Source organism: Azolla caroliniana, unplaced genomic scaffold (assembly GCF_043228905.1).
Source record: "Azolla caroliniana isolate FFs.n. ecotype wild unplaced genomic scaffold, voAzoCaro1.0.p SCAF_11, whole genome shotgun sequence".
NCBI classification, from domain to species: Eukaryota; Viridiplantae; Streptophyta; class Polypodiopsida; order Salviniales; family Salviniaceae; genus Azolla; species Azolla caroliniana.
The window spans coordinates 1,767,395-1,839,483 of NW_028230446.1; the positions used below are offsets into that span (position 1 = coordinate 1,767,395).

The following is a 72,089-nucleotide window of genomic DNA, read 5'->3' on the forward strand; positions in this document are numbered from 1 at the left end:
TATTGCCTTGTCCTTGCTTGTGGAGACTTTCACCTACATAAAATGAGCCTTTGGGTCTGTCCTCAGTATTTCTATCCTATTATGTAGCTCTCTTCGAAACAATATTGTGCATCGACGTGAGGTTGGTCTAAAAGCTGACTCCCAACGAAATCCTTCGACTTGTGGGAGTCCCCTATTTGGGCTTTAGTGTGTTTCTACTAAGAAAAGTATATCTGATACCTTTAATATCTCCTCTAGGCGGCCGGGGTGTGTCCAGAGTGCGTCGTTACAATTCCATAAGGTCATCCTAAGTGTATTTTCTGTCACATGGGCCACACGCCGTCAATTAGTAGTGCAATCATTTATGATCACTCACCCATCTCGATAAAAGGCATGATGCCCTTCTTTATGAGCTTGCATAACTCGTGGCATACAACTCTTGCGATGCTCAATTTGCATCTTAGTGAGGTCTTCATCGAGATAGTTAGGGTCCCCACCCAATCCTCGAAGAATTGGTCTCTTCTTAAAGAAAGTGATTCTAGAGTCTAAGTCTTTAAATTGAAGAACTAAGGCTCTCTTCCTAGTTGTGTCACGTCCGGCCCTCCAAGCTTTAGTGATAGGTAGGGCCGTTGTGTACCCTAACATTTTCCCAAGTGTTTGTGCATCCTCGTCTGGGGATGCACCTTCCTTGAGCCCAGTGACACACACATTTAGGCGTCGGGTGTGACACATTTTCTCCTCTTCAAGGGTGGTATTAACAATATTTTCATCTTTTATTTCTTTTTTAATGTTTCTTTTAACCACATCTACCCAACCCATTTTTGCTAACTCTATGTTATTTTTAACTTCCTCTTTAACTTTTTTAATCTCGTCTTTTATATCCTTTATGGAGGATATTTCACCGTCCTCTCAAGATACCTCGATGTCATTAAGTTGTTTTTTGAGGTTGGTGTTTCCCTCTTTAAGTTTTTCTATTTCGGCCTTGAGGGCGTCTTTTTCCTCTCTTGTGGGTTTCGGCGTCTTTCACCCATTTTTTCATATCCATCTCTATTTTTGTTAAACGATTAAACATATCTAAAAAGTCCTCCTTACTTATAGCATCGTCTTGTATATCCTTATGTTCCTTAGTTTGTTTAGACGTCATTGTGGTGTCAATAAGAAAAAAAAAGATAAAATAAATGAGTTTGAGACTTAGCCGAGTTTGTGTGTATGTCGCAGTCACATCAGCATTTTGTAGCACGCGACGAGCACGCAAGAACCCACCAATGGAGGAAGGATGCACCGCCAAGATAAGAAACACGGCACTCGGCAATGCCAAGAAAAGGAAAGAGAAGAACACGACAACACGACAGTATGGCCGATGACGGCGACGACGACGAACGGTGACGGACGGCCAGAGGTGACAGCATGGCAGCAGATCGTACAACACGCAGATGGCAGCAGACGGCAAGGCAGCACGCGGCAACAGTAGACATCGCAGATGGCAGCGCGGCAATAGCAGACGACAGCACGATCGTTGCAAGAGAGAGAGAGAGAGACATAAACATGAATTCCCCCACAATTTGTGAGGAATTCATGTTTATGTCCATCATTATATCGATCCAAAAAAGAGTAATGTGATGGTTGAATGTAATCGTGAAAGGGAAGACATTGGAAGCTCTAAGAGGTTTAAGGGAATTGAAGAAATTAATGAGAAAAAATTAACATGTGCCGAAATAATACATGTAGATGAAGTTGACAAGGATCATTGTAATTGGGATAATTTATGGGGAATTGCCAATACCTTATTGTCGGATATTGTGGAAGAAAATAAAAATGCAGCGAAAGAATGCATTGAAGAGGATGTGCATGATGTGGAAGTTGATGCTAAGGCAGTTTTGCAATCATTTGATGCATTCTATGATCGTGTTGTTATATTATTTTTTACCGGAAAACTCCCATATTTAATTACATTAAACAATGGTTGAACACAATCGTGTCACCAAATTGTGTTGAAAATATATATGCAGGACCACGAGGGTTTTATGATGTGGTATTTCGTTCACTGGAGCATCGAAGTGCATTGTTGGGTAAAGTTCCTGTGTTTTTTGATAAACGATTGGTGCATGTTATGCAATGGTCCCCCGTAGTGGACTATCATGCTTTGTTAAAATAAGAATGTCCTGTTTGGGTTACAATGGATTGTAAGCATGCTTTTTTATGGCCACTTTTACCAGAGTTGATGAGTCAAATGGGTAAAGTGTTGGTATCTCCACATGCAAATGCTACAAATAAGTGCAGATTTTGTGTGTTATGGGATACAAGTCACAAGAGGCCAGGATGGGTGCGTATGAATGCTCCTAGTATGAGAAGTCTTTGTTTTAAACTGAAGTGGGAGACATTTGCAGGTCATTGTTTTGGATGTGGTGAATGGGGTCACTTTATGGCGGAATGCCACGGTCATTGTCCTTCAACTACAGAGGTTCCTATTGAAGGGAACGATAAGGAAGGAGTTGGGAGAGATGTTGGTGTGTCTGATTTTGTGGATGAAGGAACATCACCTAGAGCAGGTTATAAAGAGGTCTCACTTCAAGGTTTGGGCCCTAAGAATAAGGGAATTGAATCTATGGATATGGAAAAACAAAGTTTAATGGTTAAAGATAAGGGGGAAAAACCGTTGGATAGAGATAGTAGTGATGTTGTTGACAAAGATTGGCATGAGGTTAAGGGCAAGTCGAAAGGGAAATCAATGAATATGCAGCGTAGTAGCTTGCCCACTACTCGTGTGACTACTTGGCAAGGTAATTCAGGAACTAGGGAGGGCCCTCGAAAAGTTCCTTGGCAACGACAATCTAGGGATAAGGGATTACCCCTTAACCTTCAATTTGATTCATTGGGACGAGTTGTAAATTCATCGAATTCTCGAGGTTTTCGTCAAGCGGGAGGACCTAAAAAAAAGATTTCGATAGACAACCCTAAGGATGTGGTGCATGAAAATCCATATGCAGCATTGGAGCATGCTTTGACTAGTTTCATGACATTGGTTGCTCTAAAGGAGCAAATGCTCCCATAACATTGTTGATTGAATGAAAGTGGTAACATGGAATGTGAGAGGGGCATGTTCTCCTCATAAGAAGTATATACTATGGGAAACTTTGTTAAGTAGAGAATGGGATGTAGTATGTGCAGTTGAGCATAAGTGTCATGAGTTAGCAGGATCCACAGTGCATTTGCGTGGATATTCATCATTTTATGCAAGACATCTTAATAATCATTATTCAAGTGTGGTATTAATTGTGAGGGATAAGTATTATCCTCAAGTGGTGCATAATGATCCTTATGGTCAGTTTTTGGTTCTAGAAATCACTTTTTTTGGCGAGGTTGTGTGGGTGGTTGGGATTTATGCCCCTAACCAAGCCACTCAACATATTGCATTATGGGGTTCACTCCTTCAAACCCTATCTATTGGACGTCCAGGATTACTTATGGGCGATTTTAACATGTGTGTTGATGCATTTCAATTCACGTCTGAACATTCAATCATGGATGATCCTGAGCAACTTGCTTGGGACTCCTTGGTTGTGGAGGTTCTGAAGTTGGATGTTTCCAATATGCTCAACATAGACAAACATGAAGTCGGTTAGATAGAATGTATTTGATGCATGATGATTCTTTTTTACCGACATCACTTCGTATGAACATTCTACAAGATGTTGGAACTTCAGATCACTTTCCTATTTGCTTGGAGGTGTGTAATCATGCAATTGACATGTATAAATCTTTACTTGGAAAGCCTCCACTACGCTTTAACTCTTCTCTTTTGCTTCAACCTCACTTTGATTCTCTCATGGAGCAAATTTTGGTAAATTTTTCTCAACAAGTGAATCTTAAAGGAGTTAAAGCATGGGATATCACATTACGAAACATTAACATCATTCATCGTATGTATGGAGTAACCAATGCTCAACGAAGAAGAGGTCTTATTCGACAATTCTCACAAGTTCTCTCTAGGTGTAATGCATTATTGATACATACACCATTAGATGAGGATCTTTTGGATATTCAGAGTCAATTGCATGTTATTATTTCTCAGTTGCAATGCCAAAGTTATCGTTATGCTAAGATGCGACAACTCAGGGAAGGACTCGTTGATAATCAATGTCAATCTCATTTGTTTTTCCAAGCATTACATCCTACTTATGCTCGATCTAATGTGGTGCATGTGAAGCAAGGGGATGAATTGATAGTGGATCCTACAACAATAATTGACATATGTCTTCATTACTTTAAGGAGTTGATTGGTCCACAATTGTTAATGACAGATGAGGTGAGTAGAGCACGTCATGAGTTTTATGATGTGGTTGGATCTATTGTGCATGATCTCATTAGTCATGAATTGGATGCGGATTTCACTGAGGATGAGGTGGATGTAGTTTTAAGGCATCTTCCTAGTGGTAAGAGCCCTGGTTGGGATGGCTTGACAAATGAAGTTTTTAAGAGATATTCCAACATTTTAAAGGGGCCCTTGACTTTGATGTTTCAACAGTCTTGGGATTCTGGTTGTATGCCTCAAGCTAGGAAGATTGGTCTAATTAAACTAGTTCCAAAGGTGGCATCTCCTGAGTCATTTCATCAATGGAGACCTATTTCTTTGATGGGGGGGTTGTACAAGATATTTACGAAGGTCTTGGCAAATAGATTACAAAAGTATTTGCCAAAGCTGATACACCCCGCCCAATATGGTTTTATTGCAGGTAGAAATATATTGCATAATGTGTTGAATGTTCAAATGGCCATGGATTATGCTCAGAACACTCATCAAGAATTGATTATGGTGCAATTAGATTTGGAGAAAGCTTATGATCATGTTAATTGGTCTTTTGTTTCTGGGTTAATTCATACAATGGGCTTTGGACCTCGTATGTCTCGCCTCATATTTTTATTAGGACAAGATGCAGTGTCTCGAGTAATGCTTAATGGGGAAGTTACATCAGATATTGCCCTCACAAGATCCGTTCGTCAAGGATGCCCTCTTAGCCCATTGTTGTTTGCTATTGTTACTCATCCTTTGTTAGTGATGCTATCAAGGCTTGCAATAAATGGTGACATTGTGGGTTTACACCTTCCGTCCGGAGGGCAAATAGTAGCACAAGCTTTGGCGGATGATTCTTTCATGTTTTTACAAGCCTCACGGGAGAATCTTGAGAAGGGGATGCTTGTATGGAATCATTTTGCATTCGCTTCCAGATTACATATTAATTGGAGGAAGTCTAGTCTCATATCATGCACTTAAAGGGATTTGGAATGTTTAGGATGGCAAGGATCCGTGGTGAAGAAAGGCTCTATTTTTCGATACTTGGGCTATCCATTAGGAATGAATGTTACAAATGGTCAATTGATTGAATGGATGTCTAGTAAGTTGAGGGATAAGTTCATGTATTGGAAGTCACAATCTTGGCCATTTCATGTTCGCTTGAAGGTTGTATGGAACCCATGATATTATATTACTTGCCATTATTGCCATGGACAAAGAAGGCGTTGAAATTCTGTTTTGCAACCTCTTCAATATTTGTTGTGGAAGAAGAGGGATAAGATGGGAATCACATGGATTGCTTGGAATCATCTAGCAACCCCTAAGCGATTGGGGGGGGTTGGAATATTGAACTTATCTATGCATATGATGGCTCGTAGATTTTCATTATTACAAGACATGTGTTCAAACTCACAACCATGGATATCTATTGTTCGATATTTCGTTGAGAACAAGGGGTTTAACACATGGGAGGACAACGATTAAGGCTTCATGGTGGCAATTACTGAATATGTATTTCACTTAGGATTCCGGGTTCTTCATGTGTTCAACACTTAGTCACCTCATGGCAAGAAGAACTCTTGTTATGTGTATGGAAACCATCATCTAGTAGAGAGCATTGTAACTCTTTGCAAAAAGAGTTACTTGTGTCTTCTCGGTTATTATGTTGGCCAAGAAAGGAGAGATTGCGTTCTCAATTTAATCGTTTGTTTCGTTTGGGGGTCAAAGAGGTGGGAGATATAGTTGAGGTTCCATCTCAAAGAATTTTGGAGTTTACTGAAGCACGACAATTATTATGCATCCCACCTAATTATGGGTTTATTTGGCAACAACTACAAAATATTGCATTGATGCAATGTCCCTTACCTCTACAAACAAGAGAACAATCATGGATTGATTGGAGTTTAAGGGGTCAAACACCATTGTTACAAGTGACTACTAATCTTTTGTATCGTTGTTCTGTTGAGTCTCTTGGATGGTTATCATCTAAGGCTGAAGAAGAATGGAAAATACACAAATCTGATCATGAGTGGTGGCAGATCTTACAACGTAGTTGGCATTCTAAATTGCCACTTGTTGCAAAGGTATTCATTTGGAGAGTTTTGATCGGAGGATTGCCTTTGGGATTAGCTTTAAAGCATCGTGGACTAGCAACAGGTACCTGCTTCTTTTGCACAGTTCAGATAGAAGATAGTACTCATCGATTTATACAATGTCCAATTGCTTGTCAAATTTGGAGTTACATTTCTCAAATTTGGCAAGTTTTATCACGGAGTTATTTGACACCTAGACAATGGGTGTTTGCACAATTTACACAAGCTGACCCAAAATCAGAGATGGAGATTGTTTTCCTATTTCTGAGATATTGGGGATTGCGTCATAATTGGAACATGTGCAATGCTTTTGTATTCGATGGTAGACATGGAGTGAAAGCATATCTACGAAAGTTGAAGGGAGTACTAATGTGGCAATTTTCTTTATTGGAACAAGTGGAAATTCTTTCCTCGGTAGAGTGTTCGTCTTGCCAATTGGCAATTCAACATGTTCCACTACCCATGTAGTGTAGTGTGGTTAGTGTGTGACCATACTCCATTGTCACACGTATTGTAAGTAGTGTTTTTCACACACATTTATTAATATAATTGTGTGTTTTCACCAAAGAGAGAGAGAGAGAGAGAGAAGCAAGGTAGAATATTCGATTATGTAACTGGCATTGTATACCTTGACTAGGGTCAAGGTGAACCCTTGTATTTATACATGTTTGTGGGCTCTAAATGTAGTTCCATGTAGAGACCCATTTTCATGCACAAGCTTCTGGAATGTTCCAGCTTCTAAAAACTCCTAGCACGTGAATAGATAATCTATTAATAACATGACCATGTATTGGATGTGTTGGTTAAAACATAACAATTGATTATAATACAAGAGTTCAAGGGTTTGAATCTTGACATGACTATTGTCATGTCCATGACATCTATCAAAGTTTATTAGTGAAGCTTATACCCTGAAGCTAGAAGTACATCATTTGAATGAAGTATATGATTTTAAAGGCTTCTGCATGGATGGTGATGGGGCTCAATGTAGGGTTCTTACACCTCTTAATAATATAAGTGTTAACCACGTCTTCCTCATAAAACGAAGTTCTGTGAGCCACAACATGATGATGTTGTATGCAAAACAATACTCATCTAGTTCATAATGGGAGCCACAAGAGGGTTATAGGCTATTACTTCATTTTCCAAATGTTGAAATCCACGGTGCAGAACAAATGTCATATGATGACCATAAAAAATTGGCTCCCAACGGCTCAATTGATGAGCAAAAGATATATTGGATGTGATGCCTTGAAGAGAAACAGAAAAACATTGAGCACACCAAGAAGTATGCGGGTGATCATGATGTTGAATGGTGGAGTACTTTCTTTAACCACCAGCATAAGGTTTTAAATATTAACTACATTGCCGAAGACTGGCCACTCCAAAATGTATTCACATGGAATATTGGTGTATCGTCAATGGTGTCAACTATGCACCATAAATCAATAGATAATATTGAACTCAATAATCTAGTTTGCCCACGATAGAGAAATATTTAGGTGGGACCAATAATATCGTGTACGGTAGAGGCAAGATGACAAGGCAATTTGCATGAGCTACAAGTTGGGATGTTGGTTGCAACATTAGCTGGGGATGATGAGTTGGGCCATCCCTTTTGGATTGTTAAAATTCTAGAAATAATGAAGGATAAACAAGGCAATCAAGTTAGGTTTGGTGTGATTCATTGGTATCACACCTCTTCCCCTGATGCATTTACTAGAAAGTACTCTTTAGAGATGGTTAAGGACATCAAAGTCACAAGCAGAAAGAGAAGGAAGAATCTACTGAGCATGTATAGTTCCCAAAATGCGACATATTACTTGTTTCAAATGTCTCGGTGTTACAGGGTCACATTGTAAACGTCGTCAGATAATGTGTGTAATGAGACTAGCTAGGCCTCATATTTATAGCCATACCTAAGGCCCCATGCAAGGTCACACATGGCCCTTATGGGTTGTCTCAATCCCTAGGATTAAAGTAATCATCCCTTCTTTACACTCTCGATTAACCCCCACGCTTTTATCCTTGTGTGCAACATACAACAGTACCACATCATAAATTCTTGTCATGACCGTAACAACATTTCAAGTCTCAAATGAGCCAGAAAAGACAACTCTTGATAACCATGGTGGCTAGGTTTTGCTTAAATACATCAAATGGGCGCTTACACATGATTAGAAAAGCAAATTCTAAGTGTAGCAAAAGGAGAAAGTGTCCAAGCTACTATAAGAGGGTGCCCAAAACTATAGATGTAATAGGTCTACACATAATAGATTTTCCAACTTAAAATTCTAAGACTTAGATACATCTTTGTGCTACATTGGTTGACATTTATAGTGGTTTAGTGGGTCACCGTCTTGTCATTTGGCTTTAAACTTAGATACATTGGTCAACTAATCAATTATTGCTTGTAGCTTTAAAACGGTACCCTTCCTATTCTAGGGACCTTTATTTCCTATTTTGTATTATCTAATTCTATTTGGTATATACAATATGGTATTTTGTCCATGTTCAAAGCACTAGATGGCCAATAACATGTCGATGGCAAGTTGTCACAACTTATTAGAGCAATGGCTCGTTCATGAGTCATCCCCTATATTGTAGGCCAGGTAAATAATAACTAATGCATATTGACTCCCAAGTATGGTAGGCCTTGGCCTGACTCCTTGAATTGGTGCTGCACGAGTGGAGTCCCACCCAAGCTGGCTTGCCATCCAGAGGACAAGGTCGTGAACTCCATCTTGCGGGCACGGTGCCATCTACGACAGCATTTGGTCAAGCACACCCCGGAGACATTGACCGAATGGACTAGACAGCCACTATTCTGGAATCCTCACGTGCGAACAAGTGACGACACGATGCTAGGGCAACTTAAGGGCCTAGCATGGGGAAAGTTGGCACAAACAAGCCTCTTATCTATAGATGATTGGAGACGCATGGCTATTTCAGGAAGAGCCCAAGAGGACCTTTTCCCTCCCCTCAAGGGAGCTACGAAAATGCAGAGACTAATAGTTGAGGCAGTTGATAGGGTTCCGATGGGGGAGGCAAGAGAACATGCATGGTTCAGTCTCTTTGATGAGGTTGGAATGGTCAAGTCGCTAAAGGGTGTGAGCGGATCGGGGAGAGATACAGTTTTTGGGGACAGTCAGAGCAGGGGCTCTTGGCACCCAATCCGAGTGGTGGCACAGGTTGATAACATCTGGAAGACAGACCCGGATGTTGCTAAGGTGGAACCCCATTGGAGGTTAAGGGTATACGGTTGTCGCGCCCTTGTCGATCTGGATTGGGACCCAGGGGATTTCAAATGGAAACATGACGATAGACTCCATCACTTCTTCAGTTACACCACTAAATTGGTCGGACTTTGCAGTTGCAGCTAGGCGGCCCCCTTCGCAAGGGCTGGCGAACATTGGGCATCCCCGATGAGGCGCTCATTACCTTTTGGAAGGGTCTCTGGCGTCTCCACATGCCTGAAAAGATCAAGCTCTTTTGGTGGCAGATCGGTCATAATGTGGTGCCCGTTGGCAAATGGCTAGATAAACGTGGCGGCCCATTAGGCTGCCCACTATGCTCTCGACCTATTGAGACTCTGAGACATTGTCTGTGGGATTGCCCTCAAGCTCAAAAGGTCTGGGATAGAGTGACTCGCCTCCTTGCGGCATGTGAAGTTGAAGGAACAGCCTAGCAGAGCGTTGCGGCATGGATTGATCACTCGGTCGAAGGGTGGACGGACGTCGTCAATGCGGATAGTTGGTGCTATGTATGCACGAGAGGCAAAATCGTCAAGATCCGTTTTGAAAGAGGCTTGCAGCCCGCATCCCCTAGGTTTCCGAAAATCTGGATGTTGATCGCAGGTTTCACCTTGTGATATATATGGAAAGCGCGTTGCCTCAAGGTTTTCCAAGGTACAGTAAGGCCCCCAGAGGAAGTGATCATGGACATATGGTTCGCGCTTATCAGTTGCCTACGAGGGCAACTGGAAGAGGTTTGCAGCCACTCCAACGACGTGGTCACTGCCCGTTTGCGCTTTTGGCAGAAATGGTGGAACACACCTATGGTGATGCAAGGCGGGAGTGGCCCGAGGTGGAACTACCAGGCCCCACATTGGTTGTTTCCTACTCACCTGCCACCCTCTCTTCGTTGTAGGCCCCAAGAGCTGACTCGTACTAGGCAACATTGAGGCATCGCCTTGGATATAGGTAGCTTCTTACATTAAGTTAAGCCGCAAGGCATTGTAAGTAGGCTCGTCTTCTTTTACTTGATCGGAGGAAGACTCCCCGATGTGTGTATAAGTCTCCTTGTAGACTCTCTATGTAATAATCCTTCCTAACTAATGGGAAAGTAGCTTCATTTTGAAAAATAATAATAATAATAATAATGCATATTACCTACATAAATGATTGAATATGGTAATTCCTTTGGTTGAAATCCTACAATTCAACAAATCCTCGATAATGAGATATTGATTAAACAATTTTAAAAATTCAAACTTCAATCTTGATCCATACACTTATTGGAAATGGGTTTTGGAAAAAATGATGAATCAAAAGGTGTAATCGAATCATTCTTGACATGCAATAATTTACCATCCTACACTTTCTCTCAATAAAATTGTTAACACTTGTTCCATATTCCATACATCGTTTAGGATTCACCACTCTTTTTTCCCTTTGATCATTACTACCGTCCACACAATAACACTCCCTTGCACCACTAATACATCACAAATAGTCTCAAAGAATTGTTACATATCGATGAGAAAATACAACCGCAATCATGTTAGCATTATTTTTATTGTAATCCTTAGTGTGTTCGAAGGCATGAACAACACTAACGTAAATTCATGGACAAGATTTGCATGTAATTTACATATATTAGGAAGCACACAATCTTACCACTAAGGAAGGATATGTTACATGATATACTATTGAACAACCACATGTTAAGACTTATAGACTATAGATAGTTACTCACTAATGGAAACTAGATTGGGTTATCAACTACTCAATCTTCCTCATTTGTTAAGTGAAGGTCTAATGGTGTACCTTGTTGGAACGAAAGGCTTGTTTCCTTGGGTGGAAGTTATTGCACATTCTATAATTAGAAATAGACATGAGACGATATGCGACAAGGCGTCTATCACCACTCAAATGTGCACTCTCTTCCTTACTCTCTTAAATATCTTCATCGGGAGCTCCGTAGAAAGTGTGTGAAAGTTTAGAAGTGCTCAAAGAACCTTTCATCTCAATAATGCAAAAGCTAAATTCTTGACAAAATTAAAATGAAGATGCGTCCACAATGTGAGTTTGTTATCCAAATGAACGCTATTAAGTCTATGAAGAGTACTCACTATTGAGCCCATGATTTTATTTTTCTATTTTGGTTACTTTGTCAATGCTCCACGGTTATTTCCTTTCCCCATTTTCATCGTTCTTCCTTTTCGGTTTTTCTTTCTTCCTTACTTTACCCTTCAATGTATCATACTTTTATCTCTAAAACTTTATAGGGTTAGAATGTGTTGTTTTACTAAATTGTTAATCTCTTCCTCCTATATTTATGTATTTTGAGCCTCCTCATAAGCTTCTTCTTTGTTGCTCCTTTCGTACATGTCATTGTCGTTGTGAGTCCTTTTCCGTTTTATAGGGAAAGACTAATGTTTTCCATTTACTAGGTTGTAGAATCTGAATATTTAAACATGGTTTCTAGTGAAAAGTGAAATTTTCTCATGTAATGATCTTAATGTAAAAACACGAATGATTGTATAGACCCATTGCTTAGACTTGAACCCCCAATTTTAAAACAATAAAGCATACATGTTAAATTATAATTTAATGGATTTATACATATGAAGTTGTACATTAGCATATAATGTCTCATTTTTGTCGCTTAATTGCCTCCTACCAAGTTATTTGTTGAAATGAATGTATTTGCATACGGTCATCCTCAATAAGTTCACTCTTGCACAATTTGAATGCCACCAATGAATCACTCTTGCAATTGTAGTTCTTTTGTTTTTTTTTTCCAAAAATGTAGTTCTTTTGTTTATTCATGCCACTAGTGTCTCATCCACCTAATTTATTCCTTCTTTCCTCACTAGCAATGGTATGCAAGACTCAATTGCAACCCAACATCAACAAATATTGCACCATTGAAAGGAATAATCAAATGCATATACTTGCCAAACCAAAATGATTACAGTGCCTTTGGAAACCATAGAGATGGATCTATAGAAAGGGATTGTGATCAGCTAAATGTGGTGGAGGTGAATTGGTGGTGTTTGGGACTATAATGAATGCAACATTACAAGTAATAGTCAAAGTCATGTTCCTTTACTAATCAACCATGTTTGTGCTACTACTAGAGAGCATAGAGTCAAATCTTATAGAAAAGGAGCATGAGTGGTTAATCGTAGTGGAGGTGAATTTATGGCACTTCAAACAAAATTAACAAAGTTGTCATTTTAACATCGGCATCATTGACAACACAATGTAATGGTGGAAATTCATGTGATGTGTCACACCATGATAGGTCTTTTAACAATAACTAAAGTATTATTTGATGATTACCTTGAATGGTGCCTTCTTGTCATTGATGCTCTTCAATAGGTCTAGGATCCTCAATATCACTTCTTGGTGATCTTTTCATAACACAATATACTCAATGTCAACAAGCAACTTAGATGGCTTTGATGATTTCCTTCCTTGATACAATCTTCGTAACTTGTTTTTATTGCTTTATAAGTTTGGAATAATCAGTTACTCCTTTTAATAAATAGTGTGCATGCTCCAAGTTGATGATCACACTCCACTCATCTCCAAACTCAATTGTTGTGCTTAGCAAGGAAACAAGGCATCAATGAATACTACCATCTTCTTTGCTTTATAAATAACCCACTCTAGAACTTGGTTTGCACACTTTGCTACTATCCACAAAATGAAAGTACTTCCAAATATTAGGTTTATTATGTTGTCTCCTCTCCTTATTGATGGCCTTGATCACAATGACATTGAATGTAGTTTTGAGACTTGTACCTCAAATATCAATATCTAATAGAGTTATTCGTCAAGAATTTTCATGCTCCCTCTAACTTGTGCGCAAAACGTTGAGGTAGCAAGTTTGAGTGCTTATTAAATTTTTACCATTTCTAGTTGGGTCTAGTATTAATTTGGAACATTTGGAAAATCCTTTGACTTTGCAAACAATTCCAACCTTGCATATGTTCAAGAAGATTCCAACATCATCAACTCAAGTACAAATAGAAGTTTTAGGTTACAAAACTTGTATCTTACAAATGCCAATTGTCACACCTAGTTATGAATAGCCCTCAAGGTAAGGTTTCTCCAACGCTTATAGCATTAAGGTCATGCAAGTTATAATTATCGTGCCTATATGTCATCTTTTTCTCGAACCTACACATCGAACTAACATTGTCATTCATGTTAATGTATTCTAAGTATTGTGAGATCCACGATTATCTATAATCAAGCTCAATATCAAGTTATGTTCACATACATTACCATTTAATAAAAAAATGGTCTATCATGTTGTGAATGGAGAAACGTGCAAAAACAATAAGTATTATTACTATATGTCAAAAGTTTGGTGAAAGAGACCATCGGAAGAATCTTTGAACATTTTGTGGAACTCGACACCCATGCAAGGATGAAAAAACCATGATGCATGTCAAAAAGAGATAATACTATTTTCATCAGACAAGAGAGCTCTACAATACTATATAATGAGCAAGAGAGTACATTATCGAGTTTGCTTATTTTAGGAATCATGTGGTAGTGAAATGCAAAGGTGCATGGGAGGCCTATAACAACAAGGGGACATAGTCGTCAATCGTAGACTCACAAACCAAAACTTAACGATGTTCCCCCAAAACGCATTCTCATCCTTGTATCTTGTGGCCCTGTGTAAAAAGGTTGAAATTGTTGTAAAAACTTGTGTCATTTGGATTCTCTTCCCCCAAACTTAATCGAGCCTAGACTTCACACCCAATCTACCTCCTATTTCTACCTTTCACATACATCCCCACCCAAAAAGAGCTTTGCTCACGTATAGAAGCAAGGAATTTATCTTCCCACAATACCCTTGAGCTCCATGATTCCTAAACACACTTAGATATAAGCACATAAAAAAACCAACACTCTCTTTCTCTTAGCTACATCCATTTGGTCTCTCTCTCTCTCTCTCTCTCTCTCTCTCTCTCTCTCTCTCTCTCTCAAACCAACACTCTCTTTCTCTTAGCTACATCCATTCTCTCTCTCTCTCTCTCTCTCTCTCTCTCTCTCTCTCTCTCTCTCTTATTGTAATTGGCTTACCCTAGTGGTAAGTCGATAACACTACAAGCATTGTGTCTTGGGTTCGAAACCCAATTTCCTCACCTTTCTATTATATACTTCATATATATCTCTATTTCACACACACACATTTGGATTACTAAATACTCTTACATATGCATGCTTGCTCATGCCCAAAACCCTAATTGTTCCATTATACATTCACATGCACATGTGAATTACCATGACAATGGTCCAAATGACGTAGTATTGCATGATACTTTTGAGATCAAATAATCATGGTGAGGTTGAGTGTGGGAAATGTGCATTGTTCATTTTCCCCTCATGTAAACAACATCAAAGATGACACTTGTTTTAAAGAGCCAAGCTTGCATTTGAATTATTCAAATTCATGGATAACGCAAGCATTCATTGAAATACATATAACATTGGGCTCAATCTATATGTCATTATTATGGATCATTCTTAGTCATTCGCAACCTTCCCTTGAAGTTTTTTCCAAAAGTTAAACCTAAGGCCTTGTGCTTGAACCATATCATTGTATGTTTAGCCTATATTGATAGCCTCCTCCAAACTAGATGTTGGTTCCTTCGTGAAGATTTTATTGCAATAATTTACATTGATTAGCCACAAATACATGTGGAATTTGTTTGTATTTATCTTACTCTTTGAATCAGCATTATATGTAAAGGAGTGTCATTCCATGGAGCATGGCCCAAGTTAATATCCCAATATTGATGCCATTCAATTAAAGGAATAAATTCCTTTAAAAGGAAGATCATGAAATCAATTGGTGTAAGACTGCACCTCACAAAGACTCGTCCACCGTTTGTATGCATGGCATGTAGGAGATAAGCTAGTCTCGAGGAGTTGTCGCAATTCCCAAGTATTTAGAAGATGAACACTTAGACAAGAAGAAATTTCACAATATATTTGCCTATCTCCTTATAGCCGCCCCCAAAAAGTAAGGGTTTTCATATTCTCGAGAATACAATTATTTCCATGGTCGTCATGGTGGACTAGAATCTATAAATCGTAATTAATGCATTTGACTTTGTTTTCTAGTGAACCAACATATTTTCAATGTATGATTGTTACAAAATCTAAGTGTTCATAATCATCCACGTGGCACGAGCATGGGTAGGTTCTTACTAAACATGAGTTCCCATGAGATAGATTTATTTATGACATTGACATATTGGAATCATTGAGATGGAAACCAAAACATGTTTATTGTTGTATAATTGGCCATTTGATCAAACATCTTAAATCTCTTTGATTTTTTAAGAATTATCCTAACTAGCACCTATGCATAGATGATTTTAAATTGAGGAACATTGGGTGTATATTTGATGTGTTTACTTTAACGATGAGGTGCAAATTTGCATTTTTTAACCTTAATGCATTATTGGTACATTATTCAAATATCTATCTATTTACAAGTATTTCCATACATTTTTTCAAGGTTGTATTGTGATGGTTATTGTGGTAGCTAGTTTTTTATGGCTCTTCGCAAGATGCTTGTACATGGTTGTTATCTCCGAAGAAAGTCGAATTTTCACTTTCATTGCTCATTGTCGTCTAGGTATGTACACCAATCTCATTAAGAATGCCATATTGTATGGTGTACTACATTATCTCGTGACTTATGGATGTTGATTTCAACTTGTCGCAATTAACACTGAACCATAAAAACCCCAAATTATGGGAGTTTTTTCTTGATGAAAATTCTTGGACTTTATTATTGTTGATGGTATGCATATTTCCGTTGGGCACATCAATAGGTGGCAATGAATGCATATGTTCAAGCCTTTATCTTTAAGATTTTAATCTAAAATTGTTTACATCTATTAAGAAAAAGGTAATTGGTTTTTAATGCATAAAATACATGGTTGGCCTCGTTTTAGTTGTTGGGCTTCGTAGGTTATTCCATCATAATGTTGGATAGTTTTGTGTTTATTTGCTTGATATACTCCTCTTTGGAGAGTTGGTGACATTTGTTAGGTGGATGGTTCATCATTATTTTATTGAAACATATATATTTTTCTCTTCAACTCCCTAATTTCGAATAGCTTTGAAACTCATTCTTGATGGGTATCATGCTGCTATTGTGGCACTTGCATGTTGTTGGTATACTTCTTAGCTATTTCATGTTCATATATACCAACTAGTAAGCTTTCATATTGTGCCCACTCAATTGAAATGTTATTGAAAAGATGTCTGACACAATAACTTTTCATATAGGATATTTTTACAATCTATCCAATGTGAGATACGTTAAAATCCTATGGAACCTATGAGATGTAGCCTCTAAATTAAAGCCGCCATAAAAGTTCACACACACCCATGTTTTACCACAACAAATTTGGAGATGATTGTACATATAGTGTACAAATTGATATCTTCCCAACTTGGTGCTACAGTGAAAAACTTGAACCCACCCGATGGTGTTTGTGTAGTAGTGGATGCCCACTTAATGTAATATATACTCCCGATTGTTTCCTAGAATGGAAATGGAGGGCATTGGTAACCACAATAGATGATTACACCATGTGAATGTATAGAATTAATTGTTGGCCCATGATGCGAGAGTCATTATAACAAGGCCATGTTGTCCACCTTAAGCATTGAGAATCAAAATGTATGAAAATGTAATACATATCAACAAACCACAACACAATAATACAAACATATGTCCTATTAGGAGCCATGCATGGAACGAGAGGTGCAAAAGAGGTGTGCACATACCCTCACAACTGTAAATCTCCCTTGAAATAATATAGCATTTATCATCCTCTCCATCTCAAAACAAACCTCCCCTACCATAAGGAGCAACAAATACTGAAACACCCACTTATGAAAATGAAGTAAACGATTGTATGTGTGGGCCAAATAAGGTGGACCACGGTACCCTTTCGCTCAATAAGCGATTTAAATAAGTTAAAAAAGTCTGTGAAGTATAGTTAAAACTCTCAATGTCATTCTACATCTATTCCACCAATAGGATGGAGGTAGTTGCACTTGGTGTTAAGGTTCTCCTACACCTCTTCCCCCTCATCCTTGTTGTAAGAGATGGTCCATACATCGTTCTTTATCTTTTCATTGCTATTGTTTAGACTTGCCATTGATGGTTGCAATGATACCCATATGTTGTATTCCATAGTATTATTAGATTTAGCCCACATGAAGCAAAAACTTAGACCATTTGAGAGATTGCATTTATTTTGTCAAAAGAGTAGAGAGAGTTATTCGATATTGCTTTTTTTTTTGTATGAGGAACTAAGTTTCACCATTCATGAGCTCGATGATGTTGCAATACTTTCATTGTTAGAGTCGAATACTTAACCAACCTATTGCATGAATGACTATTGTAAATTTTTATATTATTTCCCATAAAAACCTTGAATAAGCTTATTAAATTGATTCATTCAAGCATTTATTGCAAACATTGTGGATATAGTGTATGCTCTTCCGGTCACAATATCAATAAGTTTACTGCATGTTTTTTTCCACCAAATGCACTAAGCAACAAAGCCATCAAAAGTTCTAGACTTCGCCATAACCCTTTTCTTGTCCCACAACACCTAGGCACCATCACCAATAGATAAGTGGCTGCAACCAAGACTTTATACCCCACATCATGCTACCATAAAGTAGAGAAAGTCCTTGAGAGTCTTCGCATCTCTTTCCCCATCATAAGGATTTATCTTTTTAGGTTTGATTATAACCTCAGAAAGTAGTGCCTAATGTACCCCATCTATTCTACCTAGTCATTTTACTCCTCAATTCGTGAAGCATTCAATTCAATAACACCAACCAATCCCAAAAAACATATACTTATGAGCATTGTGTTTTAAAGAGGAATGCTAATGCTGTAAAGCTCATTTTTAGGAGTGAATGTGTTAACGTGAGATACAAGTATGAAAGAGTTTTTATAATGAGTATAACATCGAACCAATGGAGTTGTTGTAATGAATACAACATCAAACCAATTGCTCGAGACTTAAACCCAATCTATTTGGATTTTACAATGCAAGTAGTGTTGCCTCATCAAAATTTATGAGGTCTGAAGTACCTTCTCTGGTGCATAAAGTCTAAATGCTTTCACATTGTGATTTAGCATAGGTGTCTTGCTTTTACATGTTTTGCTCCTCCAACTATACATTTGAAAGTAAAACATGCACTTGTTTAACACCATCCTTTTCTCATGAGACCTTGTCAACTATCCATGAGTCTATTCGGCATTTTATCCTAGAATTATTAATGTTCAATGTTTCGATCTCCATGGGTCACTCGATCTATTCTATTTATATTTGCACATAATGTCGAGTTATGAGACAATAAGCTCTTGATATTATATTGACTTTGACACTACTCTTTTTTTTCTTTTTTCCAAAAAAAACACCACTTCGCATTAGTTAGCAAACAAAGTACATCAAAGACCAACGAATTTCAGCAAAACTCACTCTGATCTTCTCACCAAAGTGATCATAGTCCCCACCCCCTCATTTACAACAAAAGTATCCATCAACTCTTTTAACATGGTAACTACCTTGTAACACAACTATACATATTTACAGCTCCTGGTCATTAATGGACGCCATTGGCGGAAACAACCATTTGGGTGCTTGGTAGTTCTATTTAGGCCCTAATGATGATCTCACCACCATACGAGAACTGCCCCATTTCAGTAGAAACTTTGACCGACCTCTTTTTGCTTCATCTGATTCCCCCGCAACCAAGATACCAGCTCAAACCAAATGTTTAACAACACCTCACCGCTTGAGAGCTTTTGTTGTTGAAAAACAAACTTACAACGCCTAGTCCAAATGTGCTAGACCGTTAAGCAAGCCACCATCATCCATATCTCCTCAAAAAATTCAAAGTTTGTGCCAAGTCGAACTCCAGCATATTGAAACACATTGCCACCTTGCACTATAAATCCATGATCATGGGGGTTTAACTTTTCCACCCAGCCTTCCCCTATTAACTTCAGCCTCTGGAAGGACACCCATACTACTTTCCCATTCACACTGCATGCTGCCACGATCCTGAGCCTTCTACCCCAAATGCTAATTGCCTCTACGCAATTCCAAAAACATTGCGGAATCGATTCCAATGAGTGTCCACATATCTTGCAACAAGGCTCCCCACCACGACACCTCAGCCACTCCCCCACAGGTACCACCTTCTGGCTAAGAAGCCACAACCAAAGCTTTATTTTTTCTGGCATATTGAACGCTCATAGTCTCCGCCAAAACGACTTCAACAAGTCATCAGATATGCCTTTATCCCTCCAGCTATTGCGAGTTTGAGCAACGCCCATTGATTTGGAGCCAATGATTTGCCTTCCTAGCTCAGTATTATACTCAAAAAACCTTTCCAGTTTGTTCGTTCCAGGTTTCTACCACCATACCTCTAGTGGATCTCGCTCCAAATCACATAAGTTCTTGTTGTCAAATATCTAGAGTTTGCAATCAATTTCGAGCTTCTCGGGGTCCGAGTTTACTTGCCACTTCTTACCTTCCAGCATTGCCAACCATTGGCCATTGTCTTTCAAAGCACTTAGGTTGCCCCACAAACTATACTCATTAGATGGGCACCTGCCACGAATAATTTGTGCATCACCCTCACCTACAAACCACCCAAACCAGACTAGACCCCCTCTTCGTCATTCAACCTAGCTAGACCATCAACAACCGTATCTATCAACTGAGTCATCTTTTCCAGCCTGCTAGTAAACAAAGTACTACCAGCATGACCCTCCCTCCTCTTCATTTTGAAAACCTCCCAATCTCTTAGTGAACTAACATTGTACCCTAACATTTGCCCCCATGGCAAATATTTTTTCTGGCCAAGCATCATACCACCTTCGCTTCTAATCTCAAGGTTCCAAAACAACGGTTGTCAGAGTTGTTCCTCCATCATTTTTTGTCGCGTTGAGACCAACCCTTCTCTTAAACTTGACCAGGCCCTCATGATGGTGCAGGCCACCCTGTCCTCCATGCTAGTCGGTTCTTTTAACTTTGGGCCTGGACTGAACAACCACCACTTATTTGCCTTCTAAGGGTCTTCATTCCTTGAGCACCAGAGTTCAGCTTTTTCTCTAAGAAGCAACTTCCACAACTTTAGTCTGAGTTGTAGACTTCGCACCAAGAGCTTACCAAGTAAAGCCTTACTTTGGTGAATTGGATCCACCAACCCAAGTCCACCTTGATTTTTCTCCTTGATCAAACAACTCCACACCACTTTAGCTGACATTGTCTCATGGTCTCTACCCAACCAAAGGAACCCTCTCACCATTGCCTTAATGTTTTTGATGCAAGCTTTGTCTAATATCCAACATGCCAACGAGTGCCACATGGTGGCCAACAAAATGCGGTTTACCAAAACCACTTTACCTGCAAGGGAAAGCTTTGCCAATGGCCATAACCAAAGCTTTTTTCTGATTTTGTCTTTCACTTGCTCAAGTTGCTGATTTTTTTGAATCTCAACTCCCACCAAAAAGTTCAAATATTTAACAACCATTCCATTGGGGGCCCATTGAAATTCAGCATTAGGGCACCAAAGCGGCCATGGGTTTGGACTAACCCAGAGCCCTCTGCTTTTGTTCCAATTAATTTTCCCTCCTGATGCTTTACAAAACAACTCAATCCATCTTTCGGCCTACTGTAAATTAACGTCATTGCCTTGCAGATAGAGCATAGTGTCATCTGCATACGTTGAGTCCAACAAATCCTTGCACACATGTGGGACAACTAATCCCCTTATTCTTGCATCCGGTCTATTTAAAAACAAAGAGAATGCCTCTAAAATAAATAAATAAAGGTAGGGGGCCAACGGGCACCCCTGCCTAACAGACCTGCATAATGGAATTGGTGGGCCCTAACACCAACACCGTACTCAAGCCTCCTTTGTAAAGGGCCAACGCATCTGATCTCCATTTTGAGGGTAGTCCCAACCTCTCCATGCCTTTGTCTAAAAATGGCCACTATACTCTGTCATATGCCTTCCTGAAGTCAAGCATGAGACATGCAATATGTTGATTGGTTTTCTTTGCTAAGGCAATCGCCTCCCAAAAGATGTATAATTGATAATGTGTTGACCTCTAACACTACAATTCTTGTGCAATCAATTTGTTTATTCACTACTCCCTGAAAGTGTAATGAATATTGAGTGGTCATTAGGAGATGGTCTACTCTTGTATATACATATTGACAAATGACTCTCAATGCCATCATGCATAGTTCATATTCCTTTTTAAGATATCATCCACGGTATTAAAATACAATGCTCAACTCTACACACCTTATCAATAAATCTTATTCGATGAAGTATATCTTTGGTGTGAGTCTCGTGCCTTTGTCCTTGTGAAGGACACATGAGGTCATTGGTCTTGATTCACAATACACCATATCGTCACTTCCTCAAGAAGGCTTTAACGACAACCTTTCAAGTAAGAAGCGTGACATTGTAAAGCCACTATCTTCGGGAGAAATCGATCGGTGCACATGATTGTTCATAAAAACATTGTGTGTGTCTGTGTGCGTGCATGGGGAACGATAATACTTATATCATGAACTTAATGCGATATCAACCCCGTGGACTGAGACTTGAACCCATAATCTTAGATAATGCTTGTCTATTTAGATCTAGATAGTTTATTGAAGCTCTCAAATCCACAATAAATGTCTGAGATAAAATCAAATTGATGGCCAACATATGGGAGAAGATTCATGATACTATTGACTATTCATAATTACTTGTATTAAATATATTATTGACTACATTCGAATCCAATAGAATTTTGATCTATTCTTTGTGAATAGTGCGTATGTGCATGACGCGTATAAAAAATTATATCTTTGTCATCCCAACCCAGTAGGCATATTGCAATGATGTGTGTACAAAGTGTTGAATGACACCTACAAGGTTGTAGCTAATCCCTGTATTGCAACTTCTTATGCGAAGAATTACACGCAATGCTTTCATATCATGTTTATTACACATCTTTGAGTTGTTATTGAAATGGTATGTTTACAATGTTTAAGGTGTTAATGACGTAATGACGATGGCCTCTATACAAGGTTTGATGATTTTGAGAAATTATATCACCATGTCTACGCACTATAGAATGCAATGCCATCAAAATATTGGATAGGAGAAGAACCATTCCCATGGGGAGGCATTCCTTGAACTAAGCCATCACAACCTTCTCGTACAAGCTCCGTTACAATCACAACCCTTCCATTTCAAGAGTGGCATTACAATTCCTAGATATGTAAGAAAATATATTCAAGTGGAAGCAATGTCATTTGCGCATGCATGCACAAAGTGATGTTGTGCTCCTAGTTAGCTAACCCTCAACAATATTAAAGAGTCACACATGCTTCGTGTGTTTTCTTAGCTTCTATGCTTGAATAGATAGCACACACATGTGCTTGGGGGCGCAAACTTGGAGAAAGCTGTGTGCATGTGGTCATTGATGGTGGGAAACATTGTTGGATGGTCATGAATGCTTCACTTCACATTGTATTGCGAGGTGCTCCTCATTCTCAATCTTATGGTTAGGGCAGACTGTGCTTTGCCCTAGTAAGTCTTCTCCAACATCGATTCTAGCTTTGAAGATGATGATTACGTTGTAGAGGAGGATGATTGCTCTTCTCGCATTAAATGTTTTGGGGGTGAGAAGATGTGGTGGCCCATCTTGTCATTTTCTTGTAGGTGTCCCAATATGTGGGTTCATGTGAGTGTAGTAGTATTGCAAATTGCTCGTCTTGACATCCTTGTTATATTTGATTATGATTGCATCAAAAACCATAACTCGATATGCATCCCGAGTATATCATTGATGTGTAGCTGAAGTAATGCTTTCACATTGCATCTCTTAAACCTAACCATTTGTGTGTGTCGTGCATCCATCTAGAAGAGACAAATTTACTTATATTTTGTCTTTTAAATTCTCATTAAAGCATCCAAAGCTTGGATAGGTAGGCAATCATGCCTCAATGTCCTTTCGTTTAGCCATACACAAGTGGTCTCTCATTAGACCCTTTAGTTCGGCCGTTCTCATTCCACCATTTCTAAAGGTCACAAAGACAACAACATGTGGATACAACATGCGACAACTTGCACACAATCGCATTCCAAATAAAATCTAGCTAAGGGCCAAGATTAGGGTTGCCTTTGAAAGAGGTCACATGTTCGATATCTTCGTGCTTGTGAGTCGCGAGGCATGTATGTGTAAACAAGTGTTTGGTTGCCGGGTATTGACTCTCATGTGTTTGGTTTTCTCTACATTTGCATTGTATGTGTGTGTGTGTGTGTGAGAGAGAGAGAGAGAGAGAGAGAGAGAGAGAGAGAGAGAGAGAGAGAGAGAGAGGTGCATTGAAAAACAGACAAAAAAACAACAATAACAATAAGAAAGTGGGGCTAGTTTGTAAGTTTTTTCTCCAAGTCATTGGTAATAAAAGTTCCATTGGGACCCAATCTCCCCCCCATCTTGACCCCCTCCCCTCAACACAAAGAAAAAAGAAGAGAGAGAGAGAGAGGGGGAAAGAGAGAGAGAGAGAGAAAGAGAGAGAGAGAAAGCTCATCTATGTATGTATTGTCCCCACAACCCCACAAAGCAAAGTGTGTGTGGGCACACAAAGTAAAGACCAAAAAAGAAAAAGAGAAGACGAAGAAGAAGAACGAAGAGCATAGCCTAGCTTAACAATAACATAGCATTATACCATACATATATCATACCATGATGATCATTGATACCCATAAAATACATATGTATACCACGATGCCCATACCCTAACCTAACATACCATATACCATAACCTAACCTAACATACATTACCATACCACCATAATTGCATAGCATAGTATATAGCATTACCATGGCAATACCACTCTAGTCTAATGGGAAAGTAAAACATACACACACACACACACACACTCACGCTCTCTCAACCCTGTGTCTGCTTCCCCTGTTTCTCTACTACTACTACTACTAGCAGTCAGACAGACACAGAAACAGAGCAGGAGAGAGAGAGCGAGAGAGGACTAATCTACACACACACACACACACACACACACACACACACACACACACACACACACACACACACACACACACACACACACTCTCTCTCTCTCTCTCTCTCTCTCTCTCTCTTTTCTCTGTCTTTAGCAGGCAGGAGAGGAGAGGAGAGGAGAGGAGGTGTGTGTGTGTAGCCCCTTTCTTTCTCTGAGAGAGCGTGGCCCTGGCCATCCATGGTGGAGCTTCCAAGCTTCTGAGAGAAAGAGACAGAGAGAGCTTCCATTCTTCCTTCCTTCAGAGAGCGAGAGCGAGAGCGAGAGGGGGGAGGGGGGTAGGGGCAGTGGAGTCTGTCATTCATATTATGAAATGACAGAATCAGCTGGAGATCACCATAGCCACTGCTCTGTCTCTTCTTCTTCTCCGTCTCTCAGTCCTTCCCCTCATCTTCCATTTCTTCCTGCGCAACAACAACAGATGCAGCAACAGATGCAAATGCAGCAGCAGCAGCAGCAGCAGCAGCCGCCGCCGCCGCCGCCGCCGCGGGTCTATGTACCGTTGAGCAACATGTCCGCCGATTCCTCTGCCATTCCCACCTACGCAGTCCTGGAATTCGTGGGCTTCTCCTCGCCTCCCCACCTCGCCTCCTCCTCCTCCTCCTCCTCCCCATCTTCCCGCCTTCCTCTTCCTCTCCCTCTCCCTCTGCCCCCCTCCGCCAGGCGCCACTCCGCCGCCTTCTCCCCTAATCTCCTCATCTCCCCTCGCTATTCCGAAATCTCCGCCGCCGCCGCCTTCGCACACGCGAATGTGGCCCACATTGCAGATCACTCTCCGCCGGTGTCTCCGGCAGGCGGCGCCAGGAACGCATCATCGAGCACTAGTACCTCCGGCTCAGGAGGCCCTCCTCCTCCTCCTCCTCCTCCTCCTCCGCCGCCGCTGCCGCTCTCGATCTCGCAAAGCGGCGAGCGGGAGACGGTGGTCCACGCCAGCTCCTCCAACTTCAAGGACGTTGTCCGGCAGCTCACGGGCGCTTCCAGCGACGACGAGGCGCTCATGCCGGTCACGCTCCCGGCGCGCCTCGCCAGTCGCGTGGCCCCCGATCCCACCGCTCTCTCTTCTCCTGCGGCGGCGGCGGTTCCTCCTCCTCCTGCCATGGTGGCCATCGCCCCCCTCCGAGGAAACTCCTTCGATTCCTCCTCCAAGACTAGCAGCAATGGCGAGCTCGGCCTCCGGAAGGCCCCCCTCAAACCCCTCCACGAGCGGAGGAAGGCCCTCCGCAACTTGGAGCGCCTCTCCACCGCCGCCGCCGCCGGTGGTGGCTGCCTCCGCTCCGCCACCGAATTCTCCTCGCCCTCCTCTTCCTCTTCTTCCTCCGCCTCCGCCTCCAAGCTCTCCCCGACCACGCTCGCCCCCAGCCCTGTCACGCCGCTCGCCTCCGATTTCGAGCGCTTCTGCAATGCCACCACTCCTACTACCGCCGCCGCCGCTGCCGCCGCAGGCGTTATCTCTTCCTCCCCAAGGTTCTCCTCCTCCGACGACGGAAGCTCCCATAATGCCGCCTCCGCCTCCTCCCACCGCCCGCCGCCGCCGCCGCCGCCATTTCAGCATCATCAGCAGAATCTCCCAACAGGTATGTCAAATCAGCAGCATCGTGCCATGGCCGCAGCAGCAGCACAGCATCAGAACCCTAACCCTAACCCTAACCCTAACCCTAACCCTAACCCTAACCCTCATCATCACCATCACCATCATTATCAACAGCAACAGCAACATCAACAGCAACAGCAGCAGTTTCATCACACGCTGCAACCTCAGCATCATCATACATTGCAACACCATGTATTGCATCATCAGCTGCAACAGCAGCAGCCTCCGATGCCATCTGCACCTCCTCCTCCTCATCATCAACATCATCAACATCATCATCTTCTCCATCCTCATGAGCAGCAGCATCCTCTTCAGGAATCTCAGACTACTGCAAGTGGCGGCGGCGGAGATGGAGATGGAGATGGAGATGGGACGGGGCCTGTCCTTCTCAACCTCTTCCCAGACTCTCCCGTGAGAGGTTTGTAATTCCCATAATTATCTTTCTTTCCTTTTGCCTTCCTCCCCCCCTTTTTCATCTGTCTCTCGTTTTAATTTTCCCTTCCTTCAACATCACCATAGCCTGTCTTATCCTTCTCCTTCATCATCATCATCATCATCATCATCAATCTCTCTTTTTTTTTTTTTTTTACTAAGTTGTATCAGTGGGAGAGAGATCTCTCTCTTTTTCTTCCTTCTTCCCTTTTGGTGTTCTCTCTCCCCTTCTTTTCCATTGATGGCAACATGTAGCAGAATGACATATATATATATATATATATATTCATTGACAAAAGAAAGGAAAGAGAAGAATTCAAGGTTTCCATTAAAACAACAGCAACAGAAGCAATAGCATCATCATCATCATCATCAAAGAAATGGTCTATTCTCACCATGACTACTATTTCTATTAACAAACAAGAAACAGACACTTTTGGACGCATCCAGATTTTATTCTTTTACTCTTTCTGATTCTGAGCTGTACACAAATTGGAGCATTCATCATCACATCATATGACCAGAAGAAGAAGAAGAATTAAGTCACATGTGACATAAATATATATGATTGAGTTTGATGCATTTGGCTGGTTTTGATGTTTCTTTGTATGTGTTTCTATATTCATGTACATGTATGTAATGTATGATGTTATGCATGTATATTATGTATGTGTTATGTATGTTATGCATGTAAATTATGTGTGTGTTATGTATGTGGCTGGGATTGAGGCATTCATTTGAATCAACCCAAAATGCAAAGAAGTTCCCCAACATGTTATGTTGATCATCATTCATGGTATGTGAATTTTTATTGTTGTCTCCATCTCTTCTATACATTGCATTCGGGATCTAACGAAACCCCGCTTTGTCTCTAGTTCTATCACAATGATTGATGACAAAGTAGTCTCGCCAATGCATCCCATTCTCTCATTTAGCTTAACATTATTGAGTAAGATCTTCGCATGCTGTTTCCAGCATTGGCATTAGTTAGTTAGCTTAGCAATATGGAATAAAGCCTTTCCTTTCCATGTCAGATTCTGTATTTGGTTAACAAGGTGAGCAGGTCTTTCCATGCTAACACTATCGAATTTCGTCGTTACCCAATGCCATTGAGGAAAGCTTGTCTAATATCAGACATGAAAATTCGTGGAAACTATTGTGATTATATATGATGGTAATTGTTCCACATGATGTGTTCCTCCTATCAATTCCTTTGGTACAATAATACCCTTTGCTTCATCAATGCAGGTTTGCCCTAGCAATTTTAGGCTAATGAATGTTGTGGATATGTTATGATTATTAGCATTTGATTGATTGATTGCAGTGTGATGATATCCATTTACACAAATAATGGGTTGTTGTGCTAGGAAACTCATCTTCTGTCTTCATCCTTTGAGTAACCTCGTGATAAAATATTCGCCATTGTATAATTGTAAGTCAGTGTTTGATGGTAGATTCTGGAGGGCAAAGTATTCGGTAAGTTTAAATTGAAGCTAAACATGGTTGGTCATTGTATGTGACCAAGACAGAATTTCATGTTGGATGGATCTATAAGGTTTTTAGGTTAATTGTCGAAGCGAATGTGTTTTGTCAAGCAATTCATTGCTTGGCTTTTGCGATGCTATCATTTTAGAACCCAGTGTGTGAACGAAATGACCTCTAAAGTCGAGAATATGGATCATTAGTTAGTTAACTGTTAGTACAATGATCTCAACTTTGAAAAAAATGGATTGTTCTTGGTCCAAGTGTGCAATGATTGTGAAGTAGAAATATGGATTGTAATTAGTCAACAATTAGTGCAATGATCTCAATGTGGAAGTATGGATCACGTGGTTTTATCATCTTTCAAAAGTAATCATCTCGGTGTAGAAATATGAATGTGTTTTAACAATGAGTGCAACAACATTCGATGCATTTCTTTGCGGTTGATCCAACAAGCATTAAGCTTTAAGAGAAACCTTTACCATTGATTACCACACAGTTTGCTTATATATACTTCCACTTGTAATGGATGTAGGCTTTCTTTCCACAGTGCCACGTTAGTTATTGAAAGTCTTGCCAGCATTGCCTAGGAAAGGTAATGTTGTCCATTTTCAAAAGCGGAATTCATAAAGCCATTTGTGTAGCAGAAATTATCGATCCGATTAGCATTCAAATTAGACATGAAAGTATCGTGGAGAAGTGTGAAACCATAGAGCCATTTTTTTAAGGACGAGCTATTAGTTGGCATGCTCTTGGATAAGAAAGAACTGTGGGTTCATGTGAAAACAACTAGTGACAGATGGATTAGGCTTGTACTTCGAGGTCATAAATGACCTTGCCGATTTGTAAACGATTTATTCCTCCACCACCAAGTGATTTCTATGTTGGTAAAATATGGAAACATGTTAGTAGATGTATGTGTAAATGAGGGTCTATGCATGTGCTTACTATGTATCTTCACATCTGTTGGGGCAAATTGTATTGATAATGTGTGTTCTTTAGCATGCAATGTTTGCTTTCATTTGAATTTTGAAGTTCATTAGTTTAGTGTTGAAGTCTGGAAACGGAGGGGATTTGGTTAATCTTCATTGTTTTAAAATGATGTACATATATTATTTACCGAAGTAAATACATGGCCAATCACTTTCGTTCTTAAATTTCTAAATGCTTTGGAGAGTAGAGGATTAATTACTACAACTTGACGTATGGGTATCATTTCATGAATGAAAATAATGTTTTCTAGTACGTATGGCTTGAGATGACATCATTGCAATAAGGTTTCACATAATAAGGTGCATATTTATATGATATATACCACAATGCCATTTCAACACTTTGCCAATACAATATGACAAGCTATTATCGTCATACTCTATAAGGGAGCTCGGAATACTTTCAATTGGACAAATATTTCCCACTTGACGATTACATCTTGTTTCTAATTGTTTGGCTTGTACGTAGATGATTGGACTTGGATGAGATCATGACTAATTGGATTACGCATTTCAGTGACTTTTAACAAATATAAGTTTTGTGATCGTCCATCCATATAAAGTATCCATGTTGGAACTTGACTTATTGGTTATTCCAGTGTTTCTTCAAGTTTGTCATATGCTGTTAACTCATTGTTGTCTCCCAAATGAATCACATTTGGTTTTCTTGATTTAAATCGTGTCTCTAGTCAGCATATTCTGTGTCGAGCAATATGTAGGCAAAGCATTCCAATGGACCCAAATGCAAAGCACTCTGAGTTGTCTAGACAATTTGATGCGGCCACATTCTTGCATCTAGAAACATAAAGAAATTTGAACATCCACTTGTTTGCGTTATACAAAGTGATACTCAAATGCTTCACTACTTTCTTCTCATTCTTTTGTCTAGTCGTACCACCTAATCACCATATGGGTAACAAATTTATATGAGACAAAGCCTAGAATCTAACATGTAACTCAATGTCTAAACAACTCTCATCGCCTCTCTAATAAAGTGCGCATTTACCCATAATAGCGGTTCTTTCTTTATTTGTGGGTTTTAGAGCACTCTAATATTGAAATGTCACCATTCATCAAACCTAGAGTCACGAAATGCCACGATCTCGGGTTTCAAGAGTCCAGTAGACACGGTAGAGGCACCCACGCACCTCATAGCTCATTTTTGAAGTCACCATTTAAAGGTGTTCGAAAACTATTATGACTCATTTTCTTCAAGATACACACGAAAATTAAAAGCAAAGAGTAATGCTTTGCAATCTTCCAAAGGACTCTCCATAAAATGGAAAAACTGACCTCTCTTATTCACATTAAATCTATAATAAATGAAATATCCTTACAATATGAACATGATATGTGGTTTTGAAGAGGCAATGCCGGCCGGGCTCTAAACATATTTTCTTGTCCTGATAGTGACAGGTTTTAATAAGGGGAAAGGAAAAAGTTGCACCCTTTGCCCAATCATATAAACTTAGTGACCTCTTGGGGTTAACTTCTCTTTAAAATTCGGATGTCCGGACATAGGCAAGGTCTTGCCCGCGAAGATCCAACATGTAACAAATTATGGGATGTACAAACTCCAACTTTAGGGCCAGTTCATGTCAACGCTATTTTCATTGATGAAAGGTTAGGAAATTCACACCCAAGCAAGCCGCCTACCCAACTCGTATGCAGAAAGGGTAGAATGTGATTGGAGGCCTCCAAGTATGAATAATATGTGCCATACCTTTAAAGAAAGTAGTTCGTTTTGATTCATTACAAAAATTCAGGAGCCAATAAATATTTAACACTTATAATATAAAGATGACATTTGATCGCTAAGATTGAAACACGGGCTTTGGCTTCAAGATTGAAACATGGTCTTTGGTGTCCCCCGAATTATGGAGGTTGAAGACCCCTTCTTATTTCTATGCATTGGATAAAAATATGTCCAAGCTATTTCACCATGGAGCCAAGGAATGTGTGCCAGACAACTTCTGGACCCTATGACAAAAATATGGAGCTTTAGTGTCAATCTTTTTATGTGTTCCCTATGACAAAAAAAATATGTACAATTTGTCTTATGAAGGCATTGATGGACATAGATGAGCCCCAGTTTGTACCCGACACATACCATTTTGTCTCGCCTTTTCTAGAGCCTATTCAAACATGCAATATATGCTAAAATCCAACATCCAATCCTTTGGGCTTACATGATCCCTAAGACTTTGGACGAATATTTTCAACCTCGGTTTTGTATAGGCAACGAAAGTATCCCACTTTTGTCTACCATTTTTTTCTTGGATGATGTATGGGCATTAACCCTACATGTCCTCTTGATTTTTCACAATTTTGTATATGCCTCATGGTTTGAACAAACTTGACGAGTTGAAGGAACATTTAGGGAGGATGACAAGTTTAAAGTCTACAATAACCTATTAGGCCCTTCTTGCTAGGGCAATACACTAACTAAACCTTGGACTATGTACGTAGTTGAATCAAACCGACTAGGATTTAACATCGAGATGATATATTGTTCTTGGTATGAGGCAATACAATGGTGACATGGTGTACATGTGTACATGCAATATGCAATGATATACATGCAATCTACATGTCTCAGACATCTTTAATGTGCTACAGTGACTACGAAGATAACAAAAATATCAAATTTAATGTGTTTGCAAAACATAAATTTCATTATACACATTTCTGTGTGGACATGTTTTGTTATTCGTGAATGTATATGAACTTTAAAACTACCTAGTCAATGGAAATTGCTTACGTTTACCTTTGTAGATGACATTGTTTTTTGGCATGCCAGATGGAGCTCTAGAGCAAAATGTGATTGGTTATACGAGGATGGTTGATATAAAGCACCTATGTTTTCTATTAGCAAACAATTGTGGAAAAGATGACCAATCTTGGGATTGATAAGTGGTGCTTGATCATCGCATAAACATTGGTCCAAAGGCAGTCCCAACAACTTTTTTAAATTTTACTTTTCGTCCTCATATTATATTTGTTTTTTTTTGCAATTAATAACTTGCCATACATGATAGTCTTTGACTTGCTTTTTAACTTATTTTTGTTTTGTTGTCTTTGCACCCTATTCCTCGTGCTTGTTTACGATTGTTGTGACATCCACTTAAGTGTTGTTTATGATCTTCACAACAACTAAGTAGGAGATTGTTGTGGAGATTAAAGTCATTTTGTACAAATTCTATTATTTTCTCTAAGCATTACACTACAATGTAACACTTACGTTTATGTGGTCTCCAATCTTGATATTACATTATGGGTAAGAGTTATGGGAGAAGGATAAAAATATGGCACAAAATTAGTGATAAACCCAAAATAGGCTAGAGAGGGTTTTAAGGAACCAACGCAAATGAGTTTGTTGAAGGCATGGACTAATGATTCATTGTGAAGCATTCTTTTGGTGGCTTTATTGTACCCATAGGAACAATATCTATTATTTTGTTTTTTGTTGTTTTTTAGTTGCTCACTAAAATTCCTAAGAGAGACTTTTTGAGGTCCTCCATGTCCATATTGTTAAATTGTCTTCAGAGCAGTACATGCCAATTTTCTAGCACAATCCTCTACAAATCGAGGAAAAATTTATTATCGTTGAGATAGTGTAAGCTTGAGCAAAAGTTGTTTTTACACAAATACTCTCAAAGGAGGAAGCGAGAGATCATTAGATTACGATGAAGACTTATCCACATGGCGTAAGAGCGTTTGCTCATACTCCACATGGGCAGTGTGGTGGTGTTAAAGACACTGACGTGTTTGTATGCAAGTCTCTAGTTGCCAGCTTTGCTTATGCCCAATGAATGTGCTCGTGGTGTTGCTTTGTGCAAACATATTCAACTTACTACAATTAAGACATCTATCAAGTTTTTAGTGCACTTCTTCATTAGAGTAACCCAATGGTGGTCAATGCATATTGAACCTACTTGATTACTAGAGAGGTTATTATCGTGATGGATTGTCTTCCAAATTTTGGAGTTGTTTCTGGGTGGTTGATGCCTTACACCATTTTAAGGTGAACCTCTGTGATAAAAAATCACTAGACCCAATCATTTGGCATATGTCTCGGAAGGACAATGCCATGGTGCATGTATTATTTAGAGCTAGATATAAGAGATAAAATGAAATGTTGTGGGAAGATGGAAAAATGGGTCTTGACTTTTTTACTTCTGCTTATGTGATTGCTTGAGAATGAGTTGCACAAAAACTTATTGCATTCAATGAGAATGAATACAACGGGAAATAGCTACACAGGGAAATCGTGGACTCAAATATTGCAATGAGGATAGGGGCACTATTAAGGGCATTGTGTAGGAGAGAAGAACAAAACATCTTATTATTGATATTCCATGATAGCCCATGGGTAGGGTACAAAGGCACTTGGGTGATGTTTGTGAAACTTAAATATTGGTGGTTGGGAATGTACAAAGATGTGTCACAGTTAGTAGAGACATGTCAGACTTGCCAATTACACTCGAACGTAGAACACATGGATGGACTCCACCCAACTTGTTGATTGACAATGCACTATAGTTGGATGGCTATGTTAGTTATGCCAATGGGGATGGGATAGCTGAAGTACTTTATCTTGGCAAGAGAGGATATTTTCAACCAAGTGGAGGGGAGACTCTAAGAAAGAAGAAAGTGAAGCTTGTTTGCAAATTTTGGCTAGAAGATGTCACGTGCTAATATGGACATGTAGGAAGATTATCACAGATAGGGGGAGTTGGACACTAATGAAATGAAGGAACTCTTCACGTGACTACGTGTCATACTTTTCCTCACTACAATCTACAATATAGAAGTAAATGGAAAGGTGGAGCAACAACGTTTGCCAATAGTTGAAGTTCTAGTTGTCAAAGGTGAGAGTTCAAAGAGGAGCCACAAAAGATTTCAAAGAAGGCTTACAAGCACTTCATGCAAGGAGAGTTTTTATGGAGGCAAAGGGAAACTAGGCGAGTAGTGACAATTGATGCTTTATACTTTGTGGGCTTATAGAACCACCCATAGCATAGCAATTGGGTTCATGTCAATCGAGCTTATGTATGGGAATAATCCATTGAGCAAACAACTACTTCATGGATAATTGTGCCATGTGATGAAGAGATGGGGATCAAGGCAATTTGAAAGTTGGCTTGAGGGCATAGAGATAACGCTATATGTGTTAAAGAAGGCTAAATAAAGAAAAAAGTAACGATTTGATAGGAACCATCTCCTTTGACTGAGAAAAGTTAAGGAAGGGGATTGGGTGTTTGTTTATGGAGGTAGTCTCGACAACCAACACAACTCATTGAGGAATTTCACAATGATGGTTTGGTCCATATGTGGTCATTCAAATGGATGATTATGCTACATACAACGTGGCCGAACTTGATTGGACAAGGTTGGCAATGCCTTTTGCAATAAAAAGAGTGAAAGTTTTCAAGAAGTAGCAAGGAGAGACACTTGGAATTGAGGATATTGATGAAGACAAAGATGATGATGCAGAAGAGGGGTTGAGAGATGAGGTAAGAGATGGTTAAGTTCCCCCAATCTTGCTACCTCTTTTGATACATATCGAAGGATGCGTAGGTTTGGTGGGGGGTAAGCAAGATTCAAATTCCCCTAATCTCGCCATCCTTTTTGGCACATTTTTAAGGATTCATAGGTTGTGATGTTGTGGGCAAAAGGGGAAAATGGCTAAAACGTCAAGGTTGAGATCTAGGTCAAAGTGAACACCAAAGGAATTTAACATAAAAGTAGAAGATAAAAAACAACATCAGAACATAGCTTAAATGATAAGAACTAAGCACTAGAACAAATGGGCTAAGGGTTTGATACCAAGAGGGATAGAGGAGGAAAGACCATCTACAATGGTTAAGGCAATCCCTTTGAAATGGTTTTATCATGGGAACCCCCAACTAGAGAACTCATTAAATGTCTTGGTGGAGGATGTCTATGTAGCGGGCAATGTGGCTACTCATCAACCATCTTTGTGTTGGCCTCTCCATGATCGGTCAAAACTTGCAGACAACCTCATTGTAGAACCTCCCTTCTTGAACATAGGCGCAACATTGAGCCTAGGGTTCACATTGCCTAAACCTCATCATCATTTCCCCATAATTCTACCCCCTACTTTAGTAATGTTTCAACAAACATATGCCTAAAGGGGGTGGGAGGAGATTTTATGATCTTGAAATACCCCAATCTTTCACCAAAAGTATGCGTACATATTGACACCCCTAAAGTGAATTCTTATTCTAAACTATAAACCAAACAACTACACATTAGCACAACATACACAAACACACATAAGCATATACACAAATAATTTCACGTGCACATAAGCTCACATTTGCAGATAATCACATAGACAAGCGCACACATGCATGTAAAAAGTATTATCAATCACACACTAGCACATACTCAAATAGTTATAGGAAACTGAATCATTTACACGTAAATACCCAAAAGGGACTACCATTCACAATCACCCATTTGCACCTAAATTCTCGAAGGAAACCCTAAGTGCTCCTCCACATATCAGGTGGGACATTAATTTGTGCACACATACGTCTAATCTTGAATGACCATCATCAACAAACTTCAAAAACATTATCCTTAACATTGTGTTCCTTGGTTCAAGACCCCAGTGGTTCTCCTTGATTTTCACATACACAAACGTATTTTTGCAATAGCATCGTAGGTTTGAGGCTGAAGTTTGTTAGGGGCCTTGAACTCGTGCAAAAAGGCCCACTTGATGATGAATTCACATTCAATTTACACACGTAAATTTTAACGTCCGAAAGTAATGTCACTAGAGGAATTTCTATGGCTCCCTCCCTTTTGCTTCCTTTTTCCTCGGACATTCTTCATGCTTATAGACCATGACCACACTAGTTGTGTCTATCATGGAAGCAAATGATTATAGTAGGGTTTTCCGAGAATTGTGGTTATGTATTTCGCTTCGTGATGTTTTTTATTTTTTGATAAAATTCCTTCAAAATAGTTTTGTAACGGTCCATCATTTATCACTTGTTTTGTGAGCAAATAACAATGACATTGGAGCATGAGAATTAAGTGGGAGAAGTTGAAAGCATGTCGTCTATTCTTCGTTATGATAGTAGAAACATGAGACAAGGGAGGTGGGAATTGCGGTGCAAAGAGTCAATTATACCCATTTATTTGAGCAGGTGTTTTTTATCATCATCATCATATCATCATTATTATTTTGAAGTTTCAACTTTTAGAGCTCTTTTTCTAGAGAAGCTGAATCATAAGTGTGCATGAACTATTATTAAATAACATTGGCATTCCCAAACACCACTTGGAAACGAACCGAAGGCATCATGATATATGTATAGGGTAAATATCACACGGTTGCTAATATAGAACCACAAAAAACTCATCAAGTTATTGTAATAAGAATTAATTTTATGAAAAAACGTAGCAAATTTATAATTATAAACAAATGTCATTGCATGCATGAGCATTGAACATTGCATTTACATTTGTGGAACTAGAAATATATAACCAGACTTAAGGAATGAGATACTTACTATTAAAGCTCCTTTGCCTTTCAAAATATGCACCTAAATGAACTCGAGATCGAAAAGGTCATGAATGCAAATTCTTAATGTTCAAATAAATGCAATATTGTGTACATGCTTTAAAACCAACAATCATAAATTGATCAAGCCACTAAGTTTGTCTTGATGATGAACAATTTCTATACATCGTTATAGGTGTGGGATGATTTCTACATGAACGAATGTGTTGATTGGATGATTGAAGCCTAGGTAAACTTAGTGCAACATATTGCGGAAGAGAGGAAAGTGAATCAAGGCTGATGCTTGGTGCTACCAAGTCAAAACAACGTAACTTCTTCTAACACCCCTAGTAAAACCTTTGTATTGACCTTCATGAGAATCTTTTACATATCAATTGCCTCCGCTTTAGTTTAAATAAACTTCCCTTCTTTATCTCTCGTCACATGGGGGATCCAGAGCATCAAATTTTTTATAAATTAACAAGGTTAAGCTTTTCATATTTTAAATTGTAAACATGAATCAAGGAAATTTTATGAAACTTCATCAACATAAGGTATGGAAGTAAACCAAAATTTAAGTGATTGATTGAGTGTGTTAAGAGTGCCAACAATCATACGTAACTTTTTACAACCAAGAGACCCAAGAATAATATTGATAATTTGATAGCGTAATATACATTACTCCTAAGAATATTTACACAATACTAAATGAAGGGAGTTCAACTAAATATTTACAACTAAACTGAATTATATCTGGTCTCATAGCCCATTCCTATCATTTTGAAGCTCATTATCTCAAAGCATGAAATTAATATGGGATCTGGTCTCAAAGTATGAGGAAGCGTTTAACTATCTTAGTTAATGGGATTTATGGTATACAATTGACAGATGAGTTATGAGTTCTTGTTTGATCGTCTCTATGAAGTACCATAACATCTAAGGTCCCTCCTATCACCATAGGAACAACATGATTTTCTTGTATCATCACTTTATTTGAATATGTACAGTACCTTTCCGGAAAAAAGAAAAGTAAAGCTCAATTAGTAATGTTTAGATTCCATGTGATGAAATTAAGTTTGGTTTTGACATATGCCATGAAATCATTGAAGTGAAGGAAATTGAATTTGTACATTGCATTGTGCCCATGAAAGAAGACAAGTCCTTAGCTGTACATTGTCAGCCAAACAATGAAAAGGAAACAAGCTTTTCGTGCAAGAGTATAAGAGCTCTTGCTAAGTCATCACAAAGTGTTTTACATAATAATAAACACAATAATCAACCAGGGTTTAACACGATCGAATTGTCAAATAGATCACATGACACTCGAATGAGCACTTGCTTTTGCTACTGGATAGGATGGGAAAGAGTGGATTCCACAAACACCCCTAGGGTTTCCACTACTTCGCTCAATGTGAACATATCCATCGAGACCCCACTCTGTGCTCCATGAGTTCTTCACGATCCAATAATCTTTACCGTGCTCGGATCCATATCCGACAGCCAACACGGCATGGTCAATATCGTTGGGATCATCTGAGCAACTATTGAAGATTCCCTAGTGTGCATACATACATACATACATACATTCGTTAGTCATAATCTCCTGTTATTAGTAGTTTCATGAATGGAAAGGAAACTTGGCAAAGAAAAGCATCCCGAAGACTGTTTACTTTTGTATCAAACATGACTAGTGGAGTGAGTAAACCTACCCCAGCATATAATTGGAAATCTCGGGTTCCCGCATTGATGGCAACGCTTACAGGCTGCTGAGCAACAGAAGACATGAGAGCATCCTCATTATCTGGTTCCACATCTTCATATCCATCTATCTTCACCGATTTCTTGATTTTCTATACAAAAGAAAGATGCGCTAGTTTTATTTATATATAACTGATCCAAATACTCAATGGCTGAGATATTTGCTGATATTTTCCCAATGTCTGAACCATTCAATTTTTTATGTGTATCAAATCTCACAAACAACTTGTTTCAATGTTGATAAAACATGATATTCTCTTTACCGGTTTAGAAATACACACTTCTCCATATTTATATCTGGCAAATTTATACTGTAGCTTCTTTGACAAAACAAAATGGATACTGTTACTATGGTGGGGCTTCTGATTACTCCATGGAAATTTGGAAAGAAGGAGAAAAAGAAGGGTCAATCTGAAACAGTACTGAGTTTGTATGTATTTACTGAAATGCCTCATGAGTTTTTGTCATTTCTCAAGTTGGCCATGGTCAGCCCCGAAAGAGAGACTGAAACAGGATGCACTCGACAGTATAACTGCTCGAATAGCAAATATAATATTGACAGTGATGAACTGAAAATATTGCTCGAGAGGGGGTGAAAACACAGGGTCATTTGGGGAAATATGGCAAAACTCAAGGGGTGTTTTGGAGTATTTCCCATAGGAAAACAGGAGGTTGATGAAGGGCATGCAGGGTAAATAAACAACAACTGGAGGGTGATTTCCCAAAGGAGAAACAAAAAAAAGAAAAGATTTAAAAATATTTTTTACCTTAATCCACTTGCAAAATTTTGCTTGGCCAGTGCCACTAATGTAAGGGTAACCTGCTTCAGTATTGATGCCCCCATTCTTCACAACCCACTCAAATGAAGGATCCATGAGCCCACCATTGCATCCATAGTTACTATGAACACAACTCACGAGCTCTTGTTCAGATAAGCTCACAAGTTCACCTGTGGCTATGGCGTGAGCACCCTCGATGGCACCAATTGAAGAGAATGCCCAACAACTACCTGTACCAGCATTGTCTTATATGAAATCATAGATCTAAATCCTGTGAACCAACTTATGGCAATTTTTCCATATTAGAATGATTTTTTTTTTAACCAAGTACATAAAAAAGGCTAGTAGAAGAAGCAACCTCCTGTTCATTTTTCTAGAGTTCTCTTGCATGAACCATAAGGTTATCTACGCAAAAGATAATGCACAAGGGTGTTTAGATTTCTACCCTTGATTTGACTCTGAATTGCATTGTCAATACATAATTCAGGATGGAATTGAATCCTAAATTGCATGCATGCATTAAATACTTAGTTACCCATATGCACTAAATATATACAACACAAAACAGACTACGACATTCATTTCCTGAAGCTCCCCAGGCAATCTTTAATTTTTCATTTATCACAATCAAAATTAGGGTTTCGGAAGGATGTCCAAAAAAATCCATCTTAAAATCTCCATGCCCAAAGTCAGAACCAAAATTAGGCTCTAGAAAAAATATTGCCAAAGAAACATCTTAAAAATCTCAATTATCAAAGCAAAGTTTATAGTTTGGAGGGAATAAGCAAAAACTTACCTTACAGTCTCTAATATCACAACCACAATTTAGAGTTTAGAAAAGATAACAGAAAATCAATCTAACCTTTAAAAAAGAAAATATTAGAATTTGAGTGGGACCCAAAATTTTATAAAGGCAACTTAAAATCTCCATTACAACAACCAACATTAGGGTTTGGCAGGGATTACCAATGATACATCTTTAAAATATTTATTACCAAACCAAGATTTTTAGGGTTTAGGATAACGAACTACATCATTAAATCACCATCATTAAAACTAGGATTATGAATTAGGATACCCGAAAAAAAAAACACCATTAACAAAAACCAAGAAAGATTAGGGTTTGGGATACCCAAAATAAATTCTTAAAAAAAGAGCACGACATCACCAAAAATCAAGATTAGGATTTAGGAAATCTTAAAGAATATCCCCATTGACAAAATCCAAGCTTAGGTTTTAAAAAGAAGTCTTAAAGAAAATGACTATGATGGAAACCCAAACCTAAGGGTTTAGAATACCCTGAAAAACAATATTACCAAAAATCAAGATTAGGTTTTAGTATACTGAAAAGAGTCCTTAAAAAGAGCACCAGTACAAATATTAGGATTAGGGTTTTCAATTTACAAGGAGGACTTACCACACTGGCCTTGATCTTTAACGGGTGTAACCGCACCCTTCTCTCTCCAATCCACAGCTAGAGGAAGACTTTCTTTCGAATTTATCGAGGAGTATGTATGCCGGCGAAGACCCAGTTGATGGTTTTTCTTTGTGATGTGGAATCCCAAATGCTTGGTTTTGAATTCATCGAGGGTGAGATCAGCAAATCGATTCAACCCTAATCTATGCACATGAGAAGCTCTCTCCTGATGCTCATTGATGATGCTATTTTTGTGGTTATTGTGGCTATGGATGTAGAAAAGGTTGTCTTTGAAGATGTGGAACCTATCGTGATGATGAACCTTTGTGTAGTTCTTTCGGTGCCTCACCGCCCAATTCTCGAAAAGCTTCAGAAGACTCTCTTCGGAGGCGAGATCTTCTGTGTCATACTGCAGGTGGGCAGCCGAGGATGGAGACAAATCCAGCAGCAAGAAGAAGAAACAGAGCAAGGCTAATAAGAAAGCAACATTCTTCATCATTTCCTCTCCAACAAAAAAGCAGCTTGGTATTATGCGATCTCAATTGGTATACTTGGTCTTTTGGGAATGTTCTTTGCTGAAGCAACAGGGGGGGGGGGGAGCTTCCTTAAGCCATGGAAGCTATCCTGCCTTTCTCATCATTGTCTTCTGCATCAGGAAATTCTCTTTCCTATGTATCCATGGCCCCACAAGAAGAGATTGCATTGCATACCACTCAAATCCTACCCTTTCTCCTAGGAGCAAAAGAGCTTTGTCAAGGAGTCTCTCTATAGTCAATAGTAAGGGAGCCATTTCTTTTCACCTAAGTAAAAATGTGAGAAAGAAAACCTCTTCGTCCACGCGAGTGCGCGCCAGCGTAAACAAAGGTTATGTCCGTCCTTTTCTCCTTGCTTGTCCGCTTAAGAGTTTCCTTGTCCAAGGGTAAATGCACCAAGGGTTTGCGTAGGAGGGACCCCTTCTAATAAGATAATAAGACTATTGCTCCTCGAGCTATCGCCTAGTGTGGAGCCTTTGCGTATAGTCTTGGGAGCATCACGTGTGCCAAGTCGGATTGGTTTTTCGCTCACGAGTAGTAAAACTAAGAGTGGCTCTATCTTCCTTTCATAAAGAATTTCAATACCACGAAAAGACAAAATTATTGGTTATGTACATAATCTAAGTAACCTGCCTAAGTAAAGGTTTGAAGTCAGATGTCAAAGTTGTCTCCATTTTAAAATATATTCCTTATCGAAGAGTATTTAATGTTATGGATAATCCTATACCAACTCATCAAGCTCCTCTCTATCTGATTTGTTTTGTGACTCATGCGAAAGCAAGAAACTCATTAGCAAATCTATCCATAAATCTTATAGGTTTTTCATTTTTCTATCTGTGTTATAGAGAAAGATTGCAAAGCAACTACGAAACTATGTACGCCCCATTTCTCTTGTGGCCAATGCATGTGTCCACTCATGTGATCTCACCCCATCTCCTTTCCACTCCTTGTGCATGTACCACTTTTCCCATAGCTAATGATTTTGTCTTCAACAACACCATGAAGTCATGCATGCATTACATCAATGTGCAAGTCTAACCAGTAAACCTTTTCTCTTTTAGGCGAATGCCACTCTATCAATTGATGTGTTGAAAAAGACATGATATGCATATGCATGCGGCAAATGCATTGCCTTAGATTTGTGAACACATTCAAAGGAAGCACGCATTCTCATTTATAGCTTCATGGAATCATGAGCTTTTTTGTGCTCTCAATGCAACAAGCATTCTTTGCCAAAAAGCGAAGAAATGGAAGCTTTACGAGGTCGTGCTATGTCAAACAAGACAATATGTGCCTAGCATAATGTCATGCATGACAAAAGATGGAAATTCGAGTAAATCCTCAAAGTGTTACATAGAATAATTTATAGGCAAAAAAGTTGAATCTATAGATTGCCTAATCCTATGAATAAAACGAATAATAATCTAGACTAATTAAAGAGCTTAATGGTCTAATTGATATGTATATTTACACATCCACTAAGAGAATCAAAATCCGAATAAATCTTAAATGGTCATAAAACAATCAGTTTGAGACATGGACCTTACATCCTTCCAAATTGGAACATTGAAATGAGTAAGCATATTTCGTTCTTTTTATCGCAAGGAAAACATCACATGTGAAACTTGAGTTATTTTTAACATTTTTTCGTGTACTAAATCTTCGTATTGTGGTGTGTATGTGTTCCTTTGTGCCACCCTTTTAGAACAACCTTTTTAGGATGCATGTACCTAAGTCGGCCCTAACAATCGGCAACGAACGGTTCGGTTCGGTTTGAGAGGGTCCAAACCGAACCGTTTAAAAATTTTGAAACTTGAACCGAACCGAACCGCGAAACCGAACCGTTAAACCATTAAATCGTAAAAACCGCGATTTCGTGGTTCGGTTTCGGTTTTCAAAAATAAAAAACCGATAAACCATTTAAACCACGGTTTTTTACTATTGAAACCGAACCGAACCATTTTTTAAAACCAAAACCTGAACCGAACCGAACCGTTGAAACCGTTAAACCGCGGTTTGGTTCGGTTCAAACCGAATTGTTGCCGATTGTTAGTCGGCTCACCCTTTTAGCGCACATTTTTAGCTAAGCCAACCCCAATGGGTACCTTTGTATGAACTATAAATTGAGCAGGAAGTAAGAAGATAAGTAAGCTGGTTTTGATCTCTTATGTGCATTTCAAATATTGGTGGAAATGCGGGGTACCGGTCCCCCATGTCCAAGCATCCACCTCTTCCCCCTCACCTTAGGTTGCCCACTAACTTCTTGTCTTGGATGAGTTTCTCTAATCCCCGTCCTACACAATAGCCCTCCTGTCCCCCACCTCAGCCAAGTCCAGGTGGCCCTCAGCCCACAAGCGTGATTGATCTCTATCCACCAATTGTTAGCTCATTTTCCGTCACTACCCCCGTCCAACTATTATCTGATCAGGGCCGCCAGTTCCACGAGGATGTCCTCAACGTCGTTTCAGCTCAATTAGGTGTCCAATAGGTGTTTACGTCCCCATACCATCCTCAGACAAACTGGACTCATCAGACGCCTCAACAAGACCCTCAAGAAGGAGATTGCCACTTACATTGATCCATGCCACAAAACCTAGGATCAAATCTTGCCTTTCGTCACCCACGCCTACAATACATCCGTACAGGTGTCGACACGGATCAATCTTTTTCGAGCACTCTATGGACGTAACCCTCGCCTCCAACCAAAATCGTTCATTGATTTCCATTCGAAACCTGCTAACATGGATAGTGCTACTTGGGAGCTCTATCTCCAACAGATCCTCCCCCTCCTTTGACAAGCCATTGTTCCTATTCTTGTTCCTGTTCCTACTCCTCAGTCTCTTGTTTCTCTCAAGGGGGAAATGTGGTGTGCATGTGTTCCTTTGTGCTACCCTTTTAGAACACCCTTTTTAGGATGCATGTACCTAAGCCGACCCACCCTTTTAGCACACCCTTTTTAGTTAGGTCAACCAAAATGGGTACCTTAGTATGAGCTATAAATTGAGCAAGAAGTAAGAAGATAAGTAGGATGGTTTTGATATGTGCATTTCACAATATCGTTTTTAAATAAAGAAATGTGCAACCAGGAATGTGGGCTTTACGTCTTTGATCGCATGTGAGTTGTTGGGTTCACAAAGCATGAAAATATAGAAAGCAGTCCAATTTGGACATGTCAAAAACCAATTAGTTGGAATCAATAAGGACATCAGATATATTTTGAAGGGTTGAAGCCAATATTGAAAACCTTCCGAGCATTATTTGACCTTGCAGTATGCCACAACCTCAATTATAATCTATAAAAATATTTGGGTAGCACAATCTTTGTGATATCAAGATTTTACCAAGTAGCACAAACTTTGTCTTCATGGCCGGGATAAGAAAGTTCCTCACATTGGAACTCTAATCCCTGCAATTTACTTGTTTTCTTGTGTTCCATAAATATAATTGTGGTTTATGCATCCAAAGGTAACATTGATTCACCACAAAGATCATTTCATATGAATCATTAATAGTAAGTAGGTTGGGTAAACAAACATATGATGTGTGCTTGCTCCAGATTTAGAACATCTATTTAAAGAAACTCACCTTTTGTTTAAACTTTAATAATTCTTGGGAAACAGTTTTGTGCACAACTACAAAGGGAACTATGAAAAAAACACATCTTACATTTGTTGGCGACAATGCAAGGACTACAAGCAACATTGGAAACTATATGACGGTAGTGAAGTAAATATGATTACAGATAAAGTGGATATTATAATTAAAACCATGTAAGAAATTAGATGTCACTTGTCATAATAAAACAACATTCTTATATTGCAAGGATTAACATCAAACATTCTCTAACAATGTAAAAGATCTGCGTTAAATATATTCCAACAATCAAGAATAAATCAAGGTCTATGAATATAAGGATCATCACAAAAAGCTTGTTGCAATCAATGCTTATTTTCTCATGGAGATGCTATATTTGTAAACATAGATAAGATATAGACAAAGTTGGAGCAATGTCAAGAAATACAGCCCACTTTGTATCATAAGTAGAACATATGCACGTGTGATGCATATTATATGAGCTTTTAAAAAGACAACTACCACTTTGTATATGCAAAATATGTAGACAAAAGGGATCTATGTGGTGCATTTAACTCAATGAGTGCACCTTGTGAGAACAAAAACCAAAAATTAAAAAGAGATTTGCACTAGTCCACAGATATGTATATATATATATATATATATATATATATATATATATCCCTAAGCCCAATACAAAACTCTCTGGAGGTATATTCATCAAGAAAGGACGCAGAAGAGATGAGGCTAATCAATAGATAGAGAAGCTTTGGTGCTTAAAACCATAAATGCTCCACAAACAAGTTTAGAAATGACCACACAAATCATCTACCAAGTGTGACTCTGCTTTGTACTATCCAATAAAACCAAACTAGTTTAATTTCACACAAGATGCTTCCCTCGGGGTGTTCAGAATAGAAAATAGCAAGAAAGGTGGCACATGCTAAACTCAATTTCAGAGGTCAATAAAGGAAACCCTTGACGTTCAGGCGCAAAGCCATATTACAAGCTTTGACATGCTCCTTGTTTGAAAGAATTTGGCTTTGAGATACAGTTTATCCACACTCAAAACAATGCATCATCCACCTCTTGAAATATTGATGATCCATTTCCTTTGTACACTCCCATCTCTATCTTCAATCCATATAACAGACATCATAATCCAATTCATAAGGCATATCACTGAGACAACCAAAGCTGACCCAGAACATGATGATTCCAACAGTAGTTCGAACAATTTACCTTTCATCCATAGATGGGAGTACAAAGGTATGAAAGGTACCACACACTGATTGGCCAAAATTCAGAATCCTCGATCATCGGTGGTTTTTAGATACTTCACAAAGAACTGGAATCACAAAGATTCCCAGACATAAACACGCAATAAGTTAGAAAATGAACCCAGAAGTGTACTCACCATTTCTCACCTGTTAAATTTATTCATCACCAAAAGGTAGACAAGTCAAGAGGGTTTACACCAAAAGTTAGTTGTGAAGGTTGTCATGTCCTCTTTATGCACATCAACATGCCTTTAAAAGTATAGTAGTGGAAATGATTCTTCATTTAGAAGGTTTCCATATGTCTTTCAAGAAACATCACTATTGATACCTGGAATCTGATAACAGTGAACATATTAATAAATTATTAACCATCAATATTATCTATCCATATATCATCTACTTTCATCAGTCATTCAGGAAATGAATTTGTAAATATAGTTAACGAAAATTTTGCATTCACTTTGATGCTCGCAGAACCTTTTTCAAATGCAGAAACAGTATTGATCCTCAAATTCTACTAACAAAAATTAACAAGCCTATGCAAAATGGAAACATCTTAGTGGTGGTAAATGTTTCCATAAATAAATTTCCACTGAATTACCATCATTTGTTAGTCAAATCACAACAAATTGTGGTATTGCTCCTAACTATATTACACGTACCTCCATGTAAAAAATGGTAACGTAAGCTGAGATATTAGCACATATTACAGTTCCTCTAAAAACATCAAGAATTAAGTTCTGACTTCAGCCTCTTTTCTGGAGGTTCATGCAAATCTTCATCATGTTTTCTCTTTGTTCCTGAGATAGTCCCATCATCCATCATGATGAGGTCATCATCATCATCCACTGTATCAATTTCAGTTCTGTCCAGTGTTGGTTCAACAATTTCTTCTGCCATCTGCTCTTTGACCATCACAGAAGGTAACTTTCCGGAAAGTACCATGTTGTCTGGTTCTTTTTCTTCATCGAATGATTCCCTGAAAAACAGAACTCTCTCTCTCTCTCTGTGTCTCTCTCTCTATAAGCGCAGCCAAAAGCTTGTCTATATTTTATTTTGTGGGTCATGTCTTGTTCAAATTACAATCATCCGTTCATTAGCATTCTCAAATATTTTTTCTTTGCTAGTACCATAAGGACACAAAAAAAAGAGTTGTTTTCAGCCCGTTTTTAGTGAGGAATCATTCTGTTCTCTATCACAGTTTAGGTATTTCCAACAGACAGTGAAGCCAAAAGTTTGTCTGTATTTTATTTTGTGGGTCATTGTCTAGTTCAAATAATGTGAGCATCACTTTTCTGGAGAGGGGGAAGCAAGTGTTTGTCATTTGATAACACAATTAATTTAATATGCAGCTTGTGATTTAACATCACAATTCAAACTCATGTGCATCATGTAATAAGAAATAAATACAGACAAGAAAGAGAAGCTGTCATTTGTGAAAGGAATAAAGCCAAAATTTGTAAACCTGTGTCGTATTTGGATGCTACAAGTGAACTCCTGTTGAAAATCTTCAATAGTCAGTATAGAATCATTTTTAATAGGTGTTGGAAATGAGTCTAGAGTCTGCAAAAACAAGAGGGGTTAATTTCCATAGATCCTTGTATAAAAATGTAAAGCACACCCACTAATCAGCAGTGAACATGACCTTCTCCAAGTTTAGATTGTACTGTGCGACCATGTTCGGTTCCAAATCGTCCCCTGTTTCATAGATGAGGCAAGAGCCTTGCATGATTATTGGTGAATTAATAGAGAGTTTTCCTTTTACAATCTTCTCCACAATATCTCTCAAATTTGACTTTGATGTATTCACCTCTAGCCACAAAACTGTCTGGAAACAAGCCCATGCATTAGCCTTAAACACGTGCCGTTTTTAGTTCCCTTTTTACACTTGAACATTTTTACCTTTGAGCAAACGTAGCATGTTGGATTTGGTTCTGATAGCTCAGCAGGCATAAGTAGCATCTGGCGTCTAGGATATTCTAGGCAGTACGTTGTCCTGCAGATCAAAGGATTTATATACAATATTTCAGTTTTAAAATGATGTAAAAAACATATACAGAAACTATTACTATATTCTGGTGAGCATATGACTGTAAATTTGCATGACACAAAAGGAAGTTGATTGAGCCATAATAGCACCCAAAATTAAAACAGACCCATCATGCTAAAATGTGAAGTCTTAACATATAAACAACAATGTATGTTCGTGATATACAGTGCATTGAACAAGGCTTGACGATGAGCAGAAGTACAGTTGAAGAAAATCAAAATGCAAGAAGAATTTGAAGAGTAAAAAACAAGCAAGCATATATTCATGATTTTATCACCGGCACAGTTTGAAGAAGTGATTAGTTCAGGTGGAGTGAAAAAATTGGGCAGGTTTGCAACAGATTGCAAGCTGAAAGTTGCTGGACACGATAATTCAGTAACCATGTGAGCTGAGAGAGAGGAGAAATATGCAGCATTGCACAAAGGTAATGAATAGAGATGAGAAGGGTGCAAGTGGCTGAGAAATGTTAAGACAGATGAAGCAGATTTGACACTGCTCACTTCTGGAGAAAGGTAATAGAGCTGAAGGGTTGAAACTCTCAGGATATATTCTAAAAGGTTCTTTGCAGAAACAATATTGAAAAGTCATATAATCCTGAATAAACATACTGCCTACCAAACGGCATACAAATATAGTCCCAATATCCTGTATAACCCAGCAATGCCTTGTTGCAGAATAAGCTCATTGCCTAAATAGTATAAACCTATACATAGGAAAAGGAGACTAGATTTCCAGTGATATAAATCTGCCATATGCAGCTAATACCCTGGTGGGCACTGCATCCCACATGAAGTGTAATAGCCACAGCTGTAATCTAGCACAAATTTATATAATTGAATAGAGCATAGATTTAGTCAGATTTCTGTAACTGTATGGGAGGATGTGATTATCTATTATAGTTCTTTGATACTTATTTTATTTACTTAACAGTCTGACGTTAAATCATATCATAATATTGGAGAACTTCACTATCTTTGACTTTACTGGGAATGTTCAATGTTTACATACATCAGATACATCAAAATGGTAAAATTTGAACTGCACATACCTACAGTTTTCTAGGTTATCTGTCAGAAGTTTTAGTGCCTCGATGACAATCAGACCAGAAATTATTGCATTAGTGGTAGCTATAGCATGCACGATATTCCCTGCAATGCCTTTGGCATTAAATAAACTCTGCAATGGAATATTGAAACAATAGGAACGCAAGTTTGAAGCTGCTGTTACAAATTCCACTGCTAATTGATCATCTTTGTCAAAAATCAAGCTCCCAACATCCTGGAATGAAAATGACAAGACAAAACTATGTCATTCTCAAAAAGAGCCAATAACCTCAAAAAATCACGTGATTCTCTATATATATGCTAACCTTTTGCCGTTTCCCAAGGAATAGCACAATTGCTTGCAGAAAGACTCTAGCATTGTCAGTTAAGCTCCACACATCCTGGGAATTACTTAATCCCAATATTCTTGCTGCTGACACAACATGTTCACTACCTTCATCAGTTCCATTCTGAGAGTCGGATGCACTTTCTTGACGAAGTTCTACGCCAGGGATATCAGCCAAGTACAGGGGACGAGGTCTTTTCCTTGTCTTCCACGTGCTTTCATTTTTCAAAGCAACAACAATATTCAGACCAAAGACACCATCAAAGACTCTCTTAGCATACATTTCATGTGTTTCCCCATCCTTGAGATCAAAAAAGCCAGTATCCTCAGTATTAGAAGCTTCACTGTCATTCGTTGAATGTACAATAAGATCCCTGGCCTGGCTTTCATCGCCAAACAGTCTTCCTAAAAGAAGATCTTTGGCCCAAACAATGCAATGAACTGGCTGCAATATGATATAGGGTGCAGTTTGTAATGAATACAAGGGGAAGACTTGAGTTTTGAATATAATCTACTAACTTATACATCCACTTACTTTTGAGGGTGTACTTGTTATTGTGCACACGGGATATGTCTTTGGCAATTCTTTAGTCTGGCATTCATAGCATTCAGTGCGGCCCTTCATATGTACTGTAACCTGACATGAAAGATATTCTCAAACAGACCATATTACAAAGATAGTGAATCCCAGTACTATAAAGGCATTATCCATACATCGGATGTATCCTATGACCAGAGACATGAACATAAAATATAAAACTACAAGAAAGTTATGTAATACAGTAAAACAGGAACCTAAAATATCACATGCACATTAACAACGAAAAACCAAAACCTGAAGACATTATAAAATATGTATAATGTATAGAAATAACAGAATTGAGCATAAATAATGATATGAAAATCAAAAACCAACAAAACCAGGAAATTCATTGCTTTCACTGTACAGCTTGATATGCCACATCATTACTTGAACTCCATTCCAAACAGACCATATTACAAAGATATTGAATCCCAGTACTATAAAGGCATTATCCATACATCGGATGTATCCTATGACCAGAGACATGAACATAAAATATAAAGCTACAAGAAAGTTATGTAATACAGTAAAACAGGAACCTAAAATATCACATGCACATTAACAACGAAAATCCAAAACCTGAAGACATTATAAAATATGTATAATGTATAGAAATAACAGAATTGAGCATAAATAATGATATGAAAATCAACAACCAACAAAACCAGGAAATTCATTGCTTTCACTGTACAGCTTGATATGCCACATCATTACTTGAACTCCATTCCTTCTATTGCAAAGATCTTTCTGAAGACGGTTGTGGATCTCACTTAAGGCTCTCTAAAAAATTCAGCTAGAGTATATATCGTTCCACGGATGGTGGATTCTATCTTTCCATATGGGCAAGAAAACTCTTGGGATCTTACATATTCTTCTCTAGAAAGACCTTTGTGGTGGAATAGATGGAATTCAAGGAAGCATGTAACATTTCAAACTGTAGAGTAAATGCAGGGAATTATCTAGATAATTCCTATGTTTCTTGGGAAAATTTATGCCACTTAAAGGGTTTCCAGAATTTGTAGTTATCACAGACAATGTCAACTATTGTGTGGGGAGGGGTTACTGTAGTTATGGGGACATTGGGGACTGACCTTGATAATGCATGCCCTAAGAATATAATAAGATGGACATTGAAATATAATCTGGTGTGAATGGGTCAAGGGAGCTTTCTTAAAAGAAAGCACAGTGAAATTTCAAGTCTGAATGCTAGATTTCACAGTTACATCTATTTAAATATAGCACTTACAGCTGGACTTGCAAATTATCAACATCTCTATAATTGGACTCCTCCCCTCCACAAGAGTAGGCATCCTCTATAGCTACAAGACCTTGCAAACTTCTTCACAACCTACATATGTAATGCTTAAATAGATGAAACCTACAAAATCTGGCATTTAGACTTGGGCATCATGCCCTGAGTTTTTTATGGATTGTGCTCTAATTTGAAGTAAATAAAGTCATATGCTTAGTGCATGCATTATCAAGGCTGTTTCTCAACATTTCTGTAATTACACTCCTCTCCACAAGTGTTGGCATCCTCCGTAACTACAAATTCTTGAAACTTGTTCCAGCATCATAAATCTACCTGTGCAAACTTCACAATCTTCAGATGTGATCATATTTTTACTCTTTATAAATATTTGTAGCTTATTTATTGAGCTCATGGAACATGCTTATGCAAGGAATTTTGGTGCCCCTTTTCATGCATGGCAATTAGTTTTCACATACCAAGAAACAAAGGTGTTTCACAGCAACCACTTCATTTTTGTGTATTCTATTACAATTATGCAACGGTAATGGATCCTCCTCATACTTTTTGGCACTGGATGGGATGATTGATGAATTAGAGGTAATGGTCTAACCACAAACACCTATATGCATTGTGAACGAAAAATTAGGGGCATTCAGGGAAACAAAGAAAAAGTATGGTATTTTGAACTTCTTATTTAAAAATAGCCCAGTAAGATTTCATAAAATACTCTCAAATTCCAGTGGCTATGGATTCTGAGCCAACGGAAATCACAACACCTCTAATAATGATATAGAAAGTACATGTCACAAATCTCGTCAACTTGTGAGAGAAATGTACCTGGCCAAGGTAGCCTGTGCTCCCACTCTCAATAAGTGGAACTCCAGCAGCTAGACACAGGCGATTCACATGTCGCCGGGCATCAACATTATCAAGTCCATTCAGGACAACGTTGAATTGTTTAAAGAACTCAACATTGAACTCCGGATTCTTTACATTTGCATGATGTGCAGTTATATTCATTTCAGGCTTGAACTTTAGCACTGCTTCACGTGCAACCTGATTGGAAAACAAGACACAAAAAGAACATGAATTCAGCACATTGAATGCACATCATTGTGCCAGCCTAAGCAAGATCCTACACATCGGACTACTTCTGCTTACCTTGTGTTGATAATGCTCTAGGTAGAGGGAGAGGGAGAAACAGAGAGTCTATTAGGGTCAGAATAAACTAAAACAAAAAAGAGAATGCATACGGAGAATATATAGGTGTATCCACAAGAGAGATGAGAATTTGTCTTAAATTACCATATTGATAGAGGAGGCTACACATGATGTATATTGTCAAACCAAAAGCTTACAGATTGGTAGAGAGACAGTATATGGTAATTGCGAAAGAGACGTTTTAAATTATGGGAGAGACAGTATATGGTAATTTTCTTGTGGGAAATAAAATAATCTGCAAATGTAATACATATACAATGCCCTATGCCAGACACAATTCCAGGAAATTACATATTGGTAGAACCTGCTCTCACCTTGGCTTTGGACTGCCCAACATGTCGCTTCCGGAAGAGAAACTGTCTGTTTAGATTGCTGACCTCAATTGTATCCAGATCAATCTACAGAAAGACAAAAATTCATTTACTTTAGCAAAACAATACCTGAAGTAATTAATTTCAAACCTTGTCCAATCAACGGGTGTAACTTTTTCACTTCTAGGAATATCCAGCAGTTTTGCGAGCCATAATAAATGTTTCATAAACATCAAATCCATGATCACATGCCCCACCCAAAAATCTTGAAATAGAGTATAACTCTTTCAAATACTTCAAAACACTCTACATAATGGTTCTAAATGTCTAAAATCATAATATCTTCAAATATGCATTTGCTTTTTTTGTGGAAAATGTCTCCTACCTCACAACTTTTCTCTTATATCATTATTTCATGAATATAATAAGAGAAGATTTCTCAGAAAAAATTTGAGCCACGCCACTAACATGCAAGCATGGGGAAATTTTCCAACATTTAAAGTGTGAAACAAATGACCCATATTATGTAGGAGATTTTTGTCTCTATTTCAATCTTAGTGTGAAATAAATAACCCATATTATGTTAAAGATTAATTGTGTCCATTTCAATCTTACTACTATGATGGCACCACTCGACTTAACAATAATTTAATACTAGTTTGATACACTTTTTTTGGTTCACTTCTTTGTTTTCTCTCCCTCCTATCATCACTTTTTTCAAAAGGAGTGTAATTCCAATACGTGCTGGTGTTAAAAGCCCATTATGTTTCTTTAACTAAAGTTGAAAAACGTTTTTATATTATTTAATTTTTTTCTGATTGTTGTTGAAGTTGTACAGTCTCGTTTCAGAACTGTACCATAACTTCTAAAAGAATATTTGTGATTTGAACGGGATCCTTGGACACGATTCCAATCAGCATTAAATAGGTATTTATGAGGCCATGACTTAGCTGTCCCATCAGCATTTAAAGCTCTTCTTCTAAGAGCATATGCTATGTACCTTGGATAGCACATATATATAGTGCACTACTTACTACCTTGTATATTGTTTTAGTAAGTGGTAGGCTTTTGTTTTGCAGAACTGCTTCTACTTCTTTAATCCCTCCTATGTGTTAAACCCGATAATTGTTTTTAGTTTCTATATCTCAGCCTTTATATATTTCAGAAACTGTCTATCTTCTACTTCCTTACAATACATGGTATTCTAGAATATTCACTCTAGCTTAAGACACAAGCATTCCAGAGGCTATGATCTATGAAAGTGGTCTTTTCTTGCAAACACACCTCTTCAAGACCATCAGGTTGAGAATCAGACATTTGTCATACACTTTAAACATCATCTTCTCTTCTAAGTTACATCGCATCTCCACCATGATACGTACATGAAGACTGGTGATTGCAATTCGCTCAGTTATCTTAATCCTTGTTTTATTCAGTGGCAAATAACACTATATTGGCATCATTTTTTCTCTAGGCTTAATCTTTCAGGCATCCACTACAGCCCAAACTGATTGAAGAATGAGGTTATTTTGAGTTTTCACAATAAGATACCAAAGGAAAATAATTAGAAGTTTCTTGATATGTGGCAATATTAGTATATGGCAGCATTTCATGCAAGATCAAAGAATGAGGTTATTTTGAGTTTTCACAATAAGATACCAATGGAAAATAATTAAAAGACTCTTGATATGTGGCAATATTAGTATATGGCAGCATTTCATGCAAGATCAAATTATGCATATGGCTTTTTGACTTCTGATATGACAAGGCATCCTTAAGTTGCTCTTTTGGTAGCCACTTTAAATATTAGCATGTTTATAAGTACTACTTAGGAGAGGATAAGCTCAAACCAAGCAATTATTTCTGGTACTCATTGCTTTCTACATGAAGTAGACAAGCATAAAGAAAAAATTACGAAACCCTTGCAAGATTACCAAGTGAACTTTTGTGGTATGGAGCTAAAGAAAACATTTCTTTCTTCATGAAACCTACCATTTACATTAAACGGGCAGAAAATGAAACTCAAGAGAAAATATGGAAACTGCACAAAAGGGAAATTAAGTGTGCTTCTTGTAGTACTGGGATAAAATAATTTTACATAAGCTTTTGAAAGACCTCTAACATAACAAATAGGCCGAAATTGAAAGAAAACATAAAGAGAAGACCAGGAATCCAAGAAATATCACTTCATCTCTATGCAAAAATACACCATGGAAAAACCAGAAAAGAAGGCAGGAAATTTTCTAAAAAACTTATGAGGATGAAAAAGCAGCTAAAAAGCAAAAATCTGACGCACAAGAAACAAAAAAAACAAAGAAGAAAGAAAGGAATTCGGAAAGTTTAGCCAAATCTGGACCGAGAAGAGGATTGATTTTGCATGGTAAACATCATGAACAATTCCATGAGGTACGCAGAAAGAAAATTGAGGAAAAAGCAGTAAACTGGATGAAACTTCGGAGAATGACGTAAATTTTAGGATGAAAAGGAGAAGGGGAATACGTACCAAGTGAACATCCGTGAATCCAGTGAGAGCTAAAGTCTTCAAAAGCTCGCATCCAATGCCTCCTGCTCCCACCATCAGAACCTTCGCATTCTGCGGCAGATAAAGGAAGCATATTAACTTTTCTGCCTACAGGGATGAAGAGTGGGACGGGAATGGATGAAGTATGAGAAAGGAAGCTACCTCGATCGCGGAGAGCTCTTCTGGGGAAGCCATGGGAGGTGGGGGGCGCGACAGCGATGGCGATGGCGATGGCGAAGGCGGGAAGACACAGACGCACAGAAAACACGGAGAGAGAGAGAGAGAGACCTTTCCACTAGAATAAGAAGCAGAAGAGGAAGAGACTCGAGACTGAGAGAGAGAGAGAGAGAGAGAGAGAGAGAGTGTGTGTGTGTGTGTGTGTGTCACCGTCTGGCAACGGTTCGGTTTCAGTTTAACCGGTTTGGCCTTTGTCCAAACCAAACTGGTTTGGCTTAACCGGTTTGAGCCATCCCAAACCGAGCTCAAACCGGTTAAGGAAGCTCACTCACAACCCCATGACCAAATCAATGACAACGCCATAGAAGAAGAAGAAGAAGAAGAGGAAGAGGAGGAGGAAGAGGAGGAAGACACTGACACATGGTGTGTGTATGTGTGTGTGTGTGTGTGTGTGTGTCAATGGCTTCATTTCATCAATAACAAACGATAGTGTGGCAATCCAATATGGTTCAATCAAGAACCAATGATGATGTGGCAGCCTGATCTGGTTCGATTAGTAATCGACAACAACGTCACTACGACAATCTAATTTGATTTGATCATTAAACTATGGCATCCCGCTCATCCCCACAACAGCTTCCACAACTCTTCATTCTTGTTGATTTAACTCGAAACACATTCGCATTCACAAGTGGAAGGCTCGCGCATTCCACGTGTAGATTCCTTTTGTAAATATCCAAATATACCCTCTCTACAAAAATTGGATGCACTAGTATCACATGTTCCACAACTTGATTAGAATTTGCAAAATTAATAAAACATGATAGGTCTCCGAGTGGAGAACATGTGAAATTCACTTACCTTTGGATGTGTTGATATGTTAATACCATTATAATAAAGTTCAACAATGGCTCAATATCACACTTTTGTGCGACATGGCAAACACTCAAATGAAGACTTATATTTGTTTGGTAAGTTTTGCAAAAATATGAGGTGTAATTGTATCCATGCTAATAAAATGAGTTATAATTTATAGTTTGACCCATACTCGTATGTATATAATTGTGGACAATGTAAGATAGTGAACCTTAGGATAATGTGATTGAAATAACAAACTTATTAAGGCTTTCAATACTTGTGTTTAAAGTTGATCTAATCTAATCCTTAGGTGATTCGCATGGGATCGAACTCCGAAGGATAACACTAGTGGGACTACAAGCGTGTGAAACATGTGGATATTGATGAGAGGTGTACTCCAAGGTCATGCAACTAATGGGACAGTGTGGCATCGACCATTATCAACACACTACACAATGTAAGCAGCAATGGAAGACAAACAAACATAATAGTTTGATAATTAAGAACACACTACACATTCTAAGTAGCAATAGAACACAAAGATCCATAATATATGGATTGTTATATATTAGACACAGTTTGACAGTCTCGACAACCGATCTCAATTAACATGGACAGTCTTGATGACCATTCAACGGGGATAATATGTTTAGGTAAAGTTTGACCAAAATCAGCCTTAAGGTTAACTAATTCATGTTTCTCCATATTAGAGTCAGCAATAGATGCGATGAAACTAATGTCATAAGTCAACAAACCAAGTATATAGGAATATAATTGAAACATATAGAAGAATGTAAACAATGGAGTACACCAATGGAAGAACCCAATGTTACCTGTAGGAGTTGTACGAGGCGGTATAAGGGTAAAACACGTTATAGGGGTTGTTCTATTTGTGTAATGTAGGTGAGTGTGAATGAGAATAAATATTTGTGTAAACACATGCACAATTATGTGCATGTGTCAAGCATGTAATGGTCTTCTTTTTGTAACAGTCATATTATTAGCCATTACATTATGTACTATATAAATCCCTCATGGGGTATGTAATGAGATAGTTTTTTCCCCTCTCATTTGGTGTCATTTCCTATTTGTCTCTCTCTTGCTCTCTCTCTAACTTAACCCCCTTGGGAGGGGGGTGAAACCAATCTAGGTTTCACCCCCCACCCATCAACACTTTTGGCACGCCTAAATGGTCGACCTCCCTTGAGAGGAAGTCTATCCTCACTTTCCCTCTCTGTCACTAATCCCTCACTCTCCCTCTTTGCGTCTCTATGGTGTGTGTGTGTGTGTGTGTGTCTACCTCTGCAAGATACTCTCTCCTCTCTTCTTCACTACTATGGTGTGATCTACACTTTTGGCACGCCTGAACGACCGACATCCCTTGAGAGGAATTCTATCCTCACTTTCCCTCTCTGTCACTAATCCCTCACTCTCCCTCTTTGCATCTTCTATGGTGTGTGTGTGTGTGTGTGTGTGTGTCTACCCCTGCAATATACTCTCTCCTCTCTTCTTCGCTACTATGGTGTGATCTAGAAGAAGAAGAAGAAGAAGAATTGTTAATATACACCATGGTTGCTTATGGCCTAATGCCACTCCTGTCTTCCTTTTGTTTTCTGCCCCCTATCTATCATATGCCACAACAGACATTAGCAGTAGCAACTGCTCTTAATGATCCACGGAAACATGGTGGAATGTATAAAGCATTATATGGTGATGAAGTTGAGGAGTGTAATGCAAAATCTTATTGAGTTTGTATGATGATGAAGAGGAGAAGCGATATCATGCTCCTGCAAGGCACCATGATGATGATGGTACAAGAAGCCATGGTAGATGACGTCGTTAGTCTAAGCATAGTTTTGTGATGGATATTGATGAGAGATTGTCTTCCATCCACAAGGTTGTCTTCAACACTGAGGCCATAGAAATGAATTTCCTTTTGCCAAGAAGAAAATGATGATGATGACATGGAGGCTTGAGAGTTGAATGGAAGCAGATTCAGACAAAGATAGCAAAGAAGAAGAAGAAGGTTGTCATAGAGTCGATATGTTTTCACTTCTTTTGAGTTGATGACTAGGCATTCACTTCATGAAGTGGATGTTGAGGTAAAGTTGCGATGTATAACCATTTCTATGCAAGAATATCATCTTCATTGAGAAACTGTGTGGACATTGTTTTGGGTAAGCATGTACATGACTTCAGATTCATTGAGTTTGGTCTGGAACAAAGGAAATACCTCTACAACCTTCTTATACTCTATGGGAGCTATAGAGCTATGCACGACGCATTGTCATTGTTCATAAAGCTTCCCTGGACACGACATGTTACACTATTCAACATCTTTCTTAGCCACTTTGCTAGAGAGAAGAACAACCAAGTTGCTATGGCAATTCTCAGGAAGGTATTATCCTAGACAAGATGAGTTATACGAGTGTGTGTGTCGGTGTGTGCTAATCGAGAGGAATCTGGAAGAGAAGGTGAAGAGAGACTAGAAGAGCAATGATCGTCATGGAGATATGATGATTAGGACAAAGAAGATAATGATGAAGGTTATCAGCGGATGAAGGTGAATTAGACGAAGGCGGACCACCAATGGGTGGCGGAAAAGACCGAGCAGCAGAGGAACAGACGACGATGACCATTACCAAATGAATGGTCGACGAATAGCCGAGAGTCGGCCGAACAAAGCCGGCTTGAAAGCCAGTGAACCAAGAGATGTCTAAGCAACAACCTACTGACAAATAGAGCCGGATAACAAACAGACATGGCCGATGAACAATAACCAACGACTAGTGCCAACCACACAGAGACATCTGGCGGCGACAACGGTAGAGACAAGAGACGGTTGGCAGATGACGTCTGACAGCCGGCGGCCGACAAACCCGTGGACAGAGACAACCGGTGTCTGGCAACTAGCGGACAAAGCCAGCCAGATTGTTAGGCCGAGAATTGGCTGAGACATAAGCATCAGCCAAGAGCCCGCTGAGATACGTCGACATCCGATGAAGTGGACGAACGAAGACCGACGGTGGCAAAGCCGAAAATATGGTTTGGAAGCTGTACAAAGACGGCCCCAAACAGAGCCGACCGTTGAGAGATGAAATTTCAAAAGCTCAAGGTCATGAGATGAAATTTCAAAAGCTCAAGGGCATGACATGAGATTTCAAAAATTGGAGGGTAGAATGCAAAATTTCGAAAACACAAAGGCCAAAAATAAAATTTCAAAAAATTTGAGGGTAAAAATTTTAGAGACCAAGGGTAAAAATATACAAAGCTCAATTCACATGACAAACCCGAAAATACACATACATGTAACACAATCATGAAAGACCCAAGCCGCAATGGATGAGCCAATTGGTGTGTGATCCAATTGAGTGACATGTTGACCAAACGAGAAGGTTCGAGTCAAGCAATGCTCCGATTGAAGTTATCGATCGTAGAGCTATGATTTGGTCGATGGACTTTCGACCGTTGAGACGACCGATGGAGTTTCGGTCGCTAATAACTGCCATGGCGAGTGGGTTCACCATGCGATGCACTGTCCCACAGGCGTGCCATGTGTTACCGATAGGAGTTGTACGGGGCGGTATAAGGGTAAAACACGTTATAGGGGTTGTTCTGTTTGTGTAATGTAGGAGAGTGTGAATGAGGATAAATATTTTTGTAAACACATGCACAATTATGTGCATGTAATGGTCTTCTTTTTGTAATGGTCATATTATTAGCCGTTACATTATGTACTATATAAATCCCTCATGGGGTATGTAATGAGATATAGCTTTTTCCCTCTCATTTTGTGTTTGTCTCATTGTTTCTCTTTCCTTCTCTTTCCCTCTTGCCCCGGTCATACAATCACTGGATTGGACGCGAACGTTCCACGTGTTCGTGGATGCGTCAAACATTGCGATCGGTAGCACGCTTATGTAACTGACCGAACCAAATTGGTATCAACAAGTTTATTACTCGAGCCGAAAACTTTCGGTCGCCGAACGTAATTACTCCTACCAAGTGAGAAGCCCTGGGTATGATATATAATATCAATAAATTTCATCACTACCTATTGGGTCGGAAATTCTTCTTCCACATGGATCATGTGGCCCTACTGTATCTGGTATCGAAGTAGTCCCTCATAGATAAGCTGGCGCGATGGATGTTGTTACTACAAGAACTCAAATTTGAGATTTAGCATCGGCCAAGCGCTCAACACGCGGTCATAGATTATCTAAGCTTCATCGAAAACGGAGAGAATGCTGTAGAGGATGATGATGACATCCCAGATTGCGGAATTCTATGAATTTCCGAAACAAAGAAGTCATTACCGGAAGACAAATGGCTCGAGGGTCCTGATCACCGGCTTACTGCCCCCACAGATGCGAACGGATGAGAAGAAGCAGTTGGCGGTCCGTAGTATAAATTTTTACCTATTAGAGGGAACGCTATATCACAAAGGGAGCGACGACATTTGGCGACGATGTGTTCAGCGTGATGAAAAAGAAGCCGTGTTACGCGAACCGCATTGAGGGATAGCCGGGGGACATTACGCTGGCGACGCCACCGCAAGGAAAATATGGCAGGGTGGTCTTTGGTGGCCAACCTCACAAAAGGACGCCCATACGTACTGCCGTCAGTGCGATTTATGTCAGTGGATGGAACAACCCACGGAACGAGCCCGTATGCCTCATCAACCCATTCTCCGATTGGAGCCAGTTCAAAAATGGGGCCTCGGTTTCGTCGACCCGTTCACCCCAGCCATGACACACACAGGAAATAGATACATCTTGGTTGCAATGGATCATTGCACAAAGTGGGTCGAGGACAAAGCTTTATGGGACAACACGACAACGTCCACCGTGAAATTCCTTTACGAGAACATCTGGTGCTGGTTTGGATGTCCCATCGAGCTCGTAAGCGATCAAGGCACCCATTTCCTAAATAAGGTTATACACGGGCTCACTGATCACTACGTCTAGTCCATAAGAAGAGCACCCTGTATTACCCTTAGGCAAACGGGTTTGCGGAATCAACGAACAAAACCCTACAGAACATTCTCAAGAAGATCGTCAACGAAGACCACACCGACTAGGATATGAAACGTCAAAGCGCCCTATGAGCATATCAAACAAGCTTCAAAACCAACACCCAATCCACCTCATTCAGGTTAGCCTTTGACCTCGAAGCAGTAATGTCGGTCGAATTCCAGATCCCGAGTCTAAGGATACAGATCTGTGAATGCCTTCCCGAAAAATAGTCAGAATAGTTACGGTTACAACAACTCCTTGAACTTGGTGAAGATAAGGTACTAAGCATGACGGTTTTGGAACAGGAACAACGCCGTCGCAAAGCGTTCATTGACCAACATTGGGGGGGGGGGGGGGGAGTAACGAGAAATCCTTCGAAATCAGAAAGGCCGTACTAGTGTTCTAGAAATGCATGGGAAAAATGCCGGGCAAACTATGATTCTAGTGGACGGGGCCGTATTGGATAGTCTGCGTTGAAAACGACACCTTCGAGCTCGGAGCGCTGAGGAAATTTTACGACGAAAGGTCAATGGCTTCTTACTCAAATCCTACTTGGGACCCACACCCCCAAATCCTTTCTGAAATGCCGCGGAGTTAACGGGTGAAAACGTCGGCCCACTCCCATTAATTTGAACCTCACTGTAATGTAATATTAATGTAACATATTAACAACCATTACTATTAGGTATGAAATGAAAAGGAAAAACACGAAAAAGAAAAAGAAAAAGAAAAAGAAAAAGGCACTTGGAACAATATGGAGGCGCACAACCCAAGAAAGCAAGTACCCTCTCCAGTCACATGCGTGGACAACATGGTTCGTAGAATCTTGAACAGTAGCGTTCCCACCTCACAAAAAGGTAATCTGAGCAATTTCTCTAACCTTGCACAACTTAGAAGCTCCCCTTGCTCTCCTCACTCTACCTACTCAGAAAGAGTTTCACATCTTCGCTACTCCTCATCTACACGCTCTCCTCGCTCTTCACACCACACAAACAACCCTTCTACACAAATAGACGCCGAGACAGCCATGCCGATCGACATCTCATCTGCTCTACGATAGTGGCTCCATGACCACAGACTCGCCAGATACATAAGAGTAGTGGAAGCGCTGCCCCACCCCAACTCCCATGAAATGACGACGCAGATCAATGTGGACACGGTCACGAATGCCACAATCTGAAAAAAGTTGGGCCTGAGCTCCACAGGGGAACGCCACTTCAAGATCCCTCCCACAGAGGACCTCAAACGGTATTTTGACGAATACTCACTCTCTGTCAGGCGTATAGGACAAGGGATGCACTCGATCCTTTCTTCCGCAAGATCACCAAGTTTCTGTTGGAAGTGGGTTGCGTGCACTCCAATGCTTACGGAATGCCGAAACAGAAGGCCATAATCCTCATATCAACCTTCGAGGGCCACGCCGTCGACTGGGAGTCATCATAGGGCCATCCTTGCGTGAAGGCCTCCACACCTTCCAGGCCGGTAAGAAGCTCTGGCCCATCATCCAACAATATTTCACAATATTGTTCCCCCCACTGACCCTACAGCTCTGGGTTCATCCCCCCCAACGCCAGCTCCGCGTCAACAGAAGCGCACGGAATGGGAGGAGGAAGGAAACATCCGTGCACCGAAGTAAGTCGACACCTGGAATGGGCAACAATCGGCACACACCACGAACCAAGAAACAGACGAATGGCTGAGCAACTCCAAACCCAAACGTCGTCGGCTGGATTAGAAGGACGATTGGGGTTTTACAAAAGACGCGGCACCACAACCTAGCACTGACGTATTGGCCGAGGCGGACCCCATGCAGGTCTTCGAAGAAATTCCATGGTCCAAATCAACCCTAATGGAGAATACAGAAAGAGGCAAAGGCCTCCTCACGTCGAACAATGTCGTGATGGCCTGTTCGGAGATGTCATTCGTAGCCCATGAGTTCGCAACCTTGTTACAATTCGGCACATCATTCGAAATCATGGAGTTCTTGGCAACACAACAAATAAAAGTCTCTCAATGCATGGACAAGGAACATATGGAAAGACAAATGATTGAGCGAGCCCTGGCAGGAATAGCAAAGAGAGAAGATGAATGCGCCTCGGGCAAAATTAGACATAATGAGGAACGCGAGCAAAGGCCATGTCGGAATCAAGGTTCCTCCATTGAATACCTCCTTAATCGAGGTCCACAGGGAGTTACCCAAGGATATGGTATGCAAAAACAAGACCGCAAAGAAGGCCAAAAAGTACACCAAGCAATAGCTTGAAGAGGCCTAGAAGACGATAGTTGGAGCATCGACCACAGGAAGCAACAACCTCAACCAAAGCTTCCCCCACACCCAAAATACGAAGACTCAATGAGGAGGTCTAAGCCCAAACGATGATAGTAGCAAAAGCGAAAAGAGCGGCAGAACTCGCCGAGATGAAAATAGAGTGAGTCCTCTTTGAGCTCCGACAATCATCGGATCGGGAAACAGACGTCCAAGCAAAGGCAATGAAAGACATAAAAACGATACAAGACAAGTTGGATGCCTAAATTTCGGCCTAAAAACAAACCATCGAAGCGCTCAACAAATAGACGGAAGTAGTAGGTCGAATCAAGGGTACCATCGAGGCATTGCGTGAGGCCGTGCAAAAGAAGCGCAAATGGTACGATGATTAGATCGAAATAGAGCGCTAGTTGACAAGAGAGGTCGAAGAACACTTAAATAAGGAAATGGGCCGGCTCGAAGAATTGCACGAAAAAGAGTCGAAGCTCTAGTAGGAGGTAAAATCACAATATGAAACGTAGGCGGGGCCTCCAACACCAGCAAAATCGCAAATCTCAAGATGGCCATCCAAGAAATGTGGACGAAAACCGAGATGAACACTAAGAGAATCAAAGTCCTACTATTGACAAACAAGGAGAGATTCAATTGCCAGCTCCAGGAAGCACTAGACCGGGGCTGGGCTGAATGGGCGAAGTAGGCAACGGAGCTCCATACCTACCGGCCTGACTAGACGAATCGGTAGAAAGACGGTAAGGTCTTTTATAAACTAAACGAAGAAAGCATCACAATGGTCAGTGAGGACATTTTGCATGACTATCAAGCCATGGACGACCACCACTTTGAAGAAATCATGCAGATGTTAGAGGAGTTCGGTGATAGTTAGATTGAGACCTCATTCGAACTCCAGGCGTACGAGAACAAACCGAAACAGACGGAGCAAGGGAAAGGATCATACACCATTGTGTTTCCCGACAATGACTTCGGCGAGGATGCATCGAAAGGCCAAATTTCGGAAGTCACCACGACGCCGAACCTACCATCGAAGATGCGTCTGGAACTCGCCAAGGCCACGCCAGAAGAAACACTGTGTGAGGAGCCACTTGATAGCCCTCCCTTGACCAGCCATGCAGAAGGAGGCCCAGAACTTGAGCAGATGACATCGATTGAACTAGAGTTGGGAAAGACAATCGAAACAACAATCGAACTAGAGCCGATAGAGCCAACCACACTAGAACCGATGACGCAGACCTCAATAACCCCCGAAACACCCACGATGGTTCCCACTTACACGGCTCGACTAGATCCTAGACATTTTTGACGACACATGAGATTCCTCGTGGGTTCGACCGACCGTGCATGCACTGTCCCACATGCGTGCCATGTGTTGGCCACCTCGGACAACCAAGTGGGAAATGTCGAAAAAAGAAAAGACAAAGGGGACGATTATGGTGAGTGAAGAAGAAGGGTGGGGCCAAAGCGTAGTTAAGAGGGCGTAACAACCAAAACATTCATGAGGGGTAATGGTTCACGCGCCAAGCGTAATCGCTCATGACCCTATATAAAGGGCATGGCGAACTTGTAAAAAATCTTAATCATAATCTTGTATACAGAATTGTGGAATATAGATCTATTTTGCCTAACTTCCTGTGTTGAGTCGTGTACTCTGAATGTGTTAAGTGTGGAACGTTGTCGCGGTATTCCGCGAGCGCGTGTAGGATCCGAGGCGGGACCACGGGGGCTTGGACTAGGGAGTAGAGGAGAAGGAATAAGACACAAAATGGAAGCTTAGCTCAAGAGGAGAAGAGGAAGAATAGCACATAAACATAAAATAGAATAGATGGAGGCAAGATACACCCCCAAGACAAGAAACATCAACATGCTATATTAAGAGTTCACAAAAAAAATTACAACCAAGGCTGCATAGGCCGCACCCAAAACAACTACAAGAAAACCCTAACCGGATAACTAAGCAAAGAAGCATAGAAACGCTAAAAGAAACCCAAGAAGAAAACCCTAGAAGAAACCCTAAAACCGAATAGAACCCCTCAACCTAAGTGGTATACCTATCTCACTCAAAATAGGCAACCCCTTCACAAGTGACCCCTCACTCCCTTTTATAGTAGTAAGGGGTGAGCACATTACAAGAGGGAGTCAAATCCCCTTTCCTTTAATGGGGAATATCTCCCTTGATCTTAAATCGGTGGGCCTTAACTCTCTCTCTCTCTCCTATCACATTCACTCTCAATGCCCACTACTCATTCTACTCTACAAAGTGCATATCACATTTATGCCTCTACGAACCTCGTGGTGCACCTTTAGCACCTTAGATTATTACCCTTCCCCTTTACATTTTGTTATCTTATTCTCATCATACAAATTTACAAGTGCATGTGTAATGTTGCACATCCCCATTTATTTGTCCCTCCCAGTTTTCTCACCGTAGCTGGAAATCTTCACGACAACGTGTCGGTTGTAACCATCATTGTAATCTCCACAATCTCCACGATCGAGATAACTATTACAATTCTAGTATACAATCGTACCCGAGTTACTGGTACGACTTGAGCATCCTTCCATGACCATGATTCCCTTGAGACAAACACCAAAGGACCGAGGATTTGGCACCGTGTTACCCTAAACCAAAAACAACCGAATCAACTTCTTCTTGCTCGACCGCGTCCTCTTCCTCCATCCGAGTGTGAGTAGAGCATGTGGCCTTTGGAGGCGTTGTTCCTTGTTCGAACATGGTTTTCTTCAACCAACAACATTGATTGAAGATCGAAGAAAGAAGGAGGATTCTCCCTTTCTAGAATGGCGGTTCTCATTGCACCGAACCGTGGTGCAAGGCCACCGAGGTATATTTGCACCATCTTATCATCCTCCATGTTGATGCTTATTTAGTTGAGCGAGTCACAAAGCTCCTTGATCTTCAAGGTGTAGTTTGTGATGGAAATATCCCTTTGTTGGATGTTGTTCAACTCTTGGCGGAGTTGAAGCTATCGTGTCGTTGTATTGGCGATGAATATCTTATTGTTCTCCCAAGCTTCTTTGGGCGTCTTGGCTTCTCGAATGTAGCCAAGTATGTGGTCATGGACACATGTCGCCAAGAAATATATTACTCGGCTTCCGGCTTGCTCCCATGTTGAGTATTCGGGAGTCCTTGGGTCGGGTTGATTTTCTTGTAGTCCTTTGATGTAGCTCCAATAGCCTTGGTCGACAAGGTATTGGTGCATCTTGTACTCCCAAGATGCAAAGTTGTTTCCGTCCAACTTCTCACTAGGGAGAGCTCTCCCCATTTGAGTATTCATTATGTCGATGTAGTTTTCCTTCTCTCTTGAACGTGAACGATGTAGTTGCACTACGATAGCGATGAGCTAGTTCTTCTTGAACGTTGGCGTAGAACACAACACACGTGAATGGGCTACATCGAGCTACCAAATCGCTCTGATACCATGTAAAGAATCGGATATGATTCTATGCAGCGGAAGAGATGTGTGTTATGTGTGTGTGAGAGAGAAGATGAATGAAGAGGAGAGAAACACAAGATAGATAATATGAGAGTGTTGAGAATCAAGCTCAGCTAGACTAGTGTGTGAACACACCGTCAAGAATCTATGAGCACTCAAAGGTCAAAAGTCACCACTACTCTCTACACATTAACAATGTGTCATAAAATCATATTATATGACACATAACTAATGAGTTTCCACATTCCCCATGACCAATGAGCTTCGGTAGTTAATGAAGAAAGAGGGTGAGTATATAAAGCACCCTCCTCCTACTTTGTAATGTGTTGGTTAATCTCCTTTGTAATATACATCTTCTTGAGTATTCTATTTTCCATTCTATCCATCTTGTGTCTCTCTCCTCTCCTCTTCTCAAACACACACACACACACACACACAACACACATCTCTAACCTATTCTGCTGCACAAAATAACCACGATTCTTTACATGGTATCAGAGCGCTTTGGTAGCTCGATCTAGCCCATCCGCGTGTGTCATGTCCTACGCCGACGTTCAAGAAGAACCAACTCATCCCTAACATAGTGCGCCACATAGCTCATATTCAAGAGAGAAGAAGAAGGAAAGATATCTACATCTCTCTCCCTAGTGAGAAGTTGGACAGAAACAACTTTGCATCTTGGAAGTACAAGATGCACCAATACCTTGTCAGCCAAGGCTATTGGAGCTACATCAAAGGAGCATAAGAACATCAACCCGACCCAACGTCTCCTGAATACTCAACATTGGCGCAAGCCGCAAGCTGAGGGATGTATTGCTTGGCGACATGTGTCCATGACCACATGCTCGACTACATTCGTGAAGCCAAGACGCCGAAGGAAGCGTGGGAGAATCTTAGGAAGATTTTCAGGGCGAACACAACCGCAAGAAAGCTTCAACTTCGCTAAGAGTTGAATAATATCCAACAAAGGGATATGTTCATCACAAGCTACACCTTGAAGATCAAGGAGCTTTGTGATTCACTCGGTTCAATAAGTGTCAATGTGGATGATGGTGCAAATATGCCTAGGTGGCCTCACATTACTGTTCGGCACGATGAGAATCGCTGTCCTAGCAAGGGAGAATCCTCATTCTTTCTTTGATTTTCAATCCATGTTGTTGGTTGAACAAAACCATGTTCAAACAAGGAGCAACGCCTCGGGGCGAAATGTTCATGATGAGACATAGAGCAAATTCTATGTCGGCTTCTACTTCGACTAGTGCCTCCAATCCGGAAAACGTATGGTTCGTCGACTCCGGTTCCTCAAACCATATGACGTCTCACCAAGAATGGTTCCAAGACTTACGAGGGAAGGATTGACCCAACTATGTTGAAACCGGAGATGACACTACTCATTCGATTCGGCATATCGACAATGTCCCATTCAGGAAAGACAATAAACAAACTTGCATCAAAAATATCTTGCATGTACCAACCATAATGAAGAATTTGGTCTCGGTTGAGCAAATTGTTGAGCAAGGCATGCAAGTTAGATACAACCAAGGTGGTTTCTTCATCGAGAAGGAAGGTTGACTAATCGCTCATGGACGAAGGGAAGGCCAAATGTTTATCCTTGAATCGAACGAGGTAAAATCGGCCATGTTTGCAAAGGGCCTCAAAGCCGACATTGACATATAGTTGTGGCACAAAAGAATCAACCATATCAATGTCAACAAACTCAAGGGCATGCAATCAAAAGGAGTTTTCATTGGACTTCTGATGTTCAAAGAGAAAGAGATTGAATGAGTATGTGGAGCTTGCCAATTCGACAAGCAACATCAGCACCCATTTCCAAAGGAACGAAAATGTGAGCAAAGGCCTCCTAGATGTGATCCACTCGTATGTGTGGGGACAGACACAAATGACCACATTTGGAGGATGTCAGTATTATCTTACCTTTATCGACAACTTCTCTAGGCATACATGGATCTTTCCCATGAGGCAGAAGAGCGAAGTGTTTAGACACTGCCAAAAATTCAAAAGCGAAGTTGAAAAGACAACTGGCCGCCATGTACGATGTCCACTCGAGAGAAGAATCTGGTTAGCCAATTCAGCTACAATGACTATATGGCATACCACTATGCTTTTATGATGAAGGTGGCAACAGATCGTGAACTGGAGAGCTTTGTCGAAGTTGCTAAAAATTCACGATGGGTCGAAGTGATGAACGAGGAGATGCAAGCTCTCAACAAGAACGAGATATGGGATCTCGTCCCTCACTCACCTCACAGGAAGGCAATCGGCTGCAGATGGATTTACAAGCTGAAGTACAATCTCGACGGCTCAGTCAATCACCACAAAGCCCAACTTGTAGTGAAAGGGTACATACAAACACACGGTGGTGACTATGAAGAGACCTTTGCCCCGGTGGCAAAGATAATGATTGTGCGGATTGTGATTGCACTTGTAGTAGTGAAAGGGGGGCACCTCCACCAGATGGATGTCAAGAACGCCTTTCTCCAAGGAGAATTAGAAGAGGAGGTGTGTAGAGAATAGCATGGAATATTGCTCGGCCACAACCAAGTCTTGAACACTTCACTTGGAATGAAACACAGAAATGGGAAATGGAGAGAGTACACAGAAATGACACAAGATGTTTACGTGGAAAACCCTAATAGGGAAAAACCACGGGAGGCCACAGACTCCAACTATCACTATATGAGAGTAAAATGCAAAGTGGAGGCACAGAGGCAGCGACCTCGTGCTCGCGATCTTCGTTAGATGGCGGTTACTACAGAGAGTGCTCGTAGTTACTCTCTCGCTCTCTATACAGTAGTTATATACATACAACAATATGACAACAACATACATTTAAAGTGATTGCCCTAAGTCATATTTATACTTATATGAACTTAGGGCTATTTACAAATATAGCCTCAATAGGCGTGCTCAAGACATATTTACGAATATGTCTCTCTTCCTGTTCTCACCGGGTCTCCTCCGGTTTCCAGATCTCTTCTGGTTCTCACTAGGTCCTCTTCATTCATCACCAAGTCCCATGCGGAGAGACCGATTTCCCAACAATCTCCCCCTTCACTCTGGCATGGGATGTCTCGTCAACCCGATCCGCTTTCGACACGCGTCTAGCTTGTCGGTTGTCAACACCATGGTCAGCATATCCGACCCGTTCTCCTTCGTATGGATCTTTGTCAGCACGAACTCTTGATCTTCTACTCTCTCCCGGATCCAGTGGTACCTCCGTTGGATATGTTTCGTCCGGGAATGGTAGGCCGCGTTCTTTGCAAGGTGGATGACACTTTGACTGTCGCAGTAGAGTCAGTATTCCTCTTGTTGGATTCCTAGCTCTCCGATGAAGTCCTTCATCCAAATTATCTCCTTGCCGGCTTCTACATCTGCCATGTACTCTGCCTCCGTGGTTGACAATGCAACCGTCTTCTATAGCCTCGACTGCCACGAAACAACTCCCCCTGCATAAGTCATGACATATCCGGATGTAGACCGACTGGTATCCGCATCAGCCGACATATCCGTCAAGTTGCGGATTACCAGAGCCAAATTGGAGGCACATACTCGTGGTGCCTTTCAAATACCGGAGTATCCACTTGACCGCGTTCAAGTGCTCTCTTCCGGGATTGCTCATGAACCGGCTCACCACTCCGACTGCATATCCAATATCCGGCTGAGTACATACCATCGCGTACATCAAGCTTCCGATGACAGAGGCATATGGTATCTTCATCATATCCGTCTTCTCCACCTTTGTCCTCAGACTTTGTTTTCCGGAGAGCTTGCAATTTGCCGGATGTGTCGATCTGACCGGCTTCGCGTCCGACATGTTGAACCATTGAAGCACCTTTGTCACGTACTTCTTCTGTGACAACCACAACATCTTCTTCGAGCGGTCCCGGATGATGTGCATTCCCAATATCTATCTTGCCCGCCCCAAGTCTTTCATTGAGAAGGTCCGGGTCAGAGCCTTCTTCAAGATCCGAATCTTTCCTTGGTCTCGTCCGACGATCAACATATCATCCACATATAGGAGTATCAAGAAATCTCCGCCATCAAATTTCTTCACAAACACGTAGTGATCGGCTTGCGTCTTGTGGTACCCTTGGTCGGTCATGAAGGAGTCGAACTTCCGGTACCATTGCCGGCGAGCTGGCTTCAGTCCGTATAGGCTCTTCATCAACCAACACACCAGGTGCTCTTTCCCTTTCTTCTCAAATCCTTCCTGTTCATGCATGTAAATCTCTTCTTTGAGGTCACCATGGAGGAATGTCATCTTCACGTCTAGTTGCTCTACCTCGAGGTCCATGCTTGCCGCTATGCCAATACCATTCGGATGGATGTCATCTTTATTACCGGGGCAAAGATCTCATCGAAGTCCACTCCTTTCTTCTGCTCGAATCCCTTCACCACGATCCAGGCTTTGTACCTTGGTGGATTTCCGGCGTCTCCCGATTTCAACTTGTGTACTGAACCCACTTGCTCCAGGGTGCTCTCTTCCCTTTCGCAAACTCCGTAAGTTCGTATGTGTGGTTCTCATGCAGGGAATCCATCTGTCATGATATGGCAAGACTCGAACCCATGACCTTATGCTACATGGGTCGAGCTCTTGACCATTAGACCATACATTGTAATACATAGAATATTATTTTCATTTATGTTTTACTACAGAAAATTGATGTATATTCCAGATTTCTCTGGAACATTCTAGAAACTTCAGGAGTACTCCTGAGAACACTATAAAAGGGGGCACAAGGCATTATTTCGAACCAAATCGGTTCAACGCCAGTCTTAAGCCTCTTAGCTACTATTGTATACTCTCTTCACATAATATATCTTTT

At 40.0% G+C, this 72,089-nt stretch overlaps 3 protein-coding genes across 5 annotated transcripts; 1 reads left to right on the forward strand and 2 right to left on the reverse strand.

The window, feature by feature from the left end:
* Nucleotides 1-24,709: 24,709 nt before the first annotated feature.
* LOC147857545 (uncharacterized) lies at nt 24,710-27,068 on the forward strand. The gene has a single exon (XM_087327988.1). It carries the CDS (start codon nt 25,072-25,074, stop codon nt 26,773-26,775), a length of 1,704 nt encoding a protein of 567 aa, XP_087184114.1. The 5' UTR covers nt 24,710-25,071; the 3' UTR covers nt 26,776-27,068.
* A 10,835-nt stretch (nt 27,069-37,903) lies between these two features.
* On the reverse strand, nt 37,904-41,468 carry LOC147857546 (cysteine proteinase COT44-like). Its single transcript, XM_087327084.1, has 4 exons — nt 40,747-41,468; nt 39,318-39,559; nt 38,502-38,642; nt 37,904-38,347 (listed from the first exon to the last, which is right to left on the reverse strand). Exons 1-4 carry the CDS (start codon nt 41,243-41,245, stop codon nt 38,105-38,107), a joined length of 1,125 nt encoding a protein of 374 aa, XP_087183210.1. The 5' UTR covers nt 41,246-41,468; the 3' UTR covers nt 37,904-38,104.
* A 4,143-nt stretch (nt 41,469-45,611) lies between these two features.
* On the reverse strand, nt 45,612-55,722 carry SAE2 (SUMO-activating enzyme 2). 3 transcript variants are annotated; one of them, XR_015530459.1, is made up of 14 exons: nt 55,622-55,722; nt 55,442-55,531; nt 52,942-53,025; nt 52,244-52,462; nt 50,107-50,208; nt 49,552-50,016; nt 49,231-49,460; nt 48,035-48,128; nt 47,778-47,960; nt 47,598-47,695; nt 46,795-47,111; nt 46,280-46,467; nt 46,095-46,200; nt 45,612-45,986 (listed from the first exon to the last, which is right to left on the reverse strand). XR_015530459.1 is itself a non-coding variant. In XM_087327058.1 (11 exons), the coding sequence occupies exons 1-11, from the start codon at nt 55,652-55,654 to the stop codon at nt 46,859-46,861; spliced, it is 1,851 nt and encodes a 616-aa protein (XP_087183184.1). In that variant the 5' UTR covers nt 55,655-55,722; the 3' UTR covers nt 46,693-46,858. The 3 variants fall into 3 exon arrangements, 1 of the variants encoding a protein (XP_087183184.1); XR_015530458.1 differs by having other exon boundaries at nt 45,612-46,200; XM_087327058.1 differs by lacking the exons at nt 45,612-45,986; nt 46,095-46,200; nt 46,280-46,467 and having other exon boundaries at nt 46,693-47,111.
* Nucleotides 55,723-72,089: the final 16,367 nt, after the last annotated feature.

Coding starts and splice junctions, on each gene's coding strand:
- LOC147857546 (XM_087327084.1), bottom strand. CDS start 41,245: ATGATGAAGAATGTTGCTTTCTTATTAGCCTTGCTCTGTTTCTTCTTC. Junction 39,560..40,746: donor TAAAGATCAAGGCCAGTGTG/GTAAGTCCTCCT, acceptor ATGCTGGTACAG/GTAGTTGTTGGGCATTCTCT. Junction 38,643..39,317: donor AATTTTGCAAGTGGATTAAG/GTAAAAAATATT, acceptor TCTTTTGTATAG/AAAATCAAGAAATCGGTGAA.
- SAE2 (XM_087327058.1), bottom strand. CDS start 55,654: ATGGCTTCCCCAGAAGAGCTCTCCGCGATCGAG. Junction 47,961..48,034: donor CATGCTACGTTTGCTCAAAG/GTAAAAATGTTC, acceptor GCTTGTTTCCAG/ACAGTTTTGTGGCTAGAGGT. Junction 47,112..47,597: donor AGCATCCAAATACGACACAG/GTTTACAAATTT, acceptor TCTGTTTTTCAG/GGAATCATTCGATGAAGAAA.
- LOC147857545 (XM_087327988.1), top strand. CDS start 25,072: ATGACAGAATCAGCTGGAGATCACCATAGCCACTGCTCTGTCTCTTCT.